Raw genomic sequence first — 72,089 nt, forward strand, 5'->3', positions numbered from 1 at the left:
CCATGCTGAGCACAAATTTGCTGTAAAGTCAATGTTTTTGTGTATCTGTGATCATATATCATATCCAGCCATCAGATTTATTACATTGTGAATCACGTTTAGATATTTTCTCTTTTGCTTATGTTGAATCATGCCGAGTGAAGATGTATGAAGTTGGATATTTCTGGAAATCCTTCAGTTTGTAAAAAAGTTTCCGCATACGACCACACTATAGTGTACCTGTTGCGAATTTCGATAAAGTGGAAGTGTGTTCAACATGTGTACACATGGAAACCAATCAGTGATTTATGACTTTGTAGAGCTTTTGTTTGTATATGGAGTATTACGTCAAACAAATTAAAATATATTTCTTGCACATCTGTCCAACCGTAACACATTGTACAGTCTACTTCGGATCATTTTGATATTTTCTTCTGTTGTGTGCATTGATTGTTGAGAGATTGATCTGTCATGTAATCTTTGTCATCGTCCAAATCATATTATGCGTGTAAATAAAACAATGTCACTTTTAGTATGCGCAGTTTTGCTTCAGTGTTTTTATCCAGTTGTGGTGACGTTTACAGTCTGGTTGTACACGTGTATTTCAAGCGTAGCTTGAAGTACAGTACAGTAAGCCAAAAGTCTTTGTTGTGTGGCAAACACGTGAGAAGGTCTTCCAGGACCCTGCTGATGTTCGTGCGTATATGCTTGTCGCCGTCGTATATGTGAAATATTCTTGAGTACGGCGTAAAGCACCAATCAAATCAATAAAATAAATAGGCGAACTGAAATGGTTCGTGGTTTCATTTACGTGACGACAAACGCCATCCCATGCTTTAGACTGAGATGGGGTAGATTTGTGTTCATTTGTCAGTCCGACCTTTTTTAATTGAATTACCATTGAGAAGCAGGATTTCGCAGTACATGAAGTATATCCCAACAAGTCACAATGTTTTCGTTTTTGCCGCTAATTACCCTTGTATCAGTCAAATGTTCAGGATTCGGGGAAGTAACTCTAAACGTGTATAGCACACAAGGATTATCTCCCTTATTACCAGGAAAACATGCTTGGCATGGCGCATTTATACAGGGGACTGATGCAAATATTACTTTGCCCACAATGTGTATTTACTTACATACACTGTACTTTGTAGTTTCTGGAGGCATGTTTTCTTCACTTGGTTACGAGGCTGTAAAACTTGGTGTGGAAAAGAGACAAAAACTAAACGTATGTACACGCTATTGCTATCTTCAAAATAATTTTCACCAACTTACAGAAATTTGTTATCGGTCTATGTCAAGCAGCTTGAAAACCAAAGTAATTTCTTTACAACAATTTAATTACCAGCTATTCAGATGTTCAAAGAGTTATTAGGTATTGAGCATGTGGTTTACTGTACTAATTATCACGTTAATATAATCACCGCCCACATGTAATGACTATCCTGGACGGGGTAACCCGCTGACAGTATGCCGTAAATAACACTGGGGCTAACACTATACATAATGATTATCAGCACATGTCGGATTAAGATAAGCAACTCGGCAGATCATCTAAGGAGACTGTTATATAACCCCCGCTCCATATCTCCCTATCGTTATGGGTATACTCGAAGCACAGCCACCTCGCCAGTAAGGCGAACCAGAGGTTCGAAATAGCCCGTGGAAGCTGGCTGCTAGCTAACATGGTGTTAGTAGTGTCCCATCTGACTTGGGCTGGGTTCGAATCCAAATACAAGCTTCCTTATTGAGAACATTCCCCGTTAAATATAATACAGTTTTAAGTTTTTGAGTTATTCTAGAAGAGATTAGGCCTTATGTTACTGCCATATAATACTATGTTTTAGACAAGGCCATTTCCTTCTATTCTAATGGAATTCTATATCTGAACAAGTCTGTTATATAAAAAACAGTAACATAATCTTTTTTTCCATCACTCAGAAAATATGGTATAGTCTGTCGATTCAACAGATTTGTTTTCAGACTGTATAAAGAAATAGTGAGGTCTTATAGAAAGCAACACACCGATTGGACCGTGTTCTTTGGCTTGTTATGTTCTCCATTCTCCCTGCTAAATAGCCGGATGCATATACTATAGGGACCTACCGTTGGAGCTGTATGCAGCATCATAACATTACAGTGTTTTACTTATGACATATATGCATATGCATGTCATCATCACAGCATGCACACTTCCTTCTCTCGTCTAAAGCAAATATATATATATATATATATATATATATATATATATATATATATATATATATATATATATATATATATATATATATATTCCGTGCACCTGTTGTCTGTTGACGCCTTTGATTGTCTGGATGTTAAGAGGCTGATACCTGGAATTCCCTCGGTGTGGGACAAAAGGGCTTTACAGATAACTCGTGCGCCGCCAAACCCGTCACCACCCACGCTGTACTGTTGTAGTAATGTAAAAACTATGTCATCTGACAGTACTTATGAGTTCGCCTTAGTTTGACCCTTATTTCCTCGGTGCAGGGCTAAGAGTACTATAGCGGGCACCATGAATTTTTGGTGGGGTCCGGTATACTTTCTTCCCTATTCCAGAGGGGCGGTCATTGCGGAGAGCACTGAATCACACGTGCTATCCTTTACCCTGAGGGTGGAGAAACTGAGTGCCTAGGTGGATTATAGACAGAACCAATATGATCTTGTGTTGGTTCATTCAGCACACTTCAAACAACATCACATGTAGGAAAATGTTACAAGCTATATAATATCTATTAATAACGTTGGCCGCCATCGAATAAGTGAAATGTTCATCAGCATGGTCTAAAGTACCAATCAAATAAATAAATGATAAATAAAAATAATAATCAATTAAAAAAGTCTAGAATTGTTCATCAGCATGGTCTAAAGTACCAATCAAATAAATAAATGATAAATAAAAATAATAATCAATTAAAAAAGTCTAGAATTGATGTCGACTTTTATCATTATATCAATGTTTAGATTACATGTGTTTATTTGACCGTTGTTGAACACCATTCTGGATTTTTCTTTTCACTGATATACGACTGACAGTGGTGTGACGTGTATGTATATGGATGAAAGTATACAGTTATTGTGTAACACCAAAGGGTATACAAATGTGGCATTTTTTAAAATATTTCAGAAATGCTTCTATATAGGTGTGCACAAGAATTCATGACAATGGGTTGTATTTATATTACAGTTTCACGCATCCTACTGTCCCTAAGCTTGCATAGTATCTGAGCTTTATGCAGCTATACATGTATCCCACCGCCACCGATCTTTCTGGTTTGGCGGTGACTTGAGTCCGGCCGTTTGTCAGACACTAGCTTGTGCAGAAGGGCGATGTTTTACTCTACAAGCACCCAGATCTCCTCCTCTATTAAACCTGATCGTATCTCGCATAAGTGAAGAATTACGGCGTAAAAAATCCGATCAAATGAATAAATAAACACATCAATGTGCTTCCGCGGTTTTCCATGCTCGACCCTTCCGACACCTCTACTTCCTTCCGGCCACCTGACCGCTGCCTATATTTAATCAGACCCGAAGCCATCAGTCAGTACTCCCTCCACCGGTACACACCGGTGGACTATCTCCCCGCAGATACCCCGGGATTAGCGGTATCTACCGGGGTAATCCCTCCACGGTCCGTTAATTCCGACTGATATTGATAACTCAGTTGATTGGGTCGGACACCCTGACGGTATTACCATCGTCTGATTTCCACAAATACCATTACTTAATTAGGGAGTTGAATTAGACAGGATGTCGACTGCAGACACCCGGAAAATCTGCCCTGATTCTATTACTTCATCCAAATGCTTTTACATTTGATCTTTAATTAAGACCGCTCTCAGGTAGTAATAAGGCATAGACGTGTATACGGACGAATAGATACTGTGTTACTCGCCAAGCAGACCAAGTGTTAAGCCGCTATAAATAATTTAATCGGTTACACCATGCATATAAGAAAGCATACCCGGTACCCACTGAAGACAGGTGCCAGGCTTCTTAATACAGAAGGAATATAATCAGTCGTAATCAGCTTGACTTTTTTTTTGCAATTAGTAAGCATTATCTCCTGATGATATGCATTCGCTTACAGGCGTCGTCTACCCGAGGGTCTATTTGTTAACAAACACTAATCCTATCTCTTATACGGACACTGCGCTCCACAAATTATTTCGGTAAACATCCCAGTATAAAAATGTACTTAATATACAATGAGACAATGTAAATACAGGGGCAGATATTGTGTTAACATAGAAACCAACACATGAAAACAAAGTAAACGTGCCACATATAGATAAAAATCTGTCGTTTTCTAATCGAGATTGCTTTAAACCCACAAAGCTCTGGAAAACGAATACATATATACAAGTAGACATGTGATACTTTATCAATATGCAATCAGCTGTATACATACAGACCGAGATTTTTCTATCGACACCATCTATATTTAATATGGCGTACTAAGTCTTTATGTACAATACCGCAATGTGTATAGCTTCCCTGGTGTATTGCCTGTACGTGTACGACCCATCAATGTCCCTCCCAGACAAATGCCGATTGTATGCACTACGGCGCAAGTGGACTAACGAAAGCCAAATGTTTGATTATACGCTATACGTGAGAGACAATTCATTTAGCTTCGGCTATAGCTTGGCTTGACGAGATTGATTATTTTGACATTTGTGCTAAAATCTGGCTTTCAATAAAAGTAATAGACGCAGTTTCTATAGTTTATCATGGAAACCTGGCATAGATTTTTTTGTCTCTAATCAAACTGATTGATTGGTGTTTAACGCCTTGCTCATGAATTTTTCACTTATATGGCGGCAGTCAGATTTATGGATAGGAGAAACCGGGCTGCCTGAAATAAACCATCGCCATTCGCCACGTACTAGACAAACCTCTTCACATAATTGAAGCCGCAGTGAGAATTGAAAGTGAATAGGCGACCGACCTCCTTGGACAGGTGGTGACATAGACTCTTTACATCGCACGCTTTGCATCACTGACACCACTAGCAAATTTTATACAGAAAGGTTGAACAACTCCAAGGTCAATAGGGTTGCGGTGATGAGGAAGGAAGTGATGTCAGAAATATCAGAAAATGTGGCTCAAATTTTGTTTCTTTGACTGACTCATTCCTTTCTTCTAAAGTACGCACAACATGATTCCAACGGACATTTGAAACTGTGTTGTTTTTTATGTTGATGACTGCTGCGCGACATTAGTGATGAGGGTACCAAGACCACATGCTTCACACGGGCTCCAAAGGTCCAGCTTGATTGTCCAGCCGTGGCAGTGATGTAAAGCGAGCGTGTAGAGAGCGGCACATGCGCCGTAAAAGAGTATGGCCCTGATGGTTGCAGCCATACAACGCTTTAACCACATGATCCAGGGAGACTCTGTTTTAATAAGACAACAGAGGCAGACAAGCCCATCCGTATAATGAAGAGATACGACTTGCAGTCGAGGCCATGTTGGATCTCTTTAACAAAAGCATCCCCCGGCCTTTCTTAGAGTGTTCCTCTCAATATATGTACACGTACAGGAACATGAAATTCTTTTGTCACAAATCTTTTGTTAGCTAATCTTTAAAAGCTTGATCGTGTATTCGTTCTTTGTTAACATAGTGTGAAAATGGTTTGAAAATCGAACTGCTTTCAACTGAAATTTCAAAATTTTTTTAGGATTAACACGGTTAGTGTCTGTGGCGTGGCTTCCAGAAATGCCAACTGTCGACAGTTATCGGAAGGTTGTGGTTGTCCTCCAGTCACTGTCCGTTACTGAGACTTCATATACTGTAATAGGATAGAGATGTTTGAATGAGGCAGATGTTCACGCCGCGAAAAGCAATTGGAATGTCAACCGTGTAAGAGATAAAACATAATGAATATGCAAGTTTATTTCTGTACGGTCTCCAAGAGTTCTGTTTAAACCGTCCGACATCCAGACAACAGAAACCCTAGGACGATAATCATGAAATACAATCGTCTATTCAACTTCCCTACTAGACTGGTGGCCTGAGATTGGGTCTTAGGGAGAGCTTAGGAGCTGGAGATATTTAGAGTATAATAGTATTTACTGGCATACAGCTTCTTGTGGCAGATTTGATCAAAATACATGCTAGTAGTTACTGTGAAAATATTCGTGCACACATGTGAAATATTGAAAATTGACTGTCCCAATGTAGATGGTTGTTGGTTCAAAACCAGCCCAAGGTCTCTGACCGGACATCGGTACATGCACAGGTTTTGACTCTCTTTTCATTATGAGTGGTTTGTTTCTTTGATTCTCTTTCCATATTGAGTGGTTTCTTTGATTCTCTTTCTTTCTGTTGCACAACGATGGCCGGAAGTATACGAGGAGGAAACCGTATTCCACAGGCGAGGTGAACCGTGCTTCGTCTTCGCCAGGTGAATTATAGCGTGATGAAACCATTTCGTAGTCATATAGCACGTGGATAAATTACAGAATATGCTAAAGAACAGTGATAATATTCAATGGCGCCCATACATTTGGGCTATAATACTCTGCGTGAGTGCGTGAATCTCAAATGCAAATTTTCAGTTTGATTACATGTGGGGGAATGTTCTAAAAACCTGAATATTATTGATAACCAATATTACCAGCCAAAGGTATAAAGGCACATTTGTTCACATAAATACCCGAGAAATACCATAACCTAATTACAATCAAGTTGCATTCATTCCACAGCATGACTTTGACCGTTCAGGAGATGCCACTCAACATAGCAAAGAAACCAAACTTGAAACCTCGGGTTCATCGATGCCAATGACTGACCGAGTTGCGCCAACCACCGAGGTACCAACATCACCATTAACTACCCTCCAACGTTTGGCCGTTATCGGCCGTTTGACCGATTATCCCGGTGTTTAGTGGCCGGCACCCAGATCCCGGGGATAGCCAAAAATCCATTAATCTGTACAGAATTCGTGCTGGAGCATCCCGGCCTCATTCACCAGCAAGCAACTCGATCTCGGAGCCCGGATCAGCAATAAAATAGTCCACGTCCTTTATTACCAACTTGACCCATCCATGACCTTCCAGCCGGATAGTATGAACCAGGGTTGTGGGCCGAGACTGGAACGTTAGCGCCAAGCAAACAACAGCTATACATTCACATATAATATGTACACACCATGAATGGCCATGCTAAACAACAGGATGTAGAGTTACATACTTTCTTCCTTAAAAAGCCCCTTATACTTACAGCGTGTGCAGTTAAGTGAAAACTAATTTGATCGTAAGCCACGTTATACCTATATGTATATTGAATACTTGCTTCATTCAAACGCCAAGTCAAGAAATGAAAACTTAAACTGATAACCGACGTCGTGTAAGTGAAATATTTTTTAATACGGCGTAAAACACCAATCAAATAAATAAAACAAATCAAAGAGATAAAAAAAGTATTGTGTCAGTACCATTTGTGTGAAGATTTAGTAACATATTCAATCTCGTACCCTATATTCTCGAAATAATCTGATTTGCCCACAACGCGGATACAAAGGCCAGCAGATGGAGCCAAGTATCCAATATAAGTTTGTTTACTTGCATGCATGCATGGTTGGTATTGAATTCCTTTGTCAAAAATTTTTGACATCCAACAGCGGGCAGGTTTATGAATGGAATGAGGAAGCCGTGTAGAGTAAACCACCGCTCCTGAATACTCCAGACTTAAAGTCGCAGCGGATCAGCGTGCGTTGTATTCGATCCAGCGACCTTCCTCTGCTACTGCCAATTATAAGGGTTTTTATATATGGTGATACTTCCCACGCTTTTACAGTTCTTGCCTCATGCTCTGCAACGCCACTCTGAAAACACCATACAGTCCTGATCGACACCCCATGCATCAAGTCACATATACTGGTCTTGATTAATTATCACTTAATGATGTAGATGAGGTATATATACTAATATCTGGTGATCTTGATTTACAAAAGGATCCATCATTTATATGTTTATGTACTGTCCTTTCGCATCAAAAATGTATTGGGCACATATACCCATTATGTTATGCAAATCACTAAATCGCCCAAAACATATCTTTTGCAAGCCAGTCAGACAAAAGGGGCGGTATGTTTCTCGAGTATAAAATCAACAATAAACCTAATATCTGCTTTATCTGTTAAATTAATCAATCTGGCACAATCGTTACGATTATCAGTTGTGATCATATAAGTACATGTATATGATTGTTCTTTTAAAAGATACAGTTTAATCTCTAAACAACCACTGTTATACGTGTAGTTTGAACCGAAGCGCTATCCTGCATGACAAATCATGTGGTAATCTATTTCGTATGTAAATATCTGGTTGTAGTTTGGCGAAGGGTCAGCATTTATTTAGGGAATGTGTTTACAAAAAAAAACCCACTAGGGAAGGAGTTTAAAAAGTCTACGGAAAACATTTTAGCTTGGACTGCAGACTTCAAATGTGTAGATAGGAATAGAGAAGAACGAAACACGACGAGTAGATTCCCCTGAGGAGCGCTCAGGCTCGCGCTTTGCTTATTCCCCCCAGAGCCGCGGAGACATCAAAGACAACCTACCATTACACTCTTACTTTATCTAAGAAGTCACAAAACAGCAGTTTTTATACTTCGCAATAAAAGCCACAGAGCTACCAATGTAACTTGGTCGTAAAACGAGAGCAGACCTAGACTGAAGGTCGCAGCTCGACTCCCGCGTTCCACATCACCAGTTCACATGCGGTTGTGTGCAGGGCAACACATGCCCCTCTATCTTGCTCAAAGTGCGCCAGGAATGCGAGCGAATGTTGATTGAATCAAAAAGTTCTAGATACCACACAGTGGACATCATAAAATCTGAATATACAGTCCAGAAGGTGAAAAAGAAAAAAAAATGTATATATCCAGGGATACAGGTTTCGCCGGTCGATTGGAATCGCTTTGTTTTGAGTAACTAACCAACTTGACATTTGTCCCCAACTGATAAATAAATCATGTAATTATTTTATCCTAGTTTACGCACGCCTTATAACATTAAAGAGCAAATAACGTTTTCTGAAGTGAAGTTATGTAGAACACGACAATCCGCTGGTAAAGTCATATCCCAAGAGCACATGAGAGACAGACATGCAACTGGCGTCGGACTGTAGTGGATATAATCTATACACGAGAAAGTTGGTTAATGCTTGGGGCAGTTTACATCAGGGCTGGGGATCGGTTCAGAGAAAGAAGGCTTTCCACTGACTCCCTTGTCCCCAGCACATCAAACACTGTCTCCGGCATGACTTAATACCCACCACTGGCATAGATCACCAGACTTTCACAGGAATGTCAGTCCTATACGGCCTCCACAATCCCGCTATTTGTTCGCTGGCGTTCAACAGATCTGAGCTTATAGCCATACAAAGAGCTCAACTGGCACTGATGTAGTACTTTTAAATACCCGTCGTCTCAGAGAAGGACGCCCCGCTTTCCTGGATGGAAGGAACACTTTCATGGTTGGATGCGATAGGGATATGGATGGATGAAAGATGGACATGGACGGATCCAGCAGTGACACGGACGGACGCAACAATGATTTAGATGGATAGAGTAAGGAAAAGCACGGATGAACCTCATTCTGACTTACATTGATGTAATCAATCGTGGAATGGAAAGACACCTCAACAGTATTGACGGATACCAGATGGCTGTATTATAGTATGGCGTGTAGTCCATTCTGCGAAGGACAGACTCACACGACTATGAAAGGGACAGACGTAAAATGCGCGATGACGTACACACGATATATGATTGAACACGATTCAGTCGAGTAAGGTTCCGCTTCGCTGCCCTTAACCAATGTTGTCTCTGCCCTGGACCCATGATGTCTCTACCCTTCACCTTATGAATCCGATGCCCTTATACAACATGTGATGCAGCTACTCTTAAGCCGCGCTGCTTATGCCCTTAACCCGTGACGTAGCTGCCTTTAATCCACATGTCGCTTCCCTTGGCCTATTGTGATGGAGCCCTTCACGCATGATATCACTGTCCTTCAGGCATGATATCATTGCCCTTAACCCTTGCTGTTGCTGCCTTAAACCCATGGCGTCGCTGCCCTTAACACGTGATATCTCTGCCCTTAACCCATGGTGGCGCTGCTCTTAATCCGTGATATCGCTACCCTTAACTTGTGGTATTGATGCCCTTAACTTATGATGCCGATGCCCTAACTCGAGATGTAAATATCTTTCATCCATGATGTCACTGAACTTGACCAGTGGAGACCCTATCCTTCACCCATGATATCGCCCTGCCCTTAACCCATGTTGTCCCTGCGTTTAACTGCCTTTACCCATGATGTCACCGCACATGTCGGTGTCTCTACCCTTGACCCATGATGTCGCATGTTTGAATCTAGCTCAAATGTATGCTTACATCCGTGATTTCTACATCTCATAAACCTGGGGAGGTTACAGCATGGAGGATTGAAGATGCAAAAATTACTCATGCAACGAACTGTTCATTTGTGTCTAGACACGCAACTGGACATACATACTTAAACATACGTGGAAACAATCGAACTATGTAGATTAGTCATCGGAGTTTGTTTACAAGGTCACGTGTTTGAATTTTATCTTGGGACGCAATTTGTATTTGTTCTCATTATCTAAATGTTTACAACCGTAAGAATATGTATTTAGTACTACCAACGAGTGAGTTCAGTTGCAATTAATCGAAGATATGTATCCCAGTTTAGTTTCCTTAGCAAACTGCTGAAACGTTCATCCAATGTGGCGACATTGATGCACTCACTTCACGTATTGAGCTCCCGGTTAAGTGGAACTATACAGAACCATGAAACAGAGCCAAAGATTTTGGACAACCCCTCCATATTTACTGATTATAGAACAATATTCTTTGTAATTGACGAGGGCGATTGGTGGAATATCCTCGACTCAAGCTTTGGTGGCAACTTTGGTTAAGTTTTGGTGACGTTGACTGAAATTGTCACAGCGGATCTGACCAATGCTACAGGGCCAGATATGTACACGCCATATGCAGAACCCTTTGTACATCGCTATCCAAATAAGAATAGTTAACAGTGTCTAAACTGAATCTATCAATCTTGTGGTAAATCGGCGTGGCAGGTTAACAATAGAAGTGGGACACGAGGCCTTAATCTAATCAGTTTTCCACTTATGGCAGAATCGACATGATCGAGTTAACCAGGAGTATGCCACTTTCCTTGAATGTCCTAATCTGTAAACAAACCATTTCCTAGGAATTTTCTTTTTGTTTTCTTCACAAATGCTGATCTTACTTTTCTCATCACATCGTTAACATCAAAGTCCGTACATTTTATAAAGATTTCAAATTTCCGCACTGTTAACTTCAAAACTTTTCCAGCCCAAATGCCTGCCCAGTGCCTGGAAAATTTAGCATTTCGGGGTTTTAACAGTTTTAAACTTTCCACCTATAATCTGAGGAAATGTGGAATCTCAAAGACTACCATCAACATATGTAAATATTAATCACCGTCTGAATTTCAGGTATGAATACACCCTCGTAAGACATAGTATTATCACGTGCCCGTTTTCACTGTTCGCAAGACGTGGATGACTATAAGTGATTGGTGATACCCATGTGGACATCCGTGCAGTCTGTTTTTCTGTCCGAGGTTTGTCACTAACTTGCTAAAGGTTGGTGGTTTACTCAAGAAATTCCGGATTCCTCAGCATATTAATTTTACAACGATCGTATAAGTGAAAAATTCTTGAAGTCAATGTTAGAGAATCAGAGGCATACATTAGCATCGTACATACTTCCTCGTTAAACGGACATACTCCCTGGTTGTAAGGGCAAACATGTTCGTTGAGCCCCTTTTAAGCATCTACTAATCAATTTATTTATTTATACGACGGCAGCCAGCATTATGGTGGGAGGAAACCGGGCAGATCCCGAGGGAAACCCACGACCATCCGCAGGTTGCTGCAGGAGACCTTCCCATGTACAACCGAGGTCACTGAGCCGCGCAAATTCATAACAGAACAACTTATTTTTTTTTCATGAGATGAGCTTTAATTCAATGTGCTTAAAACAAAACATGACATGAAGAAAAAAATCACAGCATATAATAATATTTAGTTCAGCAAACTTGAATAATAACTTAAGTGTTTGGTTTTCGGGTAAGAAATGCTTTACCACATATCTTTTTTCACTGACCACCCAGAAAGTCGCATGACCAGCGATTAGAAGGCTTTAGGATTTGTGCAATGATTGACCTTAACGATCATAAAAGGCATCCATGTTTTACTGAAGTAATGTACACACACAATTCTCCACATTACTATGTGAATATGCTTTTGTCAGTAACCAAACGTAACAGTTCAGATTGACTGGTCAACTAGCCAGACGACTGGTTTAACACATGCTTTTCAAAGAAAAAAATGTAAGAAGCATTAGGTAACAAAATTTTACAGCTTGGCAAAGCTCAGAAATCAGAATTTCCCTTTGAACATTTTTTGCAAAATAAACATAAAGATAAGCCACGTGACTAAAGTGAATCTGACTGTTCATTGGTCACAAATTTCCACCTATAATGACACCCACTGTGTTATGGACAAAGACACCTGTGATATTTACAGATACCACAATCCCCACTCCTTTTAACCCCCTCCCAAACAAAAGGGACTTATAATTTATTAACAGCACATTTAACGAGGTAGTTTGTGTTATTTATTTACGTTTGATCAACTCCTATTGCCATGGTGATATTCAGTATTATGATTGGCTCCTGCCTTTTGTTGTGAAAGTTATTCCAATTTACAAATATGGTTTTCTTTATAATTAAAGGAATTTCCTTCCTTCAAATGAAGCTAGAGAACAAAGACCACAAAAGTGAACCCACTGTACATATAAACATTCCAGTATCCATGGAAATATCTGATGAATAATATTTATAACTTGTTGACCAATCAAATAACATATGTTCACTGACAATCATTCACGGACATACATTCATTAAACTGTACATAAAATGCATTCTATGTAACAAACAAGACTACTGGTAATACTGTAACAGTAAATGGTATCAAGTGTGACATGTCGCCACAGGTGGCTACTGTGTTAGGGTGTAGCACCTCCATGGCACTTTTCTGCCACAAGCGCTGTATTCAATACATCTACAATGTAATGTGCTATACTTAAATTGACTTGTGGCAAATGCACTTGGCCAAAATTGTGGCAAAATTCAAGATCCTTAGGTTCTCAATATTGTGCTAATGTTGTTTCCTTTAAGATTTCAGACTATAGGTTAGATGGGAACGAAACAGGCTTTATACACCATCATTTTCAAACTGATTGAATGATGAAACACAGGAAAATATTTTGTAAACAATACAAGGTAAAGCAATTTATCAATAACTTTACTGAACGTCCAAAAATTGTTTTATTGAACTAGATTTGTCCATGATTTAGCAATTTGGAAAATTGTTTAGCATGTGTTTTCTTTATAGATATATATCCTTTTTGAAAACCAATGCCAGTTTCATGCCACAAATAACAGTATACCCTGTAAGTAATGGTAATCTGGACTGATACAACCGCTAAACCACAATTCACCACCAACCACCTGATAGCACAGCAACAAAGTACACTTGACGTTTCAACAACTGACCATTCAATAACGGACACAAAGACATTTAGCTCTTGATCAGAACTGTCCACCACATAGTGAGAGTGTAAATGTAGAGCCCAATAATCTCAGGGTGACATTACAGGTTGTGGGGTGAGGGTACCACAGTGTGATGGGGCGAGGGGTTGTCTTCCAAAGGAAAGTTACATGTATATTGTTCTTCATCATCCACAAACAGATTCAATTCTGAAGTTCTGGAACTGTGTCAGGGGTATCTTTGGTACAATGTTGAAGCTCCAAGGATGGAGTTTCAAAACCAAGAAAAATTTTAAGTTTCTACTGTGTTTTCATTGGTTGTCACACTGAGTATTTTAATTTGACACACCTTTGGTCTGTTTTAAGTCTCATCAGCTTCAGGTGTAGTTGTTTAATCTTACCCAGCACCAACAGATTACTCTTTGCATGAACGGTTGTTTTGGTTATGGCAGAGGTCTGTCAGTTTCCATGTAGAATGAAGTAAATGTTCAGAGACCCCTGAATCTGTGCGTTATCCCCTCCACCCATTGACACAAAAGTCTTTTTTAAGCATAAGGAAGTATATACCCTGTCAGTAAGGGGTTGCCAAGGAAACCATCAAGCCATGCCCCCATCACGGCGGCTGCCAGTGTCACAAAGAGCAAAGCATACCAATATCACACAGAAGGCCTCTGTTTCAGGCAAATTGTCAAGACAAAGAATTCTTCCCAGTTGGGCACGATGTTGTAGAAGCCACTTTGTAATGTAAACTGGAAATATCATTAAGAAGTCGGCTAGTGTCACGCACACCACCACGGCTGTGTCACGCCTCATAATAATGGTGATAGTGATGGTGATGATGGTGTTCATGAACGTGATGGTGTTCGTGTCTCTGAATCACCAGTCGTTTGCCGTCCTCATCCCACGTGTGCTGCCTCTCAATCCACTCCGCCACTTGCTGCATAGCAAGGTCGTGGTCTTTCTCTCGATGGCGGTGCCGACGGTGATAATGCGGGGACACCGAATCGGGCACCTGAGAGGGCAAACTGACTGGTCTATACCGACTATACTTGCTCATTGGAGATGAGCTGACTTTAGTCTGAGATTTAGGGGAGCGCTGCGTCGCTTCCTGGGGGTCAAATGACCTTGACCTAACATGGGGGTCAAACCTGACATTGTCAAAGAGTTTTGTGCTTGTCACCTTTGTGCTTTCCCCTTCCTTCTTCAGGTTGTCGTGGAACTTGCATGCTGCGTCCTGCGACCTTCCTCGCTGCGGAGATTGCTGGTTTTCCTGTGCATGATTCAGTTCAGAGGAGGTAGGTTGAAATTTAGAGGTATTATTTTCTACACCTGCTAAGTCCAGATAATAATTGCGTCTGTCTTGACTTTCCTTGGGTCTCTCCTCAGTTTGGTTGTTCTGGCACACAGGCTTGTGCTTCCTCTTCTGGTGAGAGTGCTCATGCTGTGAACTGCCGCGGGAATCACTATGGTGCCTCCTGAAATCACAAAGGTGAGCAAGTTAAAATACACTTACACAATAAATCAAGCAATGCATGAAACCACACTTGTACCATAAATAAACCACACAAAATAAAGGTAAGCAATTCAAAATACTTTCACATTAAATACACTCATACATCTTAGAATTTAATATCTACATGTATATTCACTACTAACATAAAAACTTTTTATCAAAGCTGTGACAAAGATGTGTGACAATTACGATAATGCTGACACGACCACTGAAGTTGTACAATATGGTAAAACTGATGCAACCACTGAAGTTGTATAACACGGTAATACTGCCACAGCCACTGAAGTTGTATGGTAATACTGCCACAACCACTAAAGTTGTACTAAACGGTAATACTGCCACAACCACTAAAGTTGTATTATACGGTAATACAGACATAGCCAATGAAGTTGTATTATACGGCAATACAGACTTAGTCACTGAAGTTGTATGATATGGTAATACTGACACAGCCATCAAAGTTGCATTGTATGGTAATACTGACACAACCACTGAAGTTGTATAATATGGTAATACTGCCACAGCCACAGAAGTTGTATTGTATGGTAATACTGCCACAACCACTAAAGTTGTATTGTATGGTAGTACTGCCACAACCACTGAAGTTGTATTATATGGTAATACTGACATAGCCACTGAAGTTGTATGATACGGTAATACTGACACAACCACTGAAGTTGTATGATACGGTAATACTGACACAAGCACTGAAGTTGCATTGTATGGTAATACTGACACAACCACTGAAGTTGCATTGTATGGTAATGCTGACACAACCACTAAAGTTGTATTGTATGGTAATACAGACACAACTACTGAAGTTGTGTTATATGGTAATACTGACACAAGCACTGAAGTTGTATTATACAGTAATGCTGACACAAGAACTGAAGTTGTATTGTATGGTAACACAGAACCACTGAAGTTGTACTGTATGGTAATACAGACACAACTACTGAAGTTGTATTATATGGTAATACTGTCATAATCAATGAAGTTGTATTATAACCCTGAGAGAACCTTACAAGTCATTATACTACTGTACTTAATTTTCCTTCCAAGTAAGCACTATAGCCAAATGTACTCACCTAAGATGTCGTACATGATTTCTCTCCATATTCTGCTGCACTAGTTCCGCCAAATGCTGATGATCATGAGAACTCAGTCGTACTCTGTTCCCGTGAAGAGTTTGCAGCGTTGACGGCTGATGACCACTTTGTTGCTGGTGATGTCTTGTTTGTTGTTGTTGTTGGGCCTGCTGCTGCTGTTGTTGTTGGGCTTGCTGCTGTTGCTGCTTTTCTATATTGCATTTCGGAGTATGCTGGTGCCGGCTACTTTGTTGTAATAAATTATTTAACTTAGAAAGGTCTTTGGGCAAATGTATGGTCTGGCCATTGTCTGTAGCATTGGCTAAGCTGCTGTCTTTGTTCACAGGGGAGTCCTTGCCTTTCGAATTTTTCACAGGTGATGATTTAACATCCGCCTTAATATCAGCCTGGAGCTGTGAGTTGTCGGGGCCTACTGTCAGGCGCAGTTTTAACGATTTAGTTCCACTGCTGGGTAGCTTGATGGAGGAGCCCACTGCATCATACAGCGCCTTTAACAGGCTGGCCAGGTCCTGAGGATAAAAGAAAAAACACATGAGAATTACACAATGGATATAACCTCCAATTTACTGGTGTTAAACTTCAAATCACAAATCAAGGAAATGTCAGCATACTGTACTTCATATACAAGTAGGCCAAAGACTTGATTATATGCATGTGTACAGTATTCTGGCACTGCTTACACCACCACAGCAGTGATGACCCAAACCCAAACATACATTCTTATACATTACCAGTATGCTACATACATATATTACATTTTATTGCTATTACATTTTACATTTGTGAAGTAAAATCTCCATGCTGATTAACACTGCATCCAGAATAATGGTTTAGCAGTTCAATAATAGATAACAGTAACAGGGGGAAATTTTTTTATCATAAACAGCACTATATACATAATTCCTAAATAATCTCACATGCTAAAATAGGAATTGCTAAATCAATGTTTTCTTACTCTGACTACCGTGTTTCGATTGTCATTTGTATCAATATGCCAACAAAAAGGTAATGTCTTAAACTGTAAAACAAACCCATTTAGACTTGTAAAGAGTCTCACTCCAGCCTTTACAACTTATGTACTGCTATAAAGCAGCTATTACATGAATGTTGAAGTGGGGTCAGGACTAGTGGTATGTCTTCTCAGCTTAAGACTAAAGCAGACCACTGGGTTGGACAGGGCTATTTGTAAACTACTGATATCCAAGACTAAAGTTATTCAGGACTATTTATTTGGTCAATGTCACTTAATTCCCTGGAACAATGAACACTGATACATCTCTGCCAGGGTTGTAGGGGGAAATGTCAGTAATTTGGTACTCCATTCTCTGGAATTTGTAATTACCAATCAAAGTTTGGAGTCTCTTGGGTTAGGTGACCTTTCCCTGACCACAAATCAATAGTGGAGTGGAGAAGGGCAGCCACTTTGCCCCTGCCCAATACACCTACACCTCCCTCCCCTCCTCCAATTTTCTTAACTCTATTCCTCTTGCTGGTGGACATCAAGTCTGGCTTGCCTGTAAAACCAGACTCAACCAGAACCACATTTTGACCAAGACAGATTCTCTGCTGGACACTGCATGTACACCATGTAGTATTGACCACAACTGACCAGGAGCTTCATGGATGTTCCCTAGCCCCAAAGGCAGTCCTGACCTTCTGACTACTAGTAGAGTAGATGACTCACTACCAGCGAAATCCCACCACCAATCCTCAATGGAACCTGTGTCCATGGCAACCGATGAAGAGGCTTCCTAAGAGTGACAAGACAATGGATCACCATCAAATTGTGAGACTCTTAAGGGAGACCTCTCTCCCTGTTATTACCCACACACGTCCAGGCCTAGCACAACAACCACAGCAGCACAATGACCATTAAAGTGACTGATTTTCCTTCAATTCACCCAATCCCTCCTGAGCAAACTGACAATGGCATCATTATGTCAGCCATGTTGTTTTTGTAACCAATAACTCTGTGCTTAACATGAAGAAATCTTCTTAAAGGTATTCCCAAAATTACAACTTCAAAACTGGAAAAGTTTGGAATATTCAAGATTTAGTTCAACTCACACCATCCATTAAGTTCAAAACAGACTTTCCAATTCACACAGCACTTGACGAAAGACACCTGGACAAAAAATCCTAAAAGCCAATGTCACTTTGCTATATTCCTGGACAAAGTTAAAGTCGAGCAGGAGGAAACAAATTCTGTATGAATGCCATATCAATCAGTCCATCTCCTAAACGATCTGTTTGAGAAGTTAACTCTGACTACACAGAGTTGTTATGTTAGCCAGTGTTTTACCCAGTCAAACAGTCTGGGCTCCCTCATCCGTCTCCTATAAAACAGCCTTGTGGAGACCGCAGGATGCCTACCATTTACCAGCCAACTACAATCAACATCTTCCCCAATCTTTACCTCTCGCCCACTCTATTTACTCTCTTCAACTCCCACTTTTTTGGGCTGTACAACTGATCAAAGTGCTATCAGTGTAGTCTTCTCCAGGACAGACAGCTCAGTTTTCTACAGCCAGGATGCTCCACAGTCTCAGTTTAAGACAGTTACTGATGTCTACAGGGTGCCTGGCGTCAAAATCTTACCCCAGGAGAATTTAAATAACAGCCTGTATTTCTCCAGAGAAATCCCTATCACCAGCCAGAGTATACATTTGCTCCCATTCCCCACAAGCAGACCCCTTTGTAGGCGACCCAAGGATAAATTTACCATCTCCAGATAGAATAATTTGCAATTTAACTTGACGTAGCCAGCTGTGTGATAATGCCTAACTGGAAACAATGATATCTGCGCTTAGATAAAAGCCTAACCTGATCGCTCTCTTGGCCAGCCCAATGCCTAGAACTGCTATATCTGGATAATCTATACCCCCTCATTAATCACCAGTTTGCTGGACAGTTAGTACATACATGTGTACTTTGTTACCATCAAAACTCTGAATAAGTGTCTTATTGAAAAAAAAAAAAACATAGGGCAGCACTTTCATTAGAAAATGATGTACCCACATTCCAATTCAACTGTAAACACTAAACTCCTTACCAATGTGTTTACAAACACAGATAAAATGGCCGATATTTGTAGAAAATTAATTGAATTCATTGTAAAAACATGGGAAATGAGAATATACTCAAATATTAATCGCATCTTCTCTGAAGCTGATTTCTATAAATGCATTTTTACAGTGCGAATTTTTCTTTTTTCTGCTTTCACATTGATGAAAGCAGCATCAAGAGATTTTATTTGATGTATTATTGATGAGCAAAGCATTGAAAACAAAAAGGAGCTTTTCTCTCATTTTTTTTCCGAAGCAAAGTTTCATCGAAAAAAATTACATTGGCTAATTTATAAATCATTCAGATAATAAGAGGAAAACGAAGGTTGTTAATTTTTTTTAGGATGTGTTTGGGATGTGCTGTGCTTGGGGAGGGTGGCTGTTTTCCTGTAAGCTGAAGGCAATGAAGGAGCTAAAGCAGGCTGCTAGGGTCTGTTATCTCCTCAGATGACAAGGGTACCAGGAGACACAGAGGCAAGAGATCCCACATGTGATAAGAGTTCCTGGGGCTGCTCAGATCTAAGAGTAGTGAAGGGATGTATCCTTCCTTACCCCCAGCCTCTGTCCACACACTAACACACATGGTCTCTTTATTGGTACAATCCATCAAGCTGCACTTCCCAGCCAGGGCTGACTGAGGCCCCCTCTAAACAAGCCTATCAAATATCTGCGCTTATTTCCACCTAAAAGGAAGGTTTATATTCCAGCAAGTTCTCAGAACTTCCCTGTTTACAGCCTATTGCCCAAGTCAGTGGGCAAAACTTTGCAGGGCTCACAACAAATACAGTGTAAAAGCCACTTCAAAAAGAGGGCAGTCAGAGCAGTGAATTCCCTGGCAGACTGTAACCATTTGATCCTTGTTCTGAGGGTCCATATGTTAGCCATTAGTGAGCTGGGAAGGGTGGCACACAAGGGTGGAGGATGAGGGAAGAGTAAGACTCCTTCTTGATCAAACTCACAGATAAGGAGGGGGCCAGGCAGGATCTCACCTTCCATGTCAAACTTTGTTAACAGCCAAATCTCAATACAGGCACATCTGCAAAGTACACCAACATCTGAGGCTTCCAAAATACACACACCAGTGTACTCTAGTAGTGTACACCAACATTTGAAGCTTCCACACTACACACCACCAGTGTAACCAAGCAGTGTATACCAACATTTGAGGCTTCCACCCTACACACCATCAATGTAACCAAGCAGTGTACCCCAACATTTGAGACTTCCACACTACACACCATCAGTGTAACCAAGCAGTGTACACCAACATTTGAGACTTCCACACTACATACCATCAGTGTAACCAAGCAGTGTACACCAACCTTTGAAGCTTCCACCCTACACACCATCAGAGTAACCAAACAATGTACACCAACCTTTGAGGCTTCCACACTACACACCATCAGTGTAACAAAGCAGTGTACCCCAACATTTGAGGCTTCCACACTACACACCATCAGTGTAACCAAGCAGTGTACCCCAACATTTGAGGCTTCCACGCTACATACCATCAGTGTAATCTGTTAGTGTACACCAACACCTGAGGTTGATGCACTGAACACGATCAGTATACTCTACCAGTGTACACCAACATCTGAGACTTCCACACTACACCTCTGGCAGTGTACACCAACCACAGAGATGCCTTATTACTAAACACCAGCGAGCATCAAAATCTATGGCTCCAGCACTGGACACAACCAAAGGCACTCCAGTTCACCAAAGTCGGTGGCTGTAGTGTAAACCAACATCTGAGACTTCATCACTGAACATAACCAGCGTACTCTAGGAATGTGCAGTAATGTCAGATGCTTCATTTGTAAACACCATCATTGTACCCCATCAGTGTGCTTCAACATCTGAGGCTTCGTAGTTAAACACAACCAGTGTACTATAGAAATGTGCAGTAATGTCAGATGCTTTATTATTAAACACAATCAGTCTACCCTACAATGTGCTTCAACATCAAAGGCTTCATCACGGAACACTATCAATTTACTCTAGTAATGTGCAGTAATTTCATATGCTTCATTGTTAAGCACAAGCAGTGTGCCACATCAGTGTGCTTCAACATGTGAGGCCTTCTCAATAAACACCACTCCAGCAGAGTGCACAAAGACATGGCGTACATTAACGTAACGCATGGACACTAAATAAACCTCACAATCTATGAGACACTTGTGCACATGGTGAATAACAAGCAGATTACTGAAGGACAGAAACAAAATGTTTAATTGTACCTAAAATGCAACCATTTAATCCATGTATATAATAAACTATTACAGAATCCATACTGTTATATCTACATGTAAATGTAGGGCCATATATAACCACTTGCCAAACAAAGGACAAAACTCTCCAGTATTCGAGTAACAAGCAATTGATTATTTCTCCTGAAACATCAACCTACTCTCTAACCTTCAAATAAACCATCATTGTTACCATTTAGGCCCATAATTGCATGGATGAAGTAGTCAATTTTCCATTTGATCAGGAATAGAGGGCCTCTGGGAAGAGTAAACTGTGCAATTTGTGACACTTACTTTCTTTAAATAAAGGTTTCACTGATTCATTCATTCAATGTTTAACTATGATACCTATTTTTTTTTTTTTTTCGATATCAGGTGAATGGATCGACTATCAGACAGACCACCCTTTCTAAAGTAGACAATTTGCTACAGTTCATGTGGGTACTTGTAACAGTGAGGGAGACGTGTGTTGTTCTATTCAGATCAGCCTTTATTCACAGGTCATTTTAATATGCTTATTGTGGACAGTAAGAAAACTACACATGTATGTATACAAAACTCTTTCCGTCGGTACCACGTGAATAAACAATTCAAGCATTTACTGATACAAGACACCTTTCTGGTAATCAATATGCATGCTATTAACCAAGACTTACAGAAAACATGAACTTCAGTTAACATACAAATTAGACTTTGTATCATGGGATGCTTTGCTAACTTCGTAATAAACTGATCACGAAAACTCACATCCCCTTCGTGAATTTCTTGTGTCTGATGAGCTCGCATGCAAATGGTCTAAAGTACAATGAGGCATACCACTGGGAATTATGGTCAGTATACATGTTTAAATTTGTAAATTTACTAAGGAGAGAGCCTCGACATAAATATTTGTTTAGCCGAAGAATGGATATTGGTGTAAAGGATAGAAGAAAGTGATAAATATTCAGAGGGCATGGTGTTAAAATGAAGGCCAGGGAGATGAGGTCTTGGCATCTAATTGGTCACTTGGGACTAGCAAATCCAGTTAAACCTCCAACACCTCAGCCATTAGTTCATGGAGAGACATTAAACAACACCATCTTCATCTTACTTCATTAAAGGCTCTCTGTATGTAACAACACCAACAGATCAAGAGCTAGCCCCTGGGGGTGGCTAGTTATACTTAAGCTCACTAGGCCTGGGTGGGGTTTCAGTCTCAAAGTAAACCCCTGAGGTGTCATATCTCTGAAAATGCATGTACTGGAGTGTCTGGCACTGATGTATAATGTGTAACAGAGACTGGTCAGTAGATGTTCTTAAGAAACTGGACAGACATGGTGCAATGATATTTGTTCAGCTACACATCTTAACATCGGACCTATTCTAAAACACCCTGCTCTTAGATAATCGTCACCCTCTGCTGAAGTAATCTTCACCCTGTTCTTTGATAATCTTCATTGCAGTTAGATTTTTTAAGATTTCCTTTCACAAAATATCAGTCTCGTCTGTGTATGTTACCATTCAAAACTGGTAATAAAGATCCTAAAATTTATAAAGTGAGTTGCATTATTACTTTCTTTATTTTAACACTATAAGTGGTACAGGTACAAGTCTAACATTTACTGAAGGGCAGTCATTTGATCAATGATTCTCTCTCTCAGAACAACAGAAGTGCATGTAACCAATCACACTTCAAACAAACTGATCCAGAGGCTAACATCTTTCTCCTCAGTAACCTTGGTGATACACATACTGGGTATAAAATAAATGGAAAACTTCATACTGCACTGTCTATACAAAAATAGCTCTGTATAAGTGAGTCTTTTATCTAGTGCTGCTTCACTGAGACGACTTGGCACAGGCAAGTAAGCTGCCTGCCTGAGCCATTATACTGATATGGGTCAACCAGTGGTTGCACTATCCCCTTCATGCTGAACCCCAAGCGAGGAAGTGACAACTTCCTCTTTTAAAGTCTTAGGTGTGACTCGTCCCAGGATTGATCCTGGATTTACCGCTTCGGAAGCGGATAGCTCTGTTGGAGTTACATCCTTACCATGTACATGTAGTTTGCCTTCACTCACTCAAGATAACATATCCTGAAGCTTCACTCTAAGGAAATTTTGAAGAAAGCCTAACCAGGGCCATGTTTGAACTCATCAAGTCAACGGTGAGAATTTCAAACTTGTGCATGTTCAGCCCCATTATCTCCCCTTCTGGGTCACACAGGTCTGTGGCCAAAACTGTTATATTTTACCAGGGGTAGACCAGGAATTTGGGGGATGCCCAGATATGTTTTCATGGCCACTGTTATTGATATATACAGAGAGTTCATGTAGGTCTGAGTGCAAGTAAGCAAAAAGAGGGTGGAGGGGGGGGGGGGGGGGGTGGGGAGGTGGTGGTGGTGGGGGGCTATAACCAGACTACATGGCCCAACCTCTGAGACATTCCCCCTCCATATAAAACCACTCTGACTCACACACACACACTCACCTCCTTTGTTATTTTCCCCTGGCCATCAAAGTCGTACAGTGTAAAAGACCATTCTTGTTTTGAGCTCTCCCTGCTTTCAATCTGCACTCCACACTCGAATTCCTGAGGGAAAAGAAAGAGTAGAATGTGTACTGTGCAGATTGTGGCTCTGATAACTCCGCCAAGCCAGCTTAGTCAGGAGGGTAAAAAGGTGCTCAGTTCCCTGCCGAGGAAAACATACCACAGCGATAATTGGTGCAAATGTTACCAACATCTCTATAATTCAGCCAGTTGTTTTTTGTTTAGATGGATCAAGGTTTTTCACAATGGTAATTAACATACATGCTGTACTTCTCAAAAACAGGGCTAAATGTGCAAGAAACATGTTCAACTCCCAGAAAGAAACTACAGGTGGTCTTCAACTAGCTTTTAACAACTGCTGAAGATGGAGGCTGGTGATAAAGTTAAGTGACAGGTTTCCCAGCTTCTTTAGACAAGAGTTACCCTAATCCCCTGGCTTCCTTCCATGGCACCCCACTGAAAAGGGCATTTCAAATACCTTATGGTAATAAAACTGGACAAAGTTAGTAAAACTTACTGATCAGTGCATGTTCTCTCCTGCGTACACAAGGTAATATTAAAAATATGCTGGTACATGGAGTTGGTCACATAACAGGGTTCTTAAAAGAGACATAAGCAAGATGCCGCATCTGCACCCTATTGACTCAGAAGAGGTAAACAGTCTTCACTCAGAACTTTTCTCTCAGGGTCAATCTAGCTTTAAGCCTTGCTCCTGGCCCCAATTCTTCCTGGTAACTTCTGAGGAATGTGCCCTCTAGTTAACCAGGCCGAGGGGGGTGAGGTGGAGAAGTTGTGGGTAGGGGAGATCTATCTGTTGATGTAGCTGATGTATACATATACATACATACATACATATATATATATATATATATATATATATATATATATCCTACAGACATGTGCTACATAAATGGATAAACAACAACATGGTGAAGTTCTAGGACTGATCGTGTGCAATATCCCTGTTTATACACACAGATTTTGGTTACACCAAATAGAGTGCTTTTTTTTTAAATAGAACTATAGGTTAAGACCAAAATACATTTGAATTCACCACACAAAACGATTCCTAATTGTATAACATTCTTGGCAACCTGCCAGGTATCTTCTTTGCTTTATTTGGTATTATCTATGGAACAGAATTCTGTCTTAGCAGTGTAATACATAGGTATATAATCAATTAGACGTGTGTCATTAGCAATGGTTTGACACATTCTATGAATACCTAAAATATATAGGCCTATCTTACAGCATAAAAGAGGGTTAGTGTTATTGGCCAGAGCCAATAGTGAAGAAAAAAAAACATTCCTTCTTGCTCAAAAGAGACGTTTTCAGGTGTTTTATAATCCGAAAGTATTATATAATTGGACTTTGATTGAAGTCATTAAAGTGACCACCCAATAGAGCCCCAAAGGCCCATGCTGTATTACCAGGTGTAATTGAATACAGTAGTTTGCCCATCCCTCAGGGCCCTCTTGCTGGTATATGCCAGAAGGGATGCCTTTGATCTCTAGTAACTACTGACATACCAGGCTTTTCTGTCATCAAACACTGGATGGAGACCAAACTACCATCAGTTGGGGGCACTCAACCATGAAATGGTAACACCCTACTCTCCAATACACAACAGTTCAGGCTCTGTAATCTAGAGACAAGTCTCCACTCAGGCAGCAAGCTTCCTCTATTCACAGCTTATCTCCTGGCCAATGATTATCACCTCGCCTCCCATCTATCAATACACCCACAGCAACATTCCAGCTCTACTCTCTCTGATTGGCTACATCCAACACACCCAAGGCAATCTGAGAAATGACACACACCTTATGTTCAGGAGAACTCCAAGAGTCCTGTACCTGTAACATATACACTCAGAAAAACAAAAGAACCTGTAAACATTCTTTTGAAAACTGAGATGACCTCACTGCCAGCTGATACTTATAAAAAAACAAAACAACAGAAAATGCAAATATTCACTAAAAATTTGAGGTGTCCTCACTGGATCAATCAGTTTAAGTCTTACTAATGCCAGAGTTGAAAGGTTTGCCTTGACCTATTCTTTCAAAAGCCCATAAATCGGACTATATCCATGTGGAACAAAAGTCTTGAGTAGGGCGTCCAATCAAACAAGCCATCATCATGTGACTGAAAAATTGTTAAGTATGATGTTAAATCCCAAGCATACAATTAAAAAAGCAAGTCTGGAAAGAGAAAGTTAACCATTCAAGCAGATCTAGGTTTTCTCCACACAGTACTGTTATAACTAACAGCTCCTCATGCCCTGAAAATACACTGGACAACTCCACTTAAAAGTCCTTAATATGAGCTAAAATTTAAAATTCATGTTAAGCTATTTCTTTCATGCTGTATAAAATCTGCACAATTTTTCAGACTTGAAGTAATAATTGGATGTGTACTGAAAGTTTGCTGAGCAATCTTAAACTCAGTCAAAGATTGCGCTAATATTTACTTTACCCTTGACATGATAGTGTATCACAAAATAAATTTTTCTAGTAACTACTTCGCGTTACTTCCCATTCTGCCAACAGAACAAACATGCTGACACCTCCTGATGCATCACATGAAGCTCTGGGCTTATCCTCGCCTATTTAATAGTCCACTGATCAAACAGGAAATAAATATACACCCCTGCCTTTTGACTCCTACACTTTAAAACACTCTCTGCCCAAAAAATCCAGCAAGTCTACAAGATATATCCACCAAGGAAGAGAAGAGAGCACTGTATACAGCCACCCTACACCCCACCCCTACCACCATGTGGATCCAATGGTAGAAGTCATTTTCACCTGACAAATATATTTTCTTTTCCCTGTCAATAGTGTCTGTAACGCTGAACTACACATATTTACCAGCTAATTGATCATATGTGGTTAGAGTTATTCTGAACTACACATATTTACCAGCTAATATATCATATGTGCTTAGAGTTATTCTGGACTACACATATTTACCAGGTAATTGATCCTATGTGGTTAGAGTTATTCTGAACTACACATATTTACCAGGTAATTGATCCTATGTGGTTAGAGTTATTCTGAACTACACTTATTTACCAGGTAGAGTTCAGCATCCATGCAAATAATATAAAGATCAACTGTAACTTGTCTTTTTAATTAATGCATGGAAAACAAGTAACAATTTTTTCCTTCAGGAAATGACAAGCTATATACTTATAGTTCATTCCTGCAGTATCTCTGATATGTACTAATGAAGTGATTTTTCAGGGAGCACACCTGTATATTTAAGCAGAATAAGAAAACAACAGGAAATTGTCAGATCCTTATGTGAAGGTTGTACACAGCTGAGCCAGACTATAAAATTTTGCATTTATGTACCTGCATTTATCTTAAGTTGACATTTTCCCTAATCACGAACAACAAAATTAGAAGATGAAAAAACATATGTATATTTGTAATAAAAACACCATGGAATCTGAATTCGGGCAGGCTAGCCCTATATCATTGATATAAAATGCATTCGGGCCCTGTGCCATGTATATTTCCAAAATACTTCAAGGAATAGCTCTCTCAATGTGGTGACCAGATTACACTCACTAGCTTTTAATGTCCACAGTGGAGGGCAATTTTATATGGACTCATTCAGATTTTATGCTTTGTGGAAGTGAATAAAAGCTGTGAAAGAGGGATTCCTGTGGAGGGACACAGCTGTGACCAGGTTACATTTCCAATAAAATAGTTCATATTAAATCCTGCAAAAGGTCTTCTTGGCTCCCCCTCCCCCAATCACTCCCCTCCACAATTCCCCCACTTCAAATACCCCATGTCTTATCTCTAGCTAAGAGACACCCCTGTAATGATATCCCTGCCTTAGATCAGGTTTCTTAAGGGCTCACTTTACTCTGGGTTGGCCCAGTCAGCCTTCAGTCACAAACTTCATTCATAGACTCAGAAGAGAGAACTGTATGCAATGTCAGGCAGTTAGGTCACCTCTACTAATCAGTCCAGGGGGTTTGGAGATGGTAGAAGGGTAGGGGAATAGTACCATAGTATCCCTGCTTAACTGGATGTTACAAAAACAACACAAGAAATCATTGGTACAATAACTTCCTTGCTGTACTTGATGTTACAAAAAACACCAGACATCATTAGTACAAAAACATCTCTGGTGAATTGGACGTTACCCGAACAATAACACACCAGATATGATTAATACTGTAAAATCCATGGTGAAAGGAACATCACAAAAATAACCAGACATTTGCACACACATGAAACAATGCGAATGATGTCACTACCACAGAAAAGGTTCACATTTGGGTTTTCTCATGGTCTTTTTTCTAGATTCATCCGCCCACAAAGTTGACCTCTGCCTTACAGGTGAAATATTCTGGATAATGTTGCCAAACACAATCAGATAAACACCTGTATCAAAGTCATGTACATGTACATCTTCTTTGCATGAGAGGTGTATTAATATAACCCAATCTAAACCATGGCTGAAGTGTGTTAGGACTGCGTTGGAATGTACTTTAAGCCAAGGTATTAACCTTCGAGTACACCACTACTAGTACATGACTTATTTATTTATTTGATTGCAGTCTTACGCCATATTCAAAAATATTTCACTTCTATGACTGCTGCAAGAATTATGGTGAGAGGAAACCTGGGTAGAGCCCGGGGAAAGCCACGAGCATCTACAGGTTGCTGACAGATTATAGAATGTATGGACAGAGAGGAAGTTAGCAGAGTTTCTGTATTGGGAAGAGAAATATATACGATCACTTAGAACCCCAAACCTGCCATGATTGTGTAAGTGATGATGTGACGTACCTCGATGTTGAGGCTGCGTTCATGGTCTGAACATTTCTCCTGGCAGTTGACCTGTCCATCCCGGTCAATTGTGAGCACTCTGATGGTGTCATTACCCAGGGCCTCTGGGGGAAGCTCCACTGCAGGGCAGAAAAAACAAAGCTACACTTAGTTTACAACAGTTGATACCCAAGCCCCTCGCCCCATTCCCTCAACGCGGCCCTTGGCACCTCAGATGACGGACAGCCATTCTGAATTATGCACAGTCAATATTCAACAGCAGCTCCATTCCCTACGGCCTGCGATGATCTAACTGTTCAGCGGCGACTAAATTGTTTCAGCACGTTTGTTCTGTCGGCAATTACCTCGTTACCTCAGAAATATTGATCCGAACAATGTCAATTTATCAAACACAACCTCAAATCAGGTGTCACTTAGCTCTGCTGCTGCGTTGCTATATGGTTCAGACACACAATATGCCAGTTGACAATCGCTGGACTACACCAGATCTGCTATTAGCTTGGCAACCAAAAAGCACTTCAGCTTCTCTGGGAATACGGAAATCCATTCCCAAGTCAAGAGATTAAAGCAATGTTCACAAGCAACCTGGGAGAAGTATTCACTCTAATAAAGCCAATGCAATGGCCAAACACATTTTATGCAAAACAGTGCAAAGTACCTTCACACAAAAGAAAAACGTATTACCATAAGAAGGTGCTCAAAACAAACAGTTCATACACTTTGGAGAAAGCTACAAACATTATTCAAATGATTGAAACGGAGGTTGCTAGATCAAGCCCTGCTGTTCACTAAAGTCTTCATAGCAGTTATTAAATCATTATAACTAACTCACTATAAACCAACATGGAGTCAAACGGCGTCAAAAATTTATAATTTCATTGACTGTGGTTAAATCCACATGTCAGACAGCAGAGCTACGGTGATGGGGATAAGGATAATATATGAGATTTCTCACATGGAAATTACCGCGTAAATGCAGCACTGGTTTAGTCACGTATCCATTCATTCAACCCTTCCCCGTTATACCTGAACTTCAACAATAAATGTCAATATAGTGACAGTTCAGGTTTATTGATTTTAAATTTTAGCTTAATTGTAATTCAGTCAAGAAACCGCTTCTTTGAGAAAATTCTGCAGAATTTTGGAAATTTGAAAATTGTGAATACAGTGCAATAACTGTATAATAACAGGTTTTTTTGTACACTTTGATTAATTGTACTTGTTATATCTATAAAAATATTTTACGCTCTATTTCAAATTGTATATAATAACTGTATACACAATTTGAAGTAGAGGGTAACACATCTTTACAGATATAAAATGTACAATTACTCAGTATTGGTAATGCCTATATAATAAATTAAAGTAAAATAAAATGAATTCCAAAACTAGTACTTTTGTGGGATAAATACTGTAAATTTTAAATGATGTTAGCCAAATTACCTTTCAAAGGTATCCTTTCTTGTTTTCCGTCACAGCAAATGGATACCTCCTAAAACAAATGAACAACAAAATTCGTTAGGACACAGTAGAAAAAAAAAAAAGAGAAAAAAAGAAAATACAGGTATAAATGTTTTAATTTTCCAAATTCTTCCCTTCATCTCATGAACCCATTTGGCGTTTTGGTTTCAATTGTAGCGAAAACTTATTTGTGATGATAAATATAGAACTTCTCAAAGTAAGTTTTGTCTCAAATACTGCTGTCAGATGAGGGTTGATGTAAGAGAATTAAGTTAATAGTGATTCAACAAGTGTGGATATCCGAAGAGAGCGCTTGAATCAGTGGGTGGTAATAGAGTTAATGCTAATCCTGCCCAGTGTAATCTAATCATCAAACGCACACTTTACTGTGCTTTGTTCACCAACACTTCATCTACAGGCTGTGCCAGTTGCCTCATAGATAACACTTCATCTACAGGCTGTGCCCGTTGCCTGGCCTTAATGAACAATTTCACAGATATCATCCATCATACCGTTAGACCCTGGCTGCTTACTTCATCTCTAGAACTCCAACAAACAAACTGCAGAAGGCAACACGGATACAAGAATTCCAACTTTGCATCCAGTTTGTTTTTTTGAGGGGTGAAGACAAAGTACTATATTTGTGGGTGGAATTTTGCGGCAATTGTCTGTAAAAACTGTCTGTGTAGTTATCTGTCAGATGAAGACAAACGCCATGTGGCTGTGGTGATGTTTGTGGCCTGGGTGCAGTGGGGAGGGGAGGGTTTGTTCAACACAAGGAGGGTATCAATACTGCAACGCTTACATCACACATAAGTACTAGAGTAGTGCAGCAATGCTTACAGGAGATAACAGCTTCCACACAAAACAGCTGTCCATTTTTAACTCCATATGTCCAAATAGCTTGCGTTTCTTCCATGTAAAAAAGGGCATTATTTCAATGTACATTTCTACACTTGATCATAAATCTTTCATTACATAATGTGCCTGATGGCCAGTAGATTGTATCAACATCTTTCATGAGGCAAACAGACTGAATAAACTGATTATAATTACCCAGAAGAGACAAGACTGAAAAATTCAACCAGTGAGGCATCTGGCCATCTGGGCCTCCATTTCAAAAGACATGGATTTCTTCCGTTTTCTTAACTTTAACTATACATTATACCCCATGATCACACTGACTGAGACAACTGTTAATGAATCTATGCTTATGTACCAAGTTATTAACAGCTTCAATGTAAAACATGATGTGAATATTAATATTGGACATTTTGTTGGGTTTTTTTCTGTTTTGCTCAAAGAAGATTCAAAGTTTGTTCTGTGATGGTATCTAAGTCTAATACAAAAAAAGGAAGAAGAAAACCCTCACAAAAAAAAAACACAAGTACACAGAATGTTTAAGTGGAAGCAATCAAGTAACTGCTCTGTGTTTGGGTCACAAGGCTTTCTCTAGGTTTAGGATAATGTTCGGCTACACTTGATTAGAACGACTAGTCTTGGCTCACTCCAATTTCTGGTGGCTTTACGCCTGCCGATTACTCTGACACAGTCGCACAACCTATTGATTTACCAGCACACAAAATAAATAGAGAAGTCAGGTTATCAGGCAGTGTGTTCAATATCCTTGCGGACTAACGCCCAATCAATGATCATGGGAGAAAGCGGCCAGACAACTCTCTAACTCTGCTTCATTCTTCTCATCACTGTCGCCTTTTCATCATAAAAAAAATGATCGCTTAAACAGAACCAATCAAATTACAAGGCAGGACAATGGCAATAACAGGGCAGTGTTAATAACGCAGGCTTTCACAGTTCTGACCAGTCTGTAATCAGAGCCAAATTAGGGCTAAAAAACTGGAGCTGCTTTTCCTCTTCACTGCCAGTCGCTCAGTTCTCAGTAACTTTACTTGAATTCCAGGCAATATCAGAGGATGATGTGAAAGTGAGATCAAAGGTAAAGAGGCACAACCAAAGAAATCTAGGTATCACAAACACACAAGATATATGCTATTCCATTAAAATTCTCTCACATCCAATTAACTTTAAGCTATCGATAAGGTAAGGAGTGGTCAATTCTGTACCCAAAACGGAATATTTTCACAGCTTATGCAACTACATATAGTTACAGTTTCTGGGAGAGGAATTCTCGCACATACTGCCATACCATCTTCAACACTTCATACATTTAATACATCCATATCAAAGCATGCCTTCAGCTCCTAAAACAGACCCCATAAAACACTCTACCACTCTCACTTCAGACCCACAGTGTGTGCTATCACTTTATCTGTGACTTGTCTCTGTAAGTCCATAAAATCTCCTCAGAGGGGGAAGTCAGGATGTCCTCTAGCAAATCTGTAGGCCCTCCAAACATACATGGAAGGCTAGGCTAACAGGACAAGGATGTAGTCTTTGATGTAGCTAAAGTATGTGACTGAGGTAATGCCCCACTTCCTCTATCTGGCTGGATGCTGTGTGGTGGCAGCGGCGGGTGCAGTTAAGGGAGATGTCCGCTGCAATTGAGGGGACTATCAGTGTATCCTCATCCCCACACTTCATCCTCGGCTCACTGGCCAAGACGACCCGCCAACCAGCTAGCCACAAATCTCAACACACACACACATCAAAGCACAGACCTTTTTTTTATCTCCGTCCCTCTCTTCAAAATTAAAATTTGGAGGGGACTTTTTTGCGGTGTTTAACAAGCGGCTTGGAAAGAGCATTTGTGTTAAAGCGGGGGTCATTTGTTCAGTGTTGTGAGAATTCTGATCAATGAGTGCTGTCAGCCGAGTCGCGCATCAAAGGCCCCTGTTTTCAGAGAGAACATGAGCTTTTTCACTGCCAACGACTTAACCTGTCATCTTGGGGCACATCTCAGTTCTTCTAAAAGCTCCTCGCATCATTTTTAACTCCTATTTTTCCCCCTGGCAAGCCTGGCTGCCCACCTTTGCTGCCATGATGGTGTTTATGTCAGGGGTAAGCTCATTAACAGCCCTGCTGGAATGCTCAAATAATGGGAATGTTGTCAGTTATAATGACTCTCTACCTGTAGCCTGGTTATCCGGACAAGTCTAAGCCATAAAAGCCAGGGCTCCTCTATGTAGAAGTGTATTAGCTAGCCCTAACCTCTCCGCTCACCCTAACCTACCTTCATTAGCAAACAGCTTACTGCTAAACTCACACAAAGCTCCACCGACGGAAAATACCACAAAAACTTTCTCCTAGAACAAATATTTATCAGGTCGTTGGTACAGCAGTGGGCCTCCGAAGCGCGTCCCGACAATGAATAAAGTGCTTCAGCGAGTGGGGATAACGGACTCAACAGATTCACCATCAAAGCCAAGAGTTTTTTCACCAACGTGTTTTTTCACATCAGGAACACTAAGAGCCCTCACGGAGTTATCAGTGTATTCCCCAGCTACAAGTGTTACGTCTTAAGTCAGCACATGAGACACTGGGCCTGTCTTACACCTCAGTGAACAGCACTAAAACATTCCAGGTCAAGGTCACGGAACTCAATCAAATCCAGCTTTTCCAGCTGATCCTTTTGTCTGGTTTGATTTGTTCGTGTTACATAACAACCCTACCATTGGTAACAGAGCATAGCTGAGGTTAGCAGAGGAATCCCTGCTCCCAGGAAGATCTGTGAAAGCACACACTAGGCCTACTTTGAACATAAACAATTTCAGCTGTCTGCTTTAAAAACATGAAAAGGCAAATCATAGCATGACCAGAATTTAGTATCAGTTACACGTTTCAAATGTGTTAGCACTAAATTTCTTGATAAACATATCCATCTGTTTTTTTTTTTTTTACCTTAAGAAATGGAAACCTGGGTTACCATAGTGATGTGTTTGAAATAATCTTCTAGCTCTTTTGAATAAAGACTTGCTTCTAATTGCATGGTCACTTCTACATTTAGTCTAGAACTAATACTTAAAGACACTTAGAGACAAGACGAATGACTACACACAATCTTTTCAGAGCATAATTAATTCATTCATTCAACTCTGTACCACATTTTTTACCCTTGGTTGCTGAAATACACAATAATTCATTTAGAGGTACACATTAAATGTGCACAGCACTCACTCCCTCGCCACATACTTTCTCTGATTTTGGCAAACTCACGAATGTAATATTTCCACACTGAGAGGAAAATCTCACAAAGCTATATAGGTTTGAAATTTGTCATATTCTTTATCACCATATCTTACTTCTTCAGAAAAACTATGTGAAACACACACAAAAACAACAAATTATATGACTTTCATGGAGGAGTAAAATTCACATAAAAGCCCACCACCTAGACCTTCCTAAAGGTATCCGGATTACTTCGCTGGATAAAAAAGGCAGTATAACCCTGTGAAGTCAATTTTCCACAGTTTGTACATGGCTTGCGGAGGCTATTGCTAAAATTGATCCAGTTAGCAAGAGCAGTCTCCTGCCTAAAGCACCAGACCACTTAGATGCTTAAACTTGCCTTCTTGCTTCTTCTTGAAGCCCCGAGTTTCCCAGAGTAGCGCTGTGCTGACCCGCTTCGACCAGTATGATGGCGTAAAGTCCGCCCCTTGTACCTGGACGCCATTAGACTCAATGGTCCCCCAGAGTTTTCAGTTAACAGGCCCTCACTTAGCACTGAGCTCCCAACAACATTGGTCTGTGTTTACTGTAAAGCTGTACACAGATCTCTTTCTGCCCTGTACACAGGCAAGAGAGAAAGAGAAAGACTACAGGCTCGCTGTGCAGGTCTACAGTGAGTCGGGTCCTCTTTGGAAATGGGAGAAAGGTTGGAAGGTGGCCAGCAAAAACCCTGTTTGGATTTAACCTCTGCTCTCCAGCAAATCACCCTGAGGTTTGAGCAGAGTCCGGTGAGGGCATACTTCTCTCTCTATATTTACACAGGTCTCAGTAGTCTTCAGTTACTAGGGTCCAAGAAGCTCACCTCTTTCTACTCCTCTGTATGCTTTAACCTGCTCACTTCAACAACATGCAAAAAAACGAACACCCTTGGCTTCACTTCTCTGGACTGATTGGTAGGTTTCTAAGACTAACAGTCTCTGGGCATTTCTCAATCTCCACAGTAAGGGAACTTCTCAATATCTGGCCTCAAAAATTCCCCCCTAGCTCCCTTCTCTTGTCAGTCCTATGTGTTCTACAGGGCCACCCCCAGGGGCAAGAGGAAATCTGCCACTGAGGCACATCTGGTGGGGTCAGTCCAAGGAGTTAACCAGCCTGTTGTCCAGTACTGACCACTCTGTCACTAGAACCACAGCATGAATGGGCAGCTCCCAAGGGCTAGCTGGGGAGGCTCCCACTCTTAACTGCTAACACTACACCTCTCGAACACATGCTATATTACTCTGCACTCTGTGACTCCATTATTCTTCTAACTTCAATCAATCATGCCAGCCCTATTCTTTCCTCAGCACCCCCACTCCCACTCCATACCCCCTAGTCACCATTCTCCTTCTGCCCAGCCAATTTTGCCTCCCCCTCCCCCTTCTGCCAATCTTACAGGCCCCATAATTTCCTCTCCAGATCCTATAGACTGCACCATTATGTGCAATATTACTACATTATTTCCACCCATGGCTGACTGAATCTCCAACCTCTGACACTTCCCTGACCTGACAAGTTGATTAACAAACCCCAAAATAAAACACCCCATCCTTCATTATAAAGCTGCAAGGATTCCAAATGGCCTAACTAGTTCAGCTATATCTTTTATTATCCACAAATACCACAATCCATAAATTCCAATGCTGGCCAAAAAGTTAACAGATGTATATGACGTCTCAAAGAAAAAAATAAAATTAATATAAATCTGAAATTAAAATATTTGATCTGCTATATATAAACTCTCCTATACGCTTCTGTCCAAGATCAGACTAAGACAAAACTTTATCAGTTTTTATGACGATGTGTTTGTGAAACAGCCCCGAGGTTCGAAACTGCTTTCTTTTCATTCACACTTATAGTAAGCAAAAGTAAGCAAAAAAACATTCACATTTTGGGCATATAAGCATACGACAGAGTAAATACACATGTAGAGCATGTGTAGAGCAAGTTACTGATGAATATGTAAATAAGGATACAAATACATTCAATTCTGATATTTAGGCAAATTTTTTTCATACATACATTGTACACTGTGAGCAACTCACCGACATGTAGTGATAGGTTTTGCCAAAAAATACAGAAAAAAGTTTGTATGCAGATATATCTTTGTCACTTGGTCTCCTCAAAGCAACATAATAGTGTCTTAATTGTTTATTTATGTTACTGTAGCACCTTTTACATATTTACGTACATTATGACATGTCGAAGGTCACACTACAGTAATTTAATTCTATTTACAGTGTCAGTATATCGTGTACATTTGCATGAACAATTATTAATAATTAAAAGAGGGGAGGGATCAAAGCTGGCTTAATTGACAGCTATTCGTGCAACAGCAGGGCTGGTTAACAAAAACTTGTTAACCTCATCTGGCCAGGTAGTGGACAGGTGTTAAAATACATCTAATAAGCATTATATCAAATCTCTGTATCAAATTCCTTTTGACATGGTCACACAATAACTTGCATGCCCCCTCCTGCCTAGCCAGCTCTAGCAGGAAGGGAGGGGGATACAAGGACAGTGTGCCCTGTAATGACATACCTTCTTGTTTTGTCACAGCTTACAAACAGCATCAAAGTGTGGCTAATTCACCAACAGGAAGCAACTGTATTTAATCCTCGCCTCTCCACAAAGCCGCATGACCCCCACTTTTATAACATGTACATGGATTTACGTCACATTTAAGTAGGCCTCGAGTCGACCACCTGAACAGAAGGATCTCTTAAAAAAAGAGCTCAGCCAAACACGATTAACAAAAGCATGTGATGCTTTCAAGCCACACTTCAAAGTCAGCATCAAAGGCCATGCTCTAACAGCTCCTTCTCCAATCAGCTTCCACAAAGAAAGTTTGATGTATCTTATACAAATCAACCATAATTTAACCCCAGATGATTCATTTGAAGGAATGCATCTGTGAATTTCATAGTTTCTGAATACAAACACTGTCTTATGCATGAACTTCTAAATCTGTTATAGGTCATAAAAATGGTGGCCAACAAGTCAATGAATATCACAGCCCATCAAACATAATTTCATAAACAAAATCACATATGTGTTTGTTTTCTTTTATGTATTTTTGTTTGTTTTATTACTTGTACCACCGCTCCGATGTATTATGATTTACATACAACAGAATGTACTCCATTCACTGCAGTATAAACTTAATATAAATTTTGGTATCCTGGTTTAGATTTCTAACAACTTAACTGCCAGGTAAAGTTGATAAGGAAATTATAACCCTGGACAAAACCACATTGTGTTGTAACTCAGTCAAAAAGAATTCCTAATCCTTTTGAAATATTCCACATATTTTTATATTAATTCATTGAAATACACTGCACACAAATGAAGGATGAAATACTGTTAATGGTTGTTAAGTTCCTCTGATACAACACAAAGATGTCTCTGCTCTTCCCTTTGTACTTAATTACTTTCTTCTTCATTACATGAAACGCCTGATCGACCCAGGCATAAAAGTGTAATATCCACACATATCCACATTCTATGCCAGAAAGCTTAATTATCTTGCTAGCCTATAATTATAAACACATTGAACAGCCTTGATGTTTAATGGTACGATTTCTTTGTTACATTTTTACGCAAATGTCAGCTAATTAACCAGTAATGGGACAACAATGCCTCCAATCTACATGTGTGACCCACCTGTACATTGGCAGGTAAATACTTTACTATCAGCACTGCAATCTCCTTACTTTTTTTTTATTTGATTGGTGTTTTACCCCATACTCAAGAATATTTCACTTATACGACGGCGGCCAGAATTATGGTGGGTGGAAAACGGGCACAGCCCGGGGAAACCCACGACCATTCGCAGATTGCTGACAGACCTTCCCAAATACGGCCGGAGAGGAAGCCAGCATGAGCTGGACTTGAACTCACAGCGACCGCATTGGTGAGAAACTCCTGGGTCATTACGCTGCGCTAGCACGCTAACTAATCTCCTTACTTGTCACCTCACTACATGACAACTAATGATACAGAATGTATAAATGCAACATTGTGATTAAACAGTTAGATATATGGTATCTGGCACACAAGCATAGTGTATCCCAAACTGGACAAACAATGTCTACCATAAACAACATAGTAACAACAGGTGTTGTACAAAACTGTGGAAAATAAAACTAAAAAACAAGGACAAAGTGACAATTAACTTTGGCTGGTAATGACATAGCAAAACCTCAAAGCAATACATAAATATCTGTCATTTAAATCTGATCACAAAATATAGGTTAATGGCTGGACAACACATGACTAAATTCTTTCAGATTAGGTCTACTTGATATGTCTATCCCCAGACACATAATTTTTAAAAATATTTTTATATAGCAGTATATTTTAAATACAGGACACATGCACTCAACAATTGGTGCAGAGATAACTTCATAGACTGGTTGAAACACCATGACTTGATAACCCACAGAGATACCCCTCGCCCTATAAGAGAATACATGATTCATATGAACCTGGTATTTGGCCCACTGTTGGCATTATTGAATTGTCAATGTGTGGAGACTGTGGTAGCCAGAACCAGGGGAGGACTGATCATTGACATAACTCAGTAAAACTGAGGCTAGAGGACAGGCAAGTCCAACAGCAGTGAACACCAAAGATTAGATTAACACTGATAATGGCTTACCCAGATCTCAGACACAGCCCTTGGAATGGTGTTAGGGGCTTTCTCCAACAATCCTCTAGTGCTTGATGGCTAAGGGACCATCTCAAAAGTTCCACACAAATAACAAAATGAAAACATGGTATTAAACATGCTGATGACTTGATTGCCACTTAGCACCAAATCTTATATCCTCTCTTTAGTGGAATAAAAAAAGCTCATGTAGCATTCACCAGGCATCTGTGAATTTCAGGATGTTTCTTAATGATGATGTATTTTAAGACTATCATACATATCTATCCATGATGTTGATTTGTCTGAATCAAAATTGAGGTCTATTAAAACATGGTCATGAACAGTCATGAACATCACATCTAATACCCCTTTGATTTATTTATTTATTTATTTGACTGGTGGTTTATGCTGTACACAAGAATATTAATATCCGTTTGAGTAAGAACTGTCGCAGTGAGTGATCAGGTGGAAAGAAATGAATATTAACTACAACATGCCACACGATATAATCAGGTACAAAAGCGCATATACATACAATATATGAATCTGCAGCCTTGTCACAAACTAATTGACTCAAAATAGCTGTCAGTGCACAGCTTTCATCCACAAAGCCTTTTTTCCCCTTTCTTTTCATAGCCTTTATATTCATATCATAGAGATAAAGACTGATAGTGGTACTGATATCATCTATAAAAAGCTCATAACAAACAAGCTAGTAAACACAGATATCAGATGACAGTTATAGTAAATCTTATTGATCACTGTTATCAGGGGCTTTTGAGCTGGTCTTTTGTGATTTGGTCCACATGCAATAGATTATTAGAAGAAAACCTTCCTGCTCTGACCATGGTAAGGAGCAGTCTTCTGACGAGTTTAACACGCACGCACACTTTGTGGCCCGCACATCAAAGCCTGAGTACACAAAACAACGCCGCCTGACCTCGAGAACCAAAGGTCATTACAGCGAACCTTCGTTTTTTTTCTCCCTGTTGCAAGTAGCCAGAAAACAATGAATGTTATCAACACGTCAGATTTTCATAGCAGTTTGAGAAGAATCAAACCTGACGCACACTTGACCATTTCAAAAGGGGGTGGGGATTACAAGGGATGCACCAAGGACTGAGGAGGATGGAGAAGAGAGAGAGAGAGAATACAATGCTGGGGACAAACAGACTAGAGCCTGTGGGACAGGCAGGGTGGCTCCCCACGCACCATTACAGCCAGGAAATTGGCCACAGATGCCACAGCTTCTGATGGGTCCACACCGCTAAGGAGAGAATGATCACCATTATCGTGCTAATCCCGACAAAATGATTGACAGGTGAATTGCGCACGATGCTTTTCTGACGCCAAGGCAAATCCACAACATCTGATACTTCTGATTAGAGGCATAAATGGCCAGGACAAAGAGAGGAAGGAAATCTCTCCCCAGCAGATCTCTCTGAATCCTGCATTGTTCGCAATATGTCACCTCTAAAAGGAGAATGCCAAACAGCGGAAAATTCCAAAAGCACTTGACAAAGGACAAATCAATGACTTCACTTATGACTAATTATTTATGCATTCAACTGATCTCGGCACCTATACAATTTGTAGCAACCTATTCTCTCAATTTTAGAGTCAACAGTACAAAGAACTATTTCATTTTTTTGATTATTTATGCATGTATATAGGTAAAGTATTAAGATCTAAGTGATATTTCACACAAAATAGAACCACTTAAATTCTTACATTACTTACACTAGGTTATAAGATACGATTTTTAATCCTCATCATGTGTCATATCATTTTGGCAAGTCATCAAAGATATTTATAAAGTGTGTATTGCAGAGAAAAACTTGAATCATAAATACTGATTTTTTGAAAATAAAATAACATAACCTACATAACGGATTTTTCACCATTCACTTAACAATACTTATAACAGAAAACATGCATCAGAAATAAATCAGAACCACTTTTAGGTTAATACCAAGCACTTGTCTACAAAAACAATGTGTAACACATTTTATTCTGATATGACCAATCACAGTGTTTCAAAGCAAGAAGTAAGGGCAACAGCCCTCATGCCCTAGCTGTTATGGGCTAAATATGTCCAAATAACTCTTAGTAACACACAAGGCTCGCATCACTCAGCTGTTTACTGATGCTTACAGCAGTTTCATTCTCTTTTTACAAAAATAGAAAAAAAGAAGACAAAAGGAGTTTTGCGAAATGTGATCATGTAGCTATGTAAAAGTGTTGGCTATGAAGCTGTTATGGGAGCTATAGGGAGGTGTGTTTAGTGGTCTCTGGGTTACAGCCAGGTCCTAACATGGTGCAGGTCAGGGGCTGGCTTTCAAGGCTAGCCTTTGATGCTATAGCAGGCAACCAGCTGAAGTCTACACCACGGTCTCAAGAGGTCCCACAGCTGAAGAATTCCAACATAGCGGAGAACAGGCCAGGCTTTTGATGTTAGAGGCCTACATAAGAACCCAGATATTAAGCTGGCCTGTGAGTCAAAAGCCTTTTGCCTTCAGCTCATACACACCAGCTCTCTTGCTACACTAACTACTCTAAAAATACCCATTACAGGTAAAAATGTCTACACCTATATCGGGAGCAATTCCTGTAGCATATGTATCCTAAACATCACTGATAACTAGAAAATGTGTTTTGGCCAACATGTGCATAGTCCTGTGATGTTCATCCTTAAAAATACAGATTTTACAGGTAATAATGTTCCCACCAATGAGTAAGTCAGCTTGCAGTAACCTAAAAATAGACATAAAATTATGAAAATGTACTGCAATCATTTTAACTGTGTAATTGACATCTACATGTAACTAAGACGATTAAATCCTGGACTCATCTGGTTCAGACTCTGAGAATAAACATGATACTGCCTATATTCACAATCAACAAATTCAGAAGGCAAAAAAGTCCTAAATTTTAGTCTCTCAATACTGTCACATGTAAGTGCAGGATTCAAATTCAGTTAGATGACGATCTTAAGACATTAACATCATACAGCAGACTGATCCTGAATTACCGTTATCCCACCTGTAATATGTGTATAACTTTGGTGACAATTTTTATTTCTAACAGGGTAGAGATTTCTTTACAAAGATTACGGTACGCAGGTATAAATCTTATCTATTGACCACATCAGGTGGCGCGGGCCAAACCCTGGGTCCTTCAGCCTGTCAAAACTTCAAAGTCACCCCAACTTAATAATTACCTTGTCCTAAATAAAACACAATTCACTATTACAACAGCAGTCCTTACAAAACGTGTATGCCGGAGTTTGCTCACAGTATAATGAATGCAATACGTGTAGCAGGCTAGTTTTTCTCTTTTTGTCTGGAGCACTCTGAAGTACACATACAAATGCTACAAGATGGGTAACTGTGTGCACTAAACCAAACTGCAATGCATAATGCAGGCAGCCCATTCATTGCCAGCATGTCGTTCCACATCAGAAATTTTCATCAAAGGGCATGCTAAAGCTGTAAATAACATCAAAGAGGATTTCCTCATTGTAAAACGGACAGAAAAATTTCGGGATCACATTTACCCAAGAGACACTAAAGACACTGTGGAACACGTAACAATTGTTTGCACAAAACACCCACTTTCCCCACAGTCAATTCAGACTATCATATGTACATCTTCACTTTATTTATACCTGCACAAATAAACATGTATTTCATCTCATAAACCTTTCATAATGAATGATCTTTCACACCAGATGATGATTTGCTGTTTGTTGGTCCATGGAGTTAGAATAAGAGCAGCTTGGACTCTACCCTGTATTCAGGTACATGTACTTGCAATGCTGCTTCACTGGAAGGACATGTTGAAGACACCAGGCATGACACCAGTCTATCTTGTGCTGCTGGCTTAACTTGGCTTAAGAAACACTAGCCTATTAGGACTGAGCCTAGCTCATATATACTGTATGTAGCATTTCTCACAGGGCTCTTTGCCCAGCATGAGTTCTGTTTGGGTCTATTTACACATATATTTTCATCCGTTTATACAATTACAATGTTTATGACAATTACAATATTTATGACAATATCTACTGCATCCAAATTCAATGGACTTGAGTAAAAAATGATGGACCCATAAGCATTGCAATGTCGGATTACAAAATAAATTAGATTATAATTTTCATGGAGGTCAACAAACAGGAGAAAACCCAAGCTTGAGTTAAACAACATGTCGCTATATATAAGTGTAGGTGTTTTACCTATATCTCATTTTTTTAATTTGTAGACTGGAATGAAGAATATACGAGAGTGAGATGGAAGGGAGAACAAAGGCGGATAAAAGATCTTAATATACAGTGATCATCTACATGTATATATGTAACTCAACCTATATTAGGTGAGTCCTACACAGGCAACTCCAGCTTGTTTATCAACAGACTTTTTCTGCCCAAAAAAATTTCTCTTTTTTTTAAACTACAACACATCTATCACTCTTTATAGCTCTCATTATTGCTGACTTGTACAAAATTGACATAGATCTGCTTATAGTGTCCCATCTTTTCCTCATTAATCAAGTGCCAAAACAGGATTGATTATCTCCCTTTCTCTCCAGACAAAAACGGGCCGTGAATACAAATTATAGATCTCCAGCCTATTACTAGTGCAAATAAAGCTAGCCCCGGTTTTTATAGATTTTGTTTCCTCTGCCTCGGTTTGTACATCCCTCCACAACCTGCGTGAACCTTGTCACTGATTGATACCAATCTGTTTGGCTGATGCATATTTCATGTAGATTGGCTGCCCCCTTTGATCTGTGTGTTAATTACCTTTGCTGAAATCTATATGCCTTACCCACCGCTACAATTAATATTGAGGACAGTATCAGCCTTCCCTTCTCCTACCCCCCCCCCCCAACCTTCTCCCCTCCCCCTAAATGACATGCAAGTGGACTTGGTCCAGTGATGGTGTATCCAATAAAACAGAATAGGTAAACATGCGGGGTGGAGAGAAGAGGCCAAGCTAACCTGCACTCGCTCATCTCTCACACTTCCATCAGGTTAAGCCTTTGCATACCTGGTCTACGTAAACTTCAAAGGGAAGTTATCAGCATCAGAGTCCAGCTACAGCCTGCTGTTTGAAGCATGGCGGCTTCTACTGATATACAAAATTCCACAACAATCTGCCTTGTCACATTCCCATACTGGGCCGGCTGACTTTTCCCCTTATCTGTACTTCAAACAGTTATATATCTCCGTTTTCAAACCAACAATGTATATTTACAAATTACCTCAATGATGAGAACTGATAGACTTTCATTTACAAACTTCAACTCTCCCCAAAAGAGAGAGCAATACATACATACATACATACATACATACATACATACATACAAATGGTATGTATACATGTGGACCTATCAATAACGACCAAGCTAATACTTCCATAACTTCTCTACCTTTTTTTTACTGTTATAGACAAATGGGCACACTGATAGATACATGTACCTGTGTTTAACATATTGTATGGTGTGGCCTTTGCTTACATGTATTAAAGTTGAACACTTCTGTCTTCTCTTAGCTTTAATTCTAATAATGTCAATATCTTGCACACATCTAAAATGCTTTGTGGATCCTTAGCTTTGCATATCAACTTATAGTCAGAAGTTAACGGGGCAAACACACGAAATTAAATCAAATCAACATTGGCTAAAACTTATTGCAAAGAATCCAGGCACCTCCAGCATATGTGTTCTCCAAAGAGATAAAGTACAAAACACACTAAACTCAAACAGATGAACTCAATTGGCTCATGAACAATTCAAAGTTATTACACTATGACGTCCGTGCTCCTTAATTATAGGAACAGTCATTATGAGGAACCCCTGATTAACTCAGCATGGCTGTGGACAGAAAACTGTCGTGTTGTCTGCGCTTAAGTCTGAGTAGTCAGTGGGAGTTTAGCCTGCCTAATCCTCCAGGGATTAGCGAGAGATGAGAAAAACACCTGAGGATAGGTTAATGAGCTGAGTGGACAGGTCTGAGCCACAGGAAATCACAGCCAGGATATTCACAATCCCTCATTTTTCACCTCAAATACATACATTACCAGGGCCACATGTCAACCAGGTATTCAGGGCTTGTTTTCTTCTCTGACAGAAGCTAGGTACTTTTTTAGGGATACAACTCTTATTATTGATATACAGGTAGCTATTAAGTATCATCAAAGCCTTAAGGCCAACCAGGTGCACAGTGTGACAGACTTGATTAAAACCCTGTAGGTTAATCTCTACACCTACACCTTTACAGGAGTAAGAGGACATTAAATTCAATTTGTACTTCACTACAGCCACAGGTGAAAAATGATTTTCAAAGACTGATCTGTTGATTAATTCATCAACAATTATGTAATATCTTTCTTAGTCATTCTGTAAAACTTCTGCTTTTAACTTCCTTCATAGTAGACATTCATGTGAACTCAACCAACACATCTGCAATGTACGGTAAATGACCAAAAACTTTAGACAATAAGAGTGTATTTGGGGAGGCAAACCAAAACCAAATGCTACTTGTTTTCTCTTAAAACTTCCGAAACTACCTCTCAACCACAAAACCTCACAGGTCAACAGCATGCTCTCTGAATCAGGCAAAATGAAAACTTATCAGCAAAATCAGAAAAAACCATTACAGTAACTGTACAAAATTCAGCACGACACTGGCAACACTTCAAAGTCAACCTAATAGAAATGTCCGTCATCTGCCAGGTTACGCCTCCAGTATTAGCACTCAATATTACACACGATGGCCATTGTCTCCATTCTTTATTCTAGTGAGTTCATCAGAACAATGACGACAGACAATAAAGCAGCTGGGGACAGTGGGAACTCCCGTCTTCCGCCCAATCTTCCCGCAATCCCACCTGTCCTACCTTACAAGCAATACTTCATTACCTGTCTCATATACTCTGATACTAACATTCATCCACCATCCTCTTCCTCGTTATTTGTATAAATACTGTATTATACAAATACGTGTCATATTGACATATGTGTGTCTCAAGCAAGTCATTTTCTCCACTGCTCATGAATATTGTACATTTCCCTCTACTGCTGAGATTAGTAATCAATTATGGCCACTTACATGGAAAAGTTCCGACCAGAATCAGTTTAATGTACACTCTTGTGCCACATTGGTTAACTGTGAAGGAACTGACCATGCATGCAGGTGTCAAGGGCTCTGTTTCACAAAGCATTGATCATACTGTCTCCTTACGCATCAATGAAAATCTACAACGATGATAGTTTTGCCTTCTATGCTAGCCATTGACTATCATGATACATGCCGTCTTCACACAATAAGAACCAGGACTTGACAAGTTAGCGTGATGGAATCCTGAACTTGCTGGCACCACACACCTAATGCAGAGCGCCAACAGGCAAATGGAATAATGGTGAGTAGAATGTTCTGAAGTAATCCAATAAATAAATAAACAAGCAGACGGGTGATGGAGTGCACCAGTTACAACATGCAACATTGCAATTGGGCCTGCTAGAAAGTGCAAACTTTATCAGAAGATGACTCTAACAGGCAATCAAAACAAACCCTCAATTAAATCCCAGACTTGACAGTAACGTTGGCACTCTAAGGCTTGCCTATGTGTATGTTTAATTAGATATACATGTACTGTAAATCATAAACCTTTTCGACTTTCAAAGTACTTTTTTCAGTGGAATGTATGCGAACAATCATGAAACTAACACAAAACGATTTCTTTGTGCCATTCAAGAAGCAAGCTTGAAACAATTTTACAAATTATTTCTCTACATGCCACAGTTCTCTAAGAATGTTTCTCAGGAATTACTGGTTGCAGAGGCAGTTGAAAAGGTTGAATAATTAGGGTAACAAAGTTGACAACCAAATACAAAAGTACCCTAATTCCTCAACCTTTTAGCATATGAAAGAGCAACTTTTATTGTAAGTTCTGTAAATTGATTTTGGAGACAAAACTACACTGACTGGGCTTCACAAAAAGTACAGTGTTATCGGTCAACACAGAATAATGCCCTCAGAATATGCTTGAATAAACACATTGCAAACATGCAAAAAAGGTTGAAGAATTACAGTATATAAGATTATAATCAGCCCATAATAACCATCCCAACTCTTACTAAATGATCAAAATACACAACATGATGTATGCTTGTACACATGTACATGAAACACTGCTTAGGCTGGAGTGTCCTAGGTGAGTTGATTAAGGCTTAAACCTTCAAAATTAGGGATTTAATCCTTCTGAAATGGGGATTTAATCCTTCTGGGAAAAACTGCAGTAGATACAGGTTTACATCTCAAGTTATCAAACAGACCACCCACCAAGTGGTGAAAGATAAAGAGATGGCCAACTTAATCAAAGTGGTTTAGTTTGTGTCTGGAATGATCAGACAGAAGGGCATATCTACAGGCAGCCAGCTTGCATCACCACTTTACCAGTGTAAATCCCCCAGCTTCTGTATATCTATGTACCATTACCACAGCTAGTTCTGCCTCAACCACATTTGATGGCTTTTAAGGATGGTCCCAAAAACTCAACATCAAAGGCCGTTCCATATCACTCCTTAAAAAACTCAGGCTTTTAATGTGTTTAACAGTCCAGAAGAGATAGCCCTGAAATGGATCCCTAAAAAGCTCAAGTCAATTTAGCAAATGAGACTACAAATGCGAGCAATGTTTCACAACCTACAAGCATGTCAGTATCACCTTGAACAACATGGACACAGCATGTATCATCAGCTGCCGCACTAGAACTTGAACATGCCGCTGGAAAACATTACAATACAGACATTGTTGACAATTGCTTGATTATTACAGAGTTACGCAGTCTGTTTCAGCCCTTGCTGGACAATGCTGTAATACAGCTCTTGTAAATTACTAGTATTGCTGGATTATTGCACCATAACTCATCCTGTTTCAGCTATTGCTGGACAATGCTGTAATACAGCTCTTGTAAACTACTAATGTTGCTGGATTATTACACCATAACTCATCCTGTTTCAGCTATTGCTGGATAATGCTGTAATACAGCTCTTGTAAATTACTAGTATTGCTGGATTATTGCACCATAACTCATCCTGTTTCAGCTATTGCTGGACAATGCTGTAATACAGCTCTTGTAAACTACTAATGTTGCTGGATTATTACACCATAACTCATCCTGTTTCAGCTATTGCTGGACAATGCTGTAATACAGCTCTTGTAAACTACTAGTATTGCTGGATTATTACACCATAAGTCATCCTGTTTCAGCTATTGCTGGACAATGCTGTAATACATGCTCAGCCCCATTTATTTATTCTTTGATTTGATTGGTGTTTTATGCTGTAATCAAAACTATTTCACTTATACGACGGCACCCAGCATTATGGTGTTCAGAAATCCTCCAAATCACCCACGGCTGGGCATCATCCAGATCACCCACCGCTGGGCATCATCCAGATCACCCACCGCTGGGCATCATCCAGATCACCCACGGCTGGACATCATGCAACATATAATGCTGGATGGTCTAATTCTACACTTGACTGATACTTACAATAATTAGACATCTGAAATTATAAAAGTAGAAATTTGCAAATCTTTGCCTTATCTCATTGTTTTACATCCTGTCTTCATGTCATACAGAATACTTTGCTTCATTAATGTATCGCTATGCAAATACATCGATGTCAAACATGACCGTGACAAAGTACCTGTGGATTTTTTGGACAGTTTTCTCTGAAAGATACTCAAGATTCAGTTTTCCTCAGATCATATCTTGATGTACATTCATTTCCTTAAGAAAAATGCGAAAGTGGAAATACTATATTTATGAACATTTCACATTCCTGACAAGATTCATATTTTTCCCTGATGCTGCTGAGGTTTCCTATACGGTTGGCCACCGAAGCCACAGCATACTGTATCATCAACAGCCTGACCAGTCATCTCATGTTAACCCTACTGTCATTTCAGGCAGACTTTTCTTTTTCCCTCAATAAATAATGTGAATTTGATGTTAAACTAGCATGCTGACAGGCTCCATTAATCTTCATGGAGACTTCAACCTCACTTCAAAGCTTTCCCCAACTCTCGTTTTTGTATACAAACTCAATTTTTTTCTTCTGAATGTCTTTTTTGCTTCTCTTGACAAGTTTTTCATTGGAGTTGTAGTATTTGTGAAACTACATAATTTCTGCTTAAAATGTTATGTAAACATGAGGATATCTAAGCCCTCTGTACAGGCCGTTCATCACTCTCTCCCCACACCCAACTTCTGTTTAAGCTCAATATACTGCAGTACATGTGGTTACACCCTTCAACCTCTTTTCAATTTAACATCAAACGTTTGTATGCAATTAATACTTCTTAGTACATGTACATGTACTTTAATATTCTAAATTCATTTATGACATCACACTACAGGCTCTGGAATGACTAAAATCAGAGGTCACATAAAGTTTAAATACCAAAATTTCACTAATCCAGACAGAATACCGATTTCCACACATGAATCTAAGACTTTGTCTAGACCTACATGTGATGCACAAACAGAACTACATATCAATCATAGACTGGGATTTACTACACATGTATGTTGATACTATTGTTAAATTGCAGGCAGATATAAGTCAGTTTCCAGGTGAATGACCATGGACCTCCACCCATCCAGAGGCCAGGTGGGGTGGGGGGTGGAGGGGGGTGGGGGGTGGAGGGGGGTGGGGGGTCAGCCTAGTGTACTTTATGACCCTTACACCCCATGGTGCCTCCAGTAGCCCCCTTCATCAATCAGGCTGGAGGTTAAGTCTACTGTCTGGTCACATGACCACCTCCTTCTCACCCAGCCTGCACCTCCTGCCAGAAAGCCACAATAATGGCCCTGACATTTAATGGTACTTTCTAGTGCAAAGATCAACATAGACAAGAGGCTGTCAGCCGCAGAGATTTATTATCCCCAAATGCTGCATGTGTACATTCAGCAGATAAACAGCCGGGTGTAAGATTGATGTGTGATTAATCAGTCTTTGGCAGGCTGACCATCGAGTCAAAGTTAAAAATATTAGCTATACATACACATCAATCATAATACTACATAACACCATATCAATACACAAACAACTAAATTGTATGCAACTCTGATCACGCAAACATTTTTATCTGATTCTCTGATTAGGTTTGTACGCCTGTACTCATGAATATTTCACTTGCACTCTGTGATAGTGTATACAAATGAACAGACTTGCTACTAATTACACTGATAAACCATACTGTGTTACAAGTACTATCTGTATCACATTGAATTTCACCCCAGCAAGAGATTCTAGGATTTCATTAGAAACAATTGTGAATACTCTGAGCTGCAGAATTCAACACTTTTGGTTGATATAAAGCTAGCTTGCCACTTTCTTGGAATTAATGACCACGACTGGCAATAATTTATAAATCAATAAGAGATGATGGATTTCATGTTGTGTACATTGTAATCATCATCCTCAGAGAGAGATGGCGTAATGCAGACTAATTCTAGCTCAATCAACACTTTATAAAATTGTAAAACATTGTATAAAAATGTAATTTGTAAACCTGTAACATTTCAGTCAAAATTAGACTTGTGAGGTTTTAAGCACATTAGCTTTGTGTTAAAAGTCACTTCAGTGACTTTTAATGAATACACTGTACACTGCTGACTAATTAAATCAAGTTCTCAAAGATCAATTTAAAAACAATTCTTACATTTTGAAATCTTTGAACCAGTCCATATCAGTGAATGAAAAAAATGTATTGTAGCTAGCCATTGTTGTGAGAGATATGGGTTTTGTGTCTTTGCATGTCTAAACCTAACGCCATGCTTACTGTTACCAATACCACAACTACAACACTATTACTTGGGACAGAGGATTACCAATTGTCAAGGTAAAAAAAAAAATAAATAAAAACACCAGAAAACAATCTCACTGTCTAAAAACTAAATCCTTCACACCTGTACAGGTAGAAATGCACCTTCAACACGAGAATAAAGACAATTTTGCACACAAAGAGATCAAAGGAAGATAGGAGTAGTTTATCTAATCAAAGGCTGACTCAGACTGTAGAGTCATGTCAACAGTTATTGGTGAAACAATCTTTTTCCACATTCACAAAAACACAATGTCCTGTGACACCTGTCCAATAGAGCTGATCAGAAACAACTCTGACACAAAAGCTTAAGAAGATAACACAAACAAAACCATCAGAAATTTTAAATATGTGTGAAAATGAAGCTATCAATTCCTGTGTAAGAATATTAACACCTGCTGAAGAGTTTAGTATCTACTTCAATGTCACATAATCTGGGAATACTGTCCCAAAGCAGGCACATGGGCTCACAGACACACAGACTAAAAGCATACAACTCATCAGAAAGCCATGATCTAACTGGAACCAATTCCAGTCTAATTTGATAAAATTATTTGTAAGAGTCATTCCAATAACAAGATATCGAGAGAGAAAAAAATAACATCTTCAGTTGTTAGAAAGAGTGGTTGAGAGTGTTGGCTGCTCCATTAAAGAGCTTTGCCCCGGCTGCCGTCTTCTGAGTGACTCAGTTGACCTGGCATCATGTCATGGCCATTGTCTGATGCGATATGCCTTCTCTCTCTACATCATATCTCACCTGTCACTCTGAGGCCCTGCTATCACTTACCGTGAAAAAGGTTGGACTCATACAGAAAAATTCAAGGCATTTTGTAAGTATTAGAGATCAAAGGACAGAGGCAGAAAAAAAAGCCATAACCTAAATGGAAGCTGTTGAGCTCTCTTGTGAAGAAGGCCTGAGGCAAACACGTATAGAACTGTGTCAGTGAGTTAGGCTAGCGTGCAGTGAAGGCAAAGGCAAGCTGAAGTTTTAAGTACAACTGTGAAGTACCTTACACTACTACATGTCAGGGCAGAGAATCTATACCCTTCGTGGAGCAGTCAGAAGAAGTGTTTTGGCCGTCACATCTGAATTGACCTCACAAACAAGGTTGTGCTTTTCAAGTGTACACCTCTCCCACCATGACATCTATTTCCATGGTGACACATACCATGTAATGACCATTTATTCGGGTATTTATGGATTGCGTTGGTCTGCATACATAGCCTAAAAATATGAAACATAACATCTACCCAGAAATGCAAAGAGAATTTGATAATGAAATGCTTTCACACGCATATTTGTATTATCTGTCGAGATAAGTAATTCGCACCTGTAAATTGAGATAAAAGGATTCCAAATTAACATGGAAGGCTTCCAAATGATCTGGCATCTTCATGTAAAAAATGGGAGTATAGACCAAACTATGAAACATGGAAGGCTTCCAAATGAAATGGGATATTCATATGAAGAATGGTGTATACTCTACAAATGCAAACACCTCAAGTAAGCCAAATCAAAAGGTTCATTACTCTAAAGTTATCTTTCTTAGGCAATTCACTTGATTGTAAGCTTTGAAAACAATCCTATTCTTTATGCATGATCACAATCTGGGAACAATGTGATCAATTAATAAACAACTTCTTACTTTGGTTCATTATGCCACAGGTTTATCAATTAATAAACAACTTCTTACTTTGGTTCATTATGCCACCAAATGACTGAATTCATTCCCAACTGACAATTCTGAGTAACGTAATACAGCACTGAAGATACACATTCACATTCAGATATTACCTGACAAACTTCCGCAACTAAACACAAAACCTCTTCAGTTTTGAAATATTTTGTGTTCTGCAAGACATCTATCCAGGCAAATCTGGTACTAATTTGAGTTAGAATGCTTACACGTACATGTAATTCAAAATTCCATGCATTTTCCTACTTGCAGAATGTCTTTTGGACATGGAAGATCATATTGCATGTAACAGCAGATAACAGGTCTTGCGAGTTTGATGACCAGTCAAGGCCACACAGTACGGCTACAGTGAAACTTCAGATCTTTACAGGGGTTATTGAGCCTTCCAGGACAGGGTACCATGTACACAACGGTGTTCTTCTGGCTTTTGAATCAATAACACCAAGTTTTATGAATTACTCGAGGCTGGCCATGAATGGGCAGAACAAGTCTGATGTCATTGATCTGCCCAACAGTGTTCCCGGTCCCTGGGAGCGTGGCGCTAAGGGACTCTCAATGGCACGGTCAGGTAAAGCCGGTAGGATTGTTAAAGTAACCCCCTCTCCCCCAAACACAATACAGGTGTGTAGAAACAGACTTTGATCTCTGGTTTCAATTGAGCCCGATGTTATCATTGAGCGGCTCCCCTTAACAAGGTCTCAGTCGAGTACTACATGACCAGTCAAGCACAAACTGAGCCATTACTCTGACTGCAGGCATTCACAGACCTCACTTTTGTCCCCAGGGGCTGTGTATGCCTTCACCCAAGGAACTTTCAATCAGTGGATGATCTGGTGAAGGTACAACATAACTTGTATACTTTGACAATGGGGTTCTTTCCTGTATGACTAACAGTCGGTCTGGACTGATCAGTTGTCATATACAATATCAGCACTTCAAAGGCGTGTCAGGCCAAAATGTCATCATCAAAATGTCATTAGTACGTAGGTACCATTATGGTTGTTGTACCATGCTATCATGTTTCGGTTCTCCATGTGATTTAATGTCCCCCTTGATGCCTCATATAACAGTACAGATAGCACATGAACACATCCATGAGAAGTTTACTTCATTAAATGACTGAAGATCACCACCACGTCATATTCACAATACATGCATGCTGAACAAAATTTCAGAGAGCCACATTAGTTTCACCAGCTCTCCAATTAATCAAATCATGAGTGTCTTCACCAAATTCCTATTCTCGTCATGCAGGTAAACCAGAGTGGTGGATTTGAGAGGTATTTTATCTGGGCTGCTGACCTACCTGACATCAGGCCAGGTAACAGGCTTCGTTGTGACTAATGAGATGAAGCTGTGTGGGCGGTTGACCCAAACAGGTGAACCAAAAGATGACAAAACTGTACCTTTTCTCCTATTGTGGACACTACATCCAGGTATTCAGCAAGAAACAGAAGCAGGTGTCAGTCAGGTAGACATGTAATTACAGGGGATGAATGGGACTGTTTAACAGTATATGTACCTGTACATGGACTTGACTGTACAATGTCCTTACACAAACAGGCTTCGCAAGACAAAGTTTTGAACAGATCTTGAAAACTATTTTCAAGAATACTGCTGACTTCTGAAGAGACTTTTGCATATTTCTGACATTGCAGGTTTCTTAATTAACAAACAGTTGTTCTGGACAATGACTTCAGTATTTAAGTACAACTCAAACATGTACTTGAAGGTCACAAAACAAACTAATCAAAACAGTAGCTCTTGTTTGGCCACTCAGCTTATCTGTCAAAACCATTTATTCCTGGACCAGTTAAGTTGCAGGTTTGAATGTTGCTCTCTTCTGTCTTTGCCCAGTTGAGTAAGATGTTAAACTATGACAAAAGAAACAAACTATTTGAAATGCAGCGCAATGTGGTTGTTACTCTCAGGAAAGATGTGAATTGCTGTGTTCTGTAACACTGTATAGCTTGGCAAGGTACATGCATGCAGTCAGTGAGCTTTGGCACTCATTTGAATAAAAGAGCAAAACACAACTGTGCAGGTAATTTAATTAAATACGTATACCTATCTGCTTATTAAACAATTTCACACATCAACACGAATAACTCTTTGCAATACAATCTTTCTTTTTTGGTTAAGGTGTTTCTCTTTTCTAGCCTAGAATAAATCAGAGTGAAAGTAAGGAAATATCTATGGCTCACTGGTAATACACACAACTGTGTGGCTAGATCCCAATCAAGATAAAAGAGCTTAAGTCAGATGAAATGAGTCTCAAAGAAACAAAGTTGTGTTACAGTATTTCAGAAAGCACTTATCCCTGTACTAGAACAGATGAGCAACAAGCTGACTGAAATGTGGTTCTCGGAGATATATGGGTATAGCAATCCATATTAAATGCGATCCTGTTGGGAACCTGCATCAATGTAACTGATGTTAAATTACTGCAAATCTAGCTCAAAGCACTTAGCCTTTTTCAACTTTGCAAGAACTGTAGGATAAACGAAAAATCACTTCCAGAAATCTGTTTTTCATGATTAGTTGGCTTGTCTTATGTCCCTTGCTGCTGGCCACAAAGTCAGATATACAAAATAGGTCATCAACTCCACAGGGCCTGCCCATCTAGGTCAACACAAAACTTTTAGTCACAAAACAAGAATTTTGATTAAATAAGTTCTTTTCCACTGCGAATATCTCTTGGTATTCAGTATATCTTTGGTATTCCCAGCAACAAAGAATATAATGTACACTTTGGTGATTAAAACTTCCTCCTGTAGTCAGCTGAAAGGTTCACTCTACTTTTTTGTTTATCAGAGGAATGTCTCTATTTCTAATGGATATTAACCCACTCAGATAGGCTCTGGCCAGTATCTCATAACACCAATGTCTGTTGTCAATACGAGAGCTGACTGTACCACTTACTGACAGCAAGTTAATTGGCTACCCGAAGCCTTGTCACAGAAACTCAACCCTGACTCAAAGCCATACAATTTAGAATGACTGCTGCAGGTGCAAAATAACCAATAAAATCTAATATCGCAGGTGCTTGAAAGCCGGATAGGCACTTGTTAAGACTGTATAGACAACACCTGTAAAGCCAGATTAAACCTTGGCCTATTGACCAGTTCTTTAATAGAACCTTTTTACCACTGGACACAATATTTAGTCTGCTTAGTGGAAAAGTATAGCTGTGCTGTAGAGCCGCTCTGAAGCTAATCCTCATTCCTGATCAATACAGGTCTGGTGTGATACCTGTTCTCAGTGCCTGTGCTCTGCCCACCTTAATCTCACCTGGCTATACAGGTATCAATCAGACCACCCACATACCGCTTCAGCACTCTACTGGTCACCATCCACACCCTTTATACGGTCACACAGAAAGCAGAAATCTTCGAGAGAAGACAGACTTTGTTCAACCGTTATCAGATGTTCACCTCATGGACACAGTAATTTCTACCAGCAATTAACCAGGCCCAGCTCTTAACAAACATAGAACAATCTACTGAGGAAGAAAGTAATAAAACAGCTGTTAAAAGCTTGTCACATTTTATGCTGGGCAGGGCAATGCAATAAAATCAATGATAAATCAATTGTTTCTGATGTGTTTCAAGTTGCAGATAACTTAATTTCAGATTTTACATGACACCAAGTTACTTTTAAGGTAAATTTTAAACAGACTTTAAGCAGTTATTTTAAAAGCAGCACTTTGTATTGGGTCATTTAATGTGTAATTAGTGTTGATTAGAGTAATATGAAGTTTCTACAGAGATACAGAAGTGGTAAAATTAGCACAAGAATTTAGCATTCTCATTGCAGGAATTCTAACAACAGCATGTGGGCATAACGCAGTGTTATAAACATGTCAAGGTCTATTGCCACACCCCTAAATGCCCCACCCTCTTCCCTATAATCTCAGAATCCCAGTACCAGCAGGCTCTTGGGCAGAATACTGGTTTCCCAGATCCCCCCACCCATGTGCTCTCCACATGGTGAAAGTTACCTAGATCCATTTAACTACCACTAAAACCTTTCAGTTTCTCAGGTCCAAGTTTTAGATGGCCATAAACATTAGGCCATTCCCCGCTGAAAACGGACCTCATAAAAAACGCTTGGCGGTAAGGGAAAGTCCATGAAACTGCTTAAAGCTAGGATTGATGGCTCAGCCCTCCAGCTTTATTCTTCCTCTGACCCTGCTCATTTATCCCCTAGGCTATCTTCCAAGCCTTACAAGTCCCTAAGTCTTGTGAAAAATCCCTGCCAAACCCCTGCTGGGCCGATTTAGAAGGGCTGGGGTAGAGCCTTACTGGCTGCCACTGGGGCCCACAAGAATAACAATCTTCACAAGCACGGCCGTCACAAGCAAACAGCCCAGGCGGCAAACTTCAAAGGCCATCGTAACTAAACCGGCTGTACTCACCGAAACGGACGACTCCATGTTGAAGTTTGCCAGATTACATTCGGATTTGCTCTTCAAAATCTGATCTTCCAAACTCTTGTCAACGAGGAAACACTCAACTGCAAGAAGGAAGAAATAAAATAGCGAGGCATATGTTAATTTTCTTCAGGCGAATTGAGACTAGCTTTCAGGCTGGGGCCAAATAAGTGACCTGCCACTCAAATGCTACCCGGTGCCAACTACAACGGCTTACACAATTCCCATACACATTTCATTATATCCAGGCCACACAACGTGCTCACAAAAAAGCAACAACAATTATTATTAATTTAATCACCGCCTTTCACTGTACCGAGAGAAAAAAGCTGAAGATTAGCCAAGAAATCAGCTACAGCAATGAGCGAAAATGCAGCCAAACTTCACGGTCCAACGGAGGCAAAATGTGTGTACTACGGTAATGATAATTAGATAGAGGCCGTTTAAATCTAATCCGTCATTATATCGACCCGTGGTTTTCTTTTCTTTTTTTTTTTTTTTTGGTTTTCTTTTCTTTTTTTTTTTTTTTCTTTTTTTTTGTAAGTCTCCCCGATGACATTCGTCTCCGTCTGTTTGTATGGATTTGTGTCCTGTTCCCCGGCACATCAAAGCGGGAATCGTCCACAACACACTGCTATTTCAGCCTTCATTCCTCGCTGGCAAATCAAACGAAATTCTATGTAGCAACCGCGGTATGTAAACACAGCTTAACGTGAATCGGTCCGCTCAAAACGCTGCCAGCCTCAACTCCAGTTTGTCAATATGAGATGACGGGAGTTTGGATGCAGTACGAGAGGCCCACAGCACGGGGGTACACGGTCAAGGAGTGTGGTAAGGCGCCCGAAGATATGGACTGAGCCTCGGGGGTAAGCAACCACGTGTGTGGGTGAAGTAAGAACTCATTACACTTCAGTCTGAGGTCCAGACATCGGCTGAAGGTGGTTAACTACAGTGTATCTGTGCGACGGGCGAGACACGAGATGTAACAGTTAAAGATTGTGCTTCGGACGGTGGGTCGAACTCCCTGGGTGAACTAACAGCTTAAGTCGGCGCGGGACACAGCACACCGTGGACAACCGTATACCCCGTGGACAACCGTATACCCCGATAGCCCTGTATAACCCCTGAGCACGGGGACAGAATTCGTGTAACGCATAACATGCGGTATTCAGTTGAACAGCCCCTACCTGCCGTGTTTCCCCGGGCTTCTGTATTTGCTGTAACCCATGCAAATAGAAGACAACACAAAACATTGAGTTATATACAGGCAAAGAAAAACACCTGTCATTCATTTAAGACAACAGTGGTTAACAAAAGCGATGTATGATCAAACAGAGGAAAACAAAAGCGATGTCCACTTATAAACAACCATTAGAAATTAAATAAAGCACAAGCTAGTTAAGATACAAAACTGCATACATACGATTACAAGTGAATGTCAAACCGGAGGAAATGAAGCTAACAGGGAAACTTAAGGGGAATAAGATGAAAGAGGAAAGATTGGATCGCCGGTCAGTGATACGCACAGTCAGATAGCACATTGACAAGAGCGACTCTTACAGGCCTGTACTCAGTCACAGAACTTACCCTGTTTGCTTTGTAACTTTCCCATCATACGGCGAGACGCCTTACTCCAGTGAAAATCCAGTTATGAAATAGCACATATTGAGTAATACAACTCCATGACTGAAGAGAAACAGACAAGAAAGTTCACGTAAACACCTCTCTGGTCTGAACGTACATCCTACAGCTTGCTGGCTCGTGGGCTAAACTGCCGTCTTTCTGTTACAGGGGGCGGGGCCTAAAGGCCATTTAGAGCGCCACTGACTGACAGCTCGGGCTAGTCCAATTTTGCGGGGATGAACGCTGAATGTTATAGGCAATATTTGATTCTATCGCACAGCGGGAGCTCCTTGTCCCTCCTCAGAGAGGAAAACGGTTAAGAGGAAGCATATTATCGAACAACTGCCATCAACTTGGTGGAATTTCGGGTTACAGCTTCGATAACGGAATTAGTTCGAGTACCCTCTGGTCCCTGTTTTTATTTCGATACACCGACTCGACCTGCGTAAAAACTTATTTGATTGGTGTATTGTTGTGGTCTCGTTTCATCCTTTTTTTCAGCCGACTTGGCTCATTCACAACACGGGTGCTTTGATCCAACCGACAGAGTATTACGTGCTGGGCTTTGTTGTTTCGATTTTAATTTTTCATTGTTCGTGTGACCAGTGGAGGGGTTCAAATGTTACCGTTGGCTATAAACTGGTTTACTGGTTTATTTCGCCTCTTACTGGCGGCCACTGAAGTATTTTCTGCTTCCACTGAATATTTGAAAGGGGAAAACAACATAGATAAAAAACAACATGCCAGGACAGTGGAACTTCTTAACGACTGTTTATTCAACGAATAAGCTTTATTATCGTTTTAAGAGCTTTACGACGCACTTAAAGAAACAATGTGGAATTCCTGAAGCATGTGCTATGACTGAAGTATAAGTGCTATATGTAATCTCAACAACGCTCGGTCTTTCTCCAGATGGCTCTGTGGCGACTTTTATTGACCCTAGAGAGCTGGTTCCCTCGACATTAAGACTTTTACTAACCGGTTAAGACGCCCGATAAAAACGTTCGTCATAAAATGGAGAAATAAACTAAAAGAAAAAAAAAAAGAAAAGAAAAAAAAGACTCGATTTTATTGTTAACTTATTTGAAAATAACGCTTCACTGCACTGTAAAACCGGGCAGGTTGCCATTTTGTTTTGTACGGGTAAGATATATTGACAACCACTTTGTTTGGCCCATTTATGGCCTACATGCAATATATTTCGATAGAAAGGTTTAATGAATGACCAGACAGACGGACAGACGGAAATTTTTAGCCCTAGCATAGTCACCACCCCGCGGGAGCGAGACAAGTACATCGACACAATTCTAGACAGGCAGTTTGTATGAGCCATACTAACAGGTGTTGAAGCAAAAAAGCACCTGTATGAAACAAACAAAATAGGAGACAAGCAGATACAGTATAGGACGAGACATACCAACAGGTGAATAAGCAGAGGAGTGCCGGTTATAAGAAAGAAAAAACAAATATGGAGAAAAGCAGATACAGTAAGAGGAGACATGTTCATAGCTGAATGTTCATAGCAGATAACCAACCGAGATGTGCAGTCAGACATGCAGACATATGGACAGACACACAACTAGTAATCACAAAGGTCTTCAACACATTGGTTTCCAAGAAATACACTGATATTCCAGGGTGAGCCTTAATTTTTTTTATTCTTTTATATAATCTCATCGAAATGAACAAGTTTATGTCATTGAAAGCATTAAATTACATAATGTGTATACTGAATTCGGCAAACAGTCGCCTTTTCTCCTATGGGTGACAGACTTAATTTAAAGGCAAAGAAAATATTATTATGAAGTATATTTATATTAGATTGAATAACATGAAACACTGTCCTGAAAAGTAGAACAGTTTTTTACCTGAAGCTTTTTAAACCTAGTAGTATGATTTTAAAACTCTGCGGTGGTCTGTTGGGACACAGCACACAGCAATGACGTCATACCCGTAGTTGTTGTTTGAAATAGTTTGTTTCGAATTCCATTCGGCCGTTGCATTCGTAGTTCAATCTGTGTATGTGCAATATGAATGCATAAATCGAGCACTTTGTACGTGTAAAGTGGCAAAAACCTAATATGACGTCACTGGTCACAATAAATATGGCCAGATAAGGCCACCGTAGAATGTAACGTTCAAGTGCATTTTACTTACTTGATGAAATTCTTTAAAAAATAATTCGAACCATTTTCCTGGACGGCTGCCATATTTGCTTCATGTAATGTTTTCTTTGGTGTTAATAGGACAGCTGTGTAAATTGGTACGGACAGACAGACAGCCAGGTTGAAGTGTGATCATTGATTATAGACCGAGTGAGAAGACGAGAATGTTGTTCAGTTTTGTCTAGTCAAATGAACTTCAAACCTCCCGTAGAAAAAATGTAAGCGCCTCATGAACTGATAATAATGGCCGACAACTGTATTGATTTTTGCTCCGTGGAATTCACACCCCAGGAAGGTGTGGAGTAAAGAGTCCGTTTCCTTCTCCCCTGCCAGTCTTGGTTTGGGGGCGGATAGGCTTTGTTCCCTCTAGGTCGATAGCCCTGACATAAGCGAGGTGTTAATTCTCCTCCCAGCGAATTCCTGGGGGGTTGGGCCACACCTCGTCTGTAGTAATCTCATGGCCGATGTTCTCACAGTCACACGTCCACGTTCTCACTTACAACCTCAACCACTCCGTTTTAATGCAGATATCTGCACAGCTTACTTTACTACTTTTATTTTATTTTAGCGGACATGAATGTGTAATCTTTGATAACACCTTGACAGAGAAGCGCTTTTGTTGTGAGAATGGAAATTTTAATCTGCTTAAAAAATATCATAACAAAGAAGAAAGAAACACCTTGCAATATGCAAAGTCTATTCCCAAGTTATAAGTTCTGCGCTTGCGTCGTCAACACGACTGTGCGCCACTTCACCTGAACGCGGTGTGTAGATATCATTTCGACGCAAAAACATGACTAATTCATCACATATGACAAGGCAGAACCTTGAATCTCATATCGGTCTTCAGATCGGAACAAACGGTTTTAAGACGCTAATGGTTTCGGGATGATATCCCCGAGCAATCTCCAGTTTTTGAAAAGCACCTGTCAAAAGTCATAGCTATCTTTATTGATAAACGACGTAAAACTCTGTCCGTCACGCGTCCATGTATTATATCAGTGGTATACATATTTACACAAATTAAACTAATTGCTTTCCTTATAGATCAACCCTGATTTACGCTTAAGTTACGAGATTACTTCCAACTGATTATTATAGTGACATATTCCTCCCCTCTATTAATATGCACTACCTTCGATTTTTTAATCAACAAATCAGCAGATCATTAAATCAGAAATCAATCAGGCGTATATTTTGATGATCAACCACTTCAGCGTTTCACACTAAGCCTTTTAATATTCCATCGCCATTGTACTTACTAGAGACTTCCTGGTGAATTTCAACAAATGCAAAACTAGTTGTAATATTTGTTGTTCAGGAACTCGCCAAAAGTGAAGGTGAAGCTTCAATAATTTATCAGACAACTCCAACACAATGCTTCCAGCTACACAGCCAAGTCAGTTAAACGCATTGAATTGACACGGGCCAGGGGAGACAACCCAAAAGGAATCTATCGATCACGTCCAAATGCATAATAGCGAACACATAGCGTCTGCTGTCAGCGCTGAGCTAAAATCAGAGAAGGTGTGAAACTAGATTTTGCCATGGCAAATATGCATGTCGTGTTGGATATCCACAAGGTAAAATGATTCAGCTGCTGCCTTTGATGCGATCCTCATTTGCATACCTTTGATGTGAGCGGCACATCCATCGCGGCTTCATATTATATCGGTTTTGCCACATGACTGAGAGCTGTGATAACAAGGAGAGGACACGCGCGACTGTTAAGTGTGAAAATGGGCAAATACGCCAATAAAATCTACACAGAGAAAAACATAGCGTGGACCGCATCGAACTGTTAAGATAAAAATAGGAAGAGAGTCTTTGATAGTGACCGGGTGACTGGAGATAAAGAATGTTGTTATTAGTTGCTCTTCACCCCGGCTCTCTCCATACATTGCCAACTTTTGTTCTTGGCATGTTAGGCCTCTTGAGAACAACAAAAGGGCTATTAGTGGTGTTAGATAACCAATAATTTAATCCTCGTCAGTTTCACGTCAACAAATCCTGACACGTGTTCGCCTGGAGCCGACGCCATGACTGCCGTCTCGCTACATAGTGCACGGACGATGAAAACAAGGCCTTCGGCAAACTGTATTAAATATCAGTTTAATGAAAATATTTGATATGCCCTCCGGATCCAGGAGGCTATCGTAGTTTTTCGTTTTCTTTGTGTATTCTTGCCCTTCTGTTATAAGATCAAACAGGGCAATGTGGTTGGGCATGACCTTCCACATGTAACACAACAATGCATGTACACACGATGCTAAATATTCCAAAGAGTGACGATTACTTACTTTGAAAGTACATGTATATAGAGTCTGATTTAGAAAATCATTGATGGAAATGGAAATAAACCCATCCAAACAAAACAGGCACTGTCTTAATCGGTTCCTTAGTGATCAAGTGGCATCTGATACGAGATATACATGGATGTGTTTGTAGTATTAGTATGGCGTCTCTTCGTACCTCATTCGTAATACTGCTGACATATTGTGCTGCATGGCTGAAACAGCATGTCAAATCATGTATTTATATGATACCGGGCATGGCGGCCACTCAACCGCAGTATATATAACATATGAGCTGGACTTGAGGTGGACCTGAACTCAGAGCGACCGCATCAGCGAGGTGCTCCTGGGAAATGGCACCGCGCACCTCCGCCATCGAGGCCCCACTTTCGGTATTGAACCAGGGTATAACAGGATCAATAAATTCAAAAAAATTCACAAAATATGTGTCCTATACATAAACCTATCTATGGATACATGCACTATGTACCATAGAGCTATTGTATATCTTTGATAGTCATCAAAGTTACGATTCATCCCATGTATAAGATTTCAGTCAATAAATTTCCCTAATATTCTTTGATGGACCATTACTTCTTCAACTATCACATGCTTCCATCAGATCAGCACATTTATGTATCCGATCTGTGTTAATTAGGCCGTTGTTCCATCAACCATATGGATATCTTTGTCAGTGAACCGCTGCGCATACAATTTCCTTCCCTAAAATAGATTTAAATCAACAACCATATCGTATTCGCTTTGTTCTTATTAAACTTATGCTTTTGTCATTTAACATCTTATGTCAAGTCATTATTGGGAAGTCATATATCTTTGTCATGCGTTTTCCTCGTCCATTTTCAGCCCTGTGTCTTAGTGACTTGACTGTGCTCGTACAACACCCTTTGAACGCTCTGTAGTTGTATGGTAATTACTCAGTTCGCTGAATCTCTCTTCTGTGTATAGTTTTAGTCTATTTTCTTTCGACCCTGGGTTTATATTTATTCAATCTTCATACTAAACCAGTAGCTCATATGACTAGATATTGCAAAGCCTTGCTGGCTCGAGCGATTAAAGCACTAACTCGGTGCGATTGTCAGATCCCTTGGTAATGAGGTCGCGTGTTCGAATCCAACGCTGGCTGGTTCAAGTGCTGTTTTATATGAGAAATTTTACTGTGTTCCTGACGAAAGGAAGTATTTTACTACATCCACCGATAAACATGGCCGTTGTCAATATAAATGAAAAATCATTGTGCAAGGAGTTGAATACCAATCAAATAAATAAATAGTCATTAACAGCTAGATCTGTATCTCCATTCATTCAAAGGTTTAACGCGCACATACACATGGAGAGAAGGTCGCTGAAATCAATAATTTTCCCGAATCCATCATTCGACTTACTTCCGAGTCAAATGGCTCAATTAATTGTTTAGCTTATAATGAACTATAATGGCCACAATGAACTACGACATCATTGAGCTGAAATGATTGACAACATCAATTAATTCAATCCTACAGGGTAAACGGAAAAGATAAGTTAGTTATACCCCTGAAATGTTTTTCTCAGCGGACATCTATCAGGCTTTAGACATAATAGGCTATGGTATATAAGAAGTATAAATATACTCTTGTACACAGTTAAGTACTGATGGTATAGGATTCGTCCAGGTAGATGGTCTCTCGATGATTTGTACATACTATATCACTATATTATGGATTACGAATTGATCTGGCTACAGAATATAGATCGAGTCTCTTTGACGTCACCGGAAAGAGACGACTACTTCTCTTAATATAAATGTCATCAAACATTGCTATATATATGCATTTTTTCATGTAAGCTTCTTAGAAAAGTTGTGCGAAATGTCTTTTGCACACGTAAAAGCACAGGTTGTAGTGATTTGCAAATTCGTATTAGGTCATGTGTGTAACAGAGTGACTATCAATCTCATTTAGACAAGATATAGATACTGACAATACAGTATTTGAGATCATTTGGTCGGAAGGCGAGATCAAATCTTAATTTCGTTGAACTGAAATGGCTATAATAAAAGCCAGTCAAAACAAACCAGAAACGAAAATATATACTAAAAACAGCGTGTACAGTTTAAATATAACCCATATAATTGGACGGGATGACAAAGGTTTTCAACCTGTTCTTCAAGCAAACACCCTTATTACGAAGACGAGTCATGTGTGAACAACAATTCTCCGCCTCTGCCTGCAGGACTGCACGGACGTTTACCACAAACACAGCTCAGCAACAAAAACACCTTTTGTGGTCGAGACACTGGACACTCGCTCACCTGCGCCACGCGGAGAAAAGAAGTTTCCCTTTAATTTATTGCTTCAAAGAACGGAAACTATATAACATGTATACTCCGGTCAAGTGAGATTAGCTATTTGCTCTAGTTATACAAGAAAGAAGTGTAAATCAGTTGTTATATAACTAGTGGTACAGTGCTGACGAAGTGGTGTACAAATGTACGACGGAGCCATCCCATAAGATCACAGGTATATGTTTTATAGGTCAGTTTGATTGACCCTCAAGAGTGCGCAACCCATGCCGGAGTATCCTTACAGGGTCTTTTCACAACCATTTCAAAAAAATAAAATATTTTACGGCAGTCTGACGTAAAAGCCCATGCCAAAGCATATTAGGATCTAAACAATCGACTTTGTCTTGGTACATGTAAATCTTCCTAAATTTTTCAAAACTGATACGGAGAAAACGAATAAACTGTAAACTTGTAATGTTCCACGAGTCCATGAGTCAGTGAGGTTTGCTGGTCGTTCTTTCTTTTTTCGTATTTCACATGTATCTTTGGATTGCCCAGTTGTATAAATCATGCAGCCTTCCACCAATGCCGTCCCTGCTGTCCACCTCATGCTAGCTTCCCCTCCGTCTGTACGTGGGAAGGTCTGGCACCAACCTGTGGGTGGTCCTTGGTTTTCCCCGGGCTCTGCCCAGATTCCTTCCACCATAATGCTAGCGGACGTCGTATAAGTAAAATATTCTTGAGTACGGCGTAAAACACAATCAAATAAATAAATAAATTAATATTGTACCTATTGGCTCCTCTGTAACAAGGGGCCCAGTTTTCTGAGAAAGTTAGTGGAGAACTGCCGTAACGGGGTCCTAACTCAAAACAAATGCATATGTCAGAAAAGGTCCTGTGTCGGGAACACGACAAATAAAACAATTTTTCTTGACACTTGTCCAACGATACAGTGATATCAGTGATAACTTTCTTTACGGAAATGTTACAGCCTTCCCAGCTATCCTTGTTCTGTAAGGTGCTGACTGAGGGTCCCACAACCTGCGGTGCTAACTGGAAGACGCATAACCGGCGATACTGTCGGGGAACCCATGACCTGCGGTACTGGGGGCCCCACGACCCTAGGTGTTAACGGTGACCCTACAGCACGCGGTACTAACTGTGACCCATATCTGCGATGCTGACTTGGAACCCCACGACCCGCGGTGCTATCTGGGAGCTGCATCAACCGCTGTCCTGACCCTGAACCCCACGACCCGCGGTGCTATCTGGGAGCTGCATCAACCGCTGTCCTGACCCTGAACCCCACGACTCGCGGTGCATGCTAACTAGGAGCACTACAACCGGTGATGCGGATTTGGAACTCCACGACCCGAGGTGCGTGGCAACTGGGAGCACTACAACCGCTGATGCCGATTTGGAACTCCACGACCCGAGGTGCATGGCAACTGGGAGCACTACAACCGCTGATGCGGAATTGGAACTTCACGACCTGAGGTGCATGGCCACTGGGAGCACTACAACCGCTGATGCCGATTTGGAACTCCACGACCCGATGTGCTATCTGGGACCTGCATCAACCGCTGCCCTGACTCGGAACTCCACGACCCGAGGTGCATGGCAACTGGGAGCACCACAACCGCTGATGCGGATTTGGAACTCTACGACCCGCGGTGTATGCCATCTGGGAGCACTACAACCGGCGATGCAGACTGAGTACCCCCATCACCCGCGCCACTTGTAACTGGTGGCAAATGAATACTCCGAGGCCAGCGGGGTGACGTTTGCTCCACCCTCAAGTAAAATGTTAAGGACTGCATATAAGACGTTCATATATGTGTATACCTTGTACCTACCTTGTAAACATCAGTCTTCGATAATATAGCACAGGTTGTACAAGCAGACAAATCGAAACTGTAAAATACCTGGACGATATGACTGTCTTTAGGCTTAGCCCTCTGTTTGGTTATTTACCTTTCGTATTCGTTTAGAACCCGATTGAGATCTTCGACATCAAAGTAGACTGCCTTAATTAAGTCTTTCTAGATGCGTCAAATAAATAAAATATGTCAAAGACACTGACCGCTGTCTGTTGATCAGATCGATCCTATCTTCTAGACCAAGAGATAAAGTTTATCCGAACAGAGACATCAAAGGCCTGATCGATCAATAATTACTACTACAGATATATTGTTTTGAAATATTTATCCGCCTTGACCTTTCATTGATCTCATTTGACTTTGTACTAATTAGACTCTAATTAGAAATTTGGCTTTCTACCGACAAGAATTATGCCGCCTCTCTTCGTCAAGCCATCCATCTGGCGTCTCGCTGCCGAAGGAAAGAAAAAACGTATCTGAAACTTTTGAAATTGGTTAATGTAAAAGGATCGCCTTTTGATGTGTCAGAACAAACTGATGAAACATTTTTATGTGATTACGAGCGGAATCATGTTCAACATGCGCACGTAAGCGCCAGAAATCAGGCGAAAGGAGCTGATCTTGTTTAGAGTGATATCTAGGATTCGCCAAAGCAAGAGTCGTCTTAATGGCAGCAATATAAAAATGGTAGCGGAAAATGCTTTTAATCTTGAAATGTTTGTAACCATAAAGTGAACACTGTGAATATCTGTTGATCAGTTTAGTGCCAGTTAAAGCCGAAATCTGACATGCTGTGGATTGCTGGCTGGTGCTGATGTGAACAGGCGATAACAGCAGCCTACATTAACTGCTAGAGCTGATTGCCCCACAAAGAGAATATCGGCTTTGATCTCGGCTAATATTCATGTACTAAGATTATACTTCAAACGCCGGGTTTGCGTCCTCCCCAACTACGCTATCTAATGCTTCTCTTAGCTTCCGGAACCATATGAATAGTAATATTCGTGGATCATTTGAACAGTGTGATGCCCCCTGCCTGACATCAAAGCCGCATTGAACAGACTAGGATAATGCAGTTTCCCGCATTTCAAAGGCTCGATAAAACTTATTGTCCCTTTGGCGGCATTGCTTTCTAACGTGCAATCCAGGCAAGTAACTTTGACATTGGAAACATCAAATGTCTACCTTGGATTACAAAGGCGTTTTGACCATAACGAGCTTATTTACACACTAGCTTGACGCTAGAAGATCTTGTCATCTCCATTGTCTCACAGATAAATCGCGTCCTCTTCAGATCTCTTCCTCTGTTCTCTCCAATCTTTCTCCACTCGAAACAGTCGTTTGACATTTGTTTGATCAGCTCCTCTTCGGCCAAAACATCACTCGACTGATTGATCTTATTGATTTCGCTGAAATCTGCTACAGACTGTCTTTTGTCCAATCCCAGGTCCCAATGGTATTGTTTTTTAATAGCGCTGATTCGATATAAAGGCTAATAGAAATGCATATCTGTATGGAGACCTGTTTCCTCGTTTCAGTGACAGAATTCAGCAGAACCGTTTTGGAATTGCCAGTTAACTTCTGAAAATCAATTTTCAAGAGCACTATAATTATGACAGGTGGGTTTCAGAACGCGACCATTCAGTCATGATGTTCACGGACAATCTTGCGACGCGGCTTCCATCCACTCCTTCTCCACAGGCGACCCCAACCCCCACACCCACACACGGCTTCCCCAGTATGTTATTATTTATTAGGGGTCTTCATCCAGTTTGTCGGCTGACGGGGGCAGGTGCAGGTAACTAGTCACGGCGACTGTAATAGTCTAGCACACATGTTGACTACCTGGATGCCCAGCTAAGTGCTGTGTCCAGCAAAGGACAGGAAGCATCCCCGTGGCAGAGCGTCGACGGGGCAGAAAAACGCCTTTATACGATGTTCCTGCGAGATTTTAGCTGTGAAACAGGAACGGTCAAATTACCGAGTGGGACGCTATGTCCATCGTTTTGCATTAGCCTTCAGCTGACTGCCATTAGTGTAACTAACAAAAGGCTAGTCACTGTTACCCTCTCAGGTGCGTAGAAGATGAAAGGCTGATTGAGCAGGTTTTGTGGTCAGGTGAACAGATGCGCTGGGTTAAGAGCCGGACATCACCTCCCTGGCTTTACAGGACTTGTGCTTCCGGAAAACTGACCTTTCCCACAAAAGCACCATTCCGCGAAATCACTCGGCGAGATAAGAGCTTCCCTACCGACCCCAAATCACCCGCTACACTCTCTCCATTCCAATGGAAACCTCTTACATTCACCAGATTCCTATCCAACTGTTGTATTTACCTTTGTGATTAGCTTTTAATGACAATAACACGTTTTTGTAAGCACCATAATTGAAGACTTGGAATTGCCAGCATAATATTAGCAACAAGATTATAACTAACTGATGTGCCACATATAACGTATATCTAATGTTTGGCACCAATAGACAAGGAGTCTAATGGAATCATATCCCAGGGTCAGTGAACATTATCTGACTTTACCCCAGTTAAACCCCATTCCTCCGGGCTGAAATACAAATTCCATTTCAAGTGTATGTGCCTTAGCCGACATTCATACACCAATTGTCATTCAAGGTGGAAGTTCCATGTGAGTAATCAAAAGAGCATTCTCCAAAACAAAGTTAAAAGTTACACTAGTGTATGAAAAGATCACAATGGAGACATATTAAGAGAATCACTCCTAAACTACCAAAGACACAAGAAATGCTCTATGTATTCAACTTCAAGCAGTATCCAAATCGTGAACCATACTAGTATTTAAGTTATTCTAATCTAAAGTATGTGTCTGTGTTGAATAATAGCAGTGTACAGAGTATAGAAATACCAGATGGATTGGTCCTTATGTCGCGCGTGTAATTCTAGGTCCAGTTCTTCAGTGAAACCTTTTGAGTTTTTAAGAATCAATATACACTTGACAACTGATGTTTTTTAAGTGCACAGCAGTACTTTTACAAAATTATTGAAATTTTTTACAGAACCTCCATTCAGAGCGTTGCAACGAGCTCGCTGATGCTATTTATTGACCCCACAATAAACCCAGTTTTGGAGATATAGTACGCTCTCTGGAACCCAGTTTTGTTTTATCTATGTGAGGGATAGCTACCATTAAAATAATTTCGTTTATTTATTTATTTGATTGGTGTTTTACTCCGTACTCACGAATATTTCACTTATACGACAGCGGCCAGCATTATGGTGGGAGGGAGCCGGGCAGAGCCCGGATGTAATTTCTTTTAGGAAAGGATTGGTGCTTTTTTACATGGTTTCTTCAGAGTTCATATCGCCATGGAATACCTGGACACTAGCACCTATTGTTGCCGCTTTTAACATGTCTAGGATAGGAGTTCAAAACTTAAGCACTCTGTCCAATCTTGCCTCGTAATTTAGGCATCTATGTTCTCGTGTGACCCGATGGAGTTATCCATTATGACTCTCACACCTGTTCATACTCACCAACATATTATCCTTCAGCTGGCAGCTGGGACTTTCAAGAACTGAAGGGCGGAAATGTGCCATAACCCCCGTGTTACGCACGGGTAGTTACATGCTGGAGACCTTCTCGAGAAAGAGTGTTGGGAAGTGAGTTCACAACAAGCGACATGTATGGATTCGATGCTGATGAAATCGCGCTCAGGCACCAGGTAACCTTGAAGACATTTGTCATTTCAATCAGAACGGTTGGCTTCACAGTAACATGTTCATGCAGCTATTTCTTTAGCATCTCGATTAATTCTACACAGTTTGCTATCAACAGAATGGCTTCACCCATCAAAATTGAATGCTTTAGTATGAGAAAGTGGAAATTGTCAAACAGAATTGTTCAAAAGCTGCTCAAATTTTATCGTGGTTTGAACTTTCTACATTTCTCATGGTGTATAACTATTTTCAGTAAGTATTCCCCTCTTGTATTATTTCTGTTGCTGTACATCATATTCAAGAACAGATATATCAGCCTTGGACATAAAAGTTCTAGACTGCCTTACTCTCATTCTCTGTATGGCTCATGGAGCTCGTTGGAGCGTGTGTGCATATGCATGCCACTTGTCTTCCAACAATATGGCATACAAGTCTCCACGTCACACGTGGGAAAACTGCTAGTGGTTAATTTACACCAAGCACTCGGGTCCCCCCCCCCCCCCTCCATTATGGAAAAATCACCACCATCGTTAAATATGTCATTAAGTAACACCTAAAATAAATGAAATAATAAAATTAAATAGAAAGATGTATTGAGGATTGTGCATTCGCTTTCTTTCTTTCTTTCTTTTATATATTTATTTATTTGATTAATGTTTTACGCCGTATTCAAGAATATTTAAATTAGGCCCTGTACGACGGCGGCCAGCATTATTGTGTGAAGAGCCCGGGGGAAACCAACGGAAATTCGCAGGTTGCTGACAGACCTTCCCACGTACGGTGTTTCTCATTCTTTATAAGCTGTGTGAAAAGCAAACATATGTTTATATTTTCAACAAAGTCTCCATTATAATTCCCGTGAGGTCTCTCGTGGTCAGATGGCTAAAGCTCTGGTTTCCTACTGGGAAGCACGGATGCTGTCTGCGACTGTCAAGCCCTTCATCAATGAGCTGGTGAGTTCAGTTCCAGCT

At 40.2% G+C, this 72,089-nt stretch overlaps 2 protein-coding genes across 4 annotated transcripts in view; one reads left to right on the plus strand and one right to left on the minus strand.

Annotated features, from left to right (window-relative positions):
- Positions 1–511, plus strand: part of LOC135475860 (peptidyl-prolyl cis-trans isomerase B-like) — a 7,681-nt gene extending 7,170 nt beyond the window's left edge. For both annotated transcript variants that reach the window (XM_064755806.1, XM_064755805.1), the window contains one exon: positions 1–511. This exon is cut by the window's left edge and continues 895 nt beyond it. The gene's annotated coding sequence lies outside the window, so the exon portion shown is untranslated.
- Positions 512–12,053: 11,542 nt separating this feature from the next.
- On the minus strand, positions 12,054–58,919 carry LOC135474962 (protein naked cuticle homolog 1-like). Of its 2 annotated transcripts, XM_064754667.1 has the most exons (8): positions 58,772–58,919; positions 58,372–58,401; positions 57,170–57,267; positions 30,363–30,411; positions 28,920–29,038; positions 24,052–24,153; positions 16,248–16,777; positions 12,054–15,121 (listed from the first exon to the last, which is right to left on the minus strand). In XM_064754667.1, exons 1-8 carry the CDS (start codon positions 58,797–58,799, stop codon positions 14,449–14,451), a joined length of 1,629 nt encoding a protein of 542 aa, XP_064610737.1. In that variant the 5' UTR covers positions 58,800–58,919; the 3' UTR covers positions 12,054–14,448. The 2 variants fall into 2 exon arrangements, with proteins under 2 accessions (XP_064610737.1, XP_064610738.1); XM_064754668.1 differs by lacking the exon at positions 58,372–58,401.
- Between the last annotated feature and the right edge of the window lie 13,170 nt (positions 58,920–72,089).

This window comes from Liolophura sinensis, chromosome 9 (genome assembly GCF_032854445.1).
Source record: "Liolophura sinensis isolate JHLJ2023 chromosome 9, CUHK_Ljap_v2, whole genome shotgun sequence".
NCBI classification, from domain to species: Eukaryota; Metazoa; Mollusca; class Polyplacophora; order Chitonida; family Chitonidae; genus Liolophura; species Liolophura sinensis.

Bases quoted from the DNA above. Each gene is read 5' to 3' on its own strand.
- LOC135474962 (XM_064754667.1), bottom strand. From the start codon at position 58,799: ATGATGGGAAAGTTACAAAGCAAACAGG. The intron at 58,402-58,771 runs GTAAGTTCTGTG...CATGGGTTACAG, and splicing joins AAAGTTACAAAGCAAACAGG to CAAATACAGAAGCCCGGGGA. The intron at 29,039-30,362 runs GTAATTTGGCTA...TCTGCCCTGCAG, and splicing joins AGAAAGGATACCTTTGAAAG to TGGAGCTTCCCCCAGAGGCC.